The sequence below is a fragment of the Quercus robur genome, chromosome 4, assembly GCF_932294415.1.
Source record: "Quercus robur chromosome 4, dhQueRobu3.1, whole genome shotgun sequence".
NCBI classification, from domain to species: Eukaryota; Viridiplantae; Streptophyta; class Magnoliopsida; order Fagales; family Fagaceae; genus Quercus; species Quercus robur.
Window position 1 is genome coordinate 69,798,829 of NC_065537.1, and position 60,948 is coordinate 69,859,776.

General features: G+C 34.9%; 3 protein-coding genes and 1 long non-coding RNA gene across 4 annotated transcripts; all 4 read right to left on the reverse strand.

Moving 5' to 3' along the window:
• Window positions 1-7,250: 7,250 nt before the first annotated feature.
• On the reverse strand, window positions 7,251-11,250 carry LOC126722492 (probable LRR receptor-like serine/threonine-protein kinase At3g47570; the record flags this gene model as incomplete). The annotated part of the gene is made up of 3 exons (XM_050425650.1): window positions 7,251-7,469; window positions 9,948-10,366; window positions 10,644-11,250. Coding segments are annotated over 2 exons (1,023 nt in total), but the record flags the coding sequence as incomplete, so codon positions are not given.
• Window positions 11,251-28,466: 17,216 nt separating this feature from the next.
• Window positions 28,467-30,583, reverse strand: LOC126722493 (B3 domain-containing transcription factor VRN1-like). The gene is made up of 5 exons (XM_050425651.1): window positions 30,478-30,583; window positions 29,223-29,543; window positions 28,998-29,125; window positions 28,840-28,849; window positions 28,467-28,735 (listed from the first exon to the last, which is right to left on the reverse strand). The coding sequence occupies exons 1-5, from the start codon at window positions 30,581-30,583 to the stop codon at window positions 28,467-28,469; spliced, it is 834 nt and encodes a 277-aa protein (XP_050281608.1).
• Window positions 30,584-38,831: 8,248 nt separating this feature from the next.
• LOC126723524 (uncharacterized) lies at window positions 38,832-39,565 on the reverse strand. The gene is made up of 3 exons (XR_007654366.1): window positions 39,483-39,565; window positions 39,068-39,196; window positions 38,832-38,988 (listed from the first exon to the last, which is right to left on the reverse strand). It is a non-coding gene; the product is annotated as an uncharacterized LOC126723524 (long non-coding RNA).
• Window positions 39,566-54,269: 14,704 nt separating this feature from the next.
• On the reverse strand, window positions 54,270-58,656 carry LOC126723515 (probable LRR receptor-like serine/threonine-protein kinase At3g47570). Its single transcript, XM_050427037.1, has 3 exons — window positions 55,913-58,656; window positions 55,233-55,651; window positions 54,270-54,542 (listed from the first exon to the last, which is right to left on the reverse strand). The coding sequence occupies exons 1-3, from the start codon at window positions 58,617-58,619 to the stop codon at window positions 54,516-54,518; spliced, it is 3,153 nt and encodes a 1,050-aa protein (XP_050282994.1). The 5' UTR covers window positions 58,620-58,656; the 3' UTR covers window positions 54,270-54,515.
• Between the last annotated feature and the right edge of the window lie 2,292 nt (window positions 58,657-60,948).

Here is a 60,948-nt window from a genome sequence, read left to right on the forward strand (position 1 = left end):
TTCTTTAATCATTTGCGCAATTTCTTTATTGTAATTTTTCTAAGTGTTTATTATCATTTTTTAGGTGTCATTCATATGGATTACAATGATTATATTGATAATAGTAATGATGATCATTCTTATGATGTGGAAGATGATGATGATGAATTATATGATCTTTTTGTTGCTAGATGTCATGTAGCAGTGACATATTATATTGAAATACATTGATAAACAACCTTGTAGAGATTTTGATCAAACTGGCTATAAGTGGTTGATGGATTGTTTGATTGGTAATGAAGCAAAATGTCACCAAATGATTAGAATGAAGCCATATGTTTTTCTTCAATTGTGCAATGTTTTACAACATAGATATGGATTTTGGCACACAAAGCATATTAGGCTTGAAGAGTCAGTAGGTATATGTTTGATAATACTTGGACAAGGAACATGTAACAGATTGGCTCAAGAAAGATTCTAAAATTCTAGTGAGACTATTCATAGACATTTTCATAGAGTTCGTAGACACCTTAACATAATGTCAATGGATATCATCAAGCCTTCTAACCGTACATTTAGTGAAGTTCCAAGATACATACAACAAAATCCATTATACATGCCACATTTTCAAGTATTCATTTCATTCATTCTAATTTGCTTCTAATTTTTGTAATGATTATTTCCTTAGTAACTTTGTGTTCTATTTTAGGATTGTATTGGTGCCATTGATGGTACACATATCCAAGTTGCTATTGGAGGGGACAAGAAAACTTCATCTTATAATAGAAAAGGTGTGACAAGTTTTAATGTGATGGCGGCATGTGATTTTGATTTACTTTTCACATATGTTATGGCTCGATGGGAAGGTGTTGTACATGAAACACGCATTTTCTTAGATTCTATCCATGACAATCTGTCATGTTAGGTTTTAAGACTTTAGGCTTAAATGTATTAGAACTTCATTTTGTAATGTTGGCAAACTATGATTAAAATGTTTTAGTCTTGTTTTAGACTTGCTCAAAGTATGTTTATGTGTAAAGTTGGAATTGAGTGTACTGCAGGATTTACTGTGTAAATCTGCCTAACTTGATCCATCGAAAATTAGACTCAATCGATTGAAATTCATGTAGATTGTTTTTCTCTAGAATTTTCCAACTCAGCCCAAGCTTGTTTGATGTGTAAGGTTTTATGTTTTGCCCTAGGTATAAAAGGGAAAAACCTAGCCACGTTTTGTTGTTGTGGTTTATGCTGTGTATGTGAATCTCTTATGAGATCTAGAGGTGTTTATATTCGCATATACTTAGGGTTATCAAGAATCAAGATTATGTCGAGAACTTGATGATCGTTTCGGTTGCTACGTAAAGAGCTTAAAGATATATAAGTAGGAGTGCTTCTGCTTACTGTGAATCCAAGAAAGAAGTAGTCCATGGATTCGGAGTTATCACGTGGTCGTGGTAGTAAGTTTCCTACTCGAGGTAGCAATAGAATGTTAGTGATCTAAGTCGCTATTGTGTAAACTTCAATTCTTTTATAGGAGATTTGTTTTACCTTGAGGATAGCTAGGTTAAATTCTCCCTAGGTTTTTTACCGGTTTGGTTTTCCAGAGTTATCATATCATTGTGTTATTTATTTTCCGCACTTTACAATAATATGATATATTTGTGTTAACCTATATTTGAATAATTTGACTAAGTAATCACTTGGCTAATTAACTAGGTTAATCTGGTTGTGTTTTTAAGGGGTCTAAAAACATACATGTCAATTTTCCAAAACCACCACTAGGGGTCCGTTTGGATACAGCTGAAAACTGAAACTGAAAACTGAAAAACACTGTAGCGAAATAATTTTTAAATGTGTGAATAGTATCGTGGGACCCATTTTTAATGAAAAAGTTGCTGAAAAGTGAAATTTGTGGGTCCATGAACAGTACACGATGTGCTGTGATTGGCCCAAAAAATTTGAAAAGTCAAAGTTTGCGGCTACTGTTCATTGAACAGTGCATGAACAGTAGCCGCAACACCCAAAACGCTCCAAAACGCGTGAAAAAAAAAAAAAAAAAAAAAAAAAACAGACAAAACGCAAACGCAGTTTTTTTCAGCCGAATCCAAACGCGCTCTAGGTATATACTATTTTTATATATTAAATATGTATGAAGGATGTTATTTATGCACCTCATATGTTTTTTTTTTTTTTTTGTTAGGAAAATATTATTTAGTTGATGTTAAATACCCTTTAAGGAATGGATATTTGCTACTTTATAAGGGACAAAGATACCATCTTTCAGATTTTCGACGAGCTGGTAGAGGAAATCACCTAGAAGAGAGGTTTTACTATGTTTACTCATCACTTAAGGTCTGTTTGAGATCTACTTATTTTGCTGAAACTAAAAACTTTTTGCTGAAATTACTATAAATAAAGGTAAAAGTTAGGTGAAATAATACCGTAGGACCTATAAATAGTATCAAAAAGTATAGTATGATCCATGAATAGTAGCAAAAATAAGTTGAATAGTAAAATAAATTGGCAAAAATAATTTTTGCCAAACACACACTTAGAAGTGCGAGTAAGCAAATTTTTGGTGTGTGGAAGAATAGATGGAAAATTTTGGAGCAAATGCCATCTTACAACATTAAGGACCAAAGAGACATTGTAGTTGCTACTTGTATTTTGCATAATTTTATTAGAAAAAATGATAGGGAGGACGATGGATTTAATTGGAATAAGCATAACTTGGACAAACCAGAGAGCAATAGTAGAGAAGAAGGTAGTAGTAGTCAAGCAAGCATTGAGAATATGCATGATAAAGAGATGAAATTTATTCGTGATAGGATAGCTCAGTCCATTTGTGGGTTGTAGATAGTATTTTCTATTTTGGAAAAATTTTAATGTTTTGGTTATGAACTTTTTGTTTATTTATTTATTATAATGGATTGTCTCTCTCCTCCTTTTTTTTTTTTTTTTTACCAATCAAAGGAGGCAACAGTTAAAGCTACATAAGCATAGGCGCTCCTTTTTGCTTTATTTTTCCTAGCTCCAGAAAATTCATGATATTTAATTCCCAAGTCTCTCCAATTCTTTGATTAGCTCGACAGTGATTCACAGGCTGCCTATTGGGGATATTGTTCATGCTGAAAACTTCTTTGTACCTGATGTAATTGATGTTGTTGGTAATAAAGATTTTAATATTTTTATTTTTCTAATCATTTTAATGTCTCTCTCTTGATGATCTTTTTTTTTTTTTTTTTTTTTGAGAAACTTCTCTCTATGAATTTGATCATCATCATTATCATTGTTGTCATCATCATCATTCTTGTTGATGTTGATTTGAAATTTTCCTTTACAAAAATGATGATTATTGGAAGACAAAAAATTGACAAGGTAAATTTAAGTAATTTTTTGGAATTTACACTAAAACAACACTTTCTAAAACAAGGCATGTTTTAAAAACGCTGTTTTTTTAAACAAAGCCTATCCAAACAGACTATTTATCATTAAACCAATATACCATCCAATTTTTGGTATAAGTGGGAATTAAATTTCAAATCTCTTATTCAAACATAAAAAAAGTTTTACCGGTTAAGCCACAAACTTGTGTGTGTTCCTTCTTTTTCTTTTTTTTAAATATAATCTGGGCTAGAGAAATTGGTTTTCCATTAGTTCATGTTGTCCATCTAGCAAGGCCCCTTTTTTAACTTGTGAAGCATTGCGGGCTAGTGTGAACCCATGTCGTCCTAACCCATAGCATGCCAACAAGCCCGTTGCGTGTCTGTCAATTTCTCAGCCCAAATGGACTTCGTTTCCCCTGCTTTGGGCTTGAGGTTTTAAGCCCATTTTTAGTTGGCCCCCAAAAAAGACTTTTTAACAATAATTAATACTAGTAAAATTCTGTAAGGCATTCATAGATTTTGAAAATAGTTTGGTCTTTTTATATCACCAAGAGAATTGTTATAATAAATATTTGAACATTATTATGATTATTATTATTTTGGTGTATTATGTAATTATCTTTTAACTATTCTTTATTAATTTCTTGTTCAATTGTGAGATTTTCATCTAAATATTTTATTATAATTTGATCAGAATGATGCGAAAGGATAAGTGCTAATTAAGAGATTCAAAGAATAAGCTTAGAGAGAAGTGCCTTTTGCTAGTTAAGTTCTGGTTTTTGAGGGGTTGAATGAAACCAACCGCAAAACACGAGTTTTGCCAAAATAAGTGTTGTTCGTTTTTTATTTTTTTGCAAGTATAATTTTTTTTTTCTTTCCTTTTTTGCAATTTGAAGTGTTCATATGAATATCTTGACTTATGGGCATGACCAGGAAGACCTGTCCTTGTAAGTTGTATCCCTAAAAGTCTTTGTTTCACACCGATTTTACGACCTGTTTACATTACACACTCTTTAAGCTTTAAAGGAGATATAAATCGTGTGGACAATAATTAGGTAGATCAAACTGGGGTTTCTGACCTGGAATGAAAAGTATGTTGGAGAGAACTCCAACAACCTTGCTATCATGCTTGGATGAATCGGCTCCATTCTTTAAGGCAATATCACTGAAATTGTTCTATCCTATCTATCCAAAAAATAAAACAATTACAGTAATAAATATGTTAAACATAAAGGAAAATCTCAAAAGTAATGATTCTCTCTATGGAGACTGAGTTTTACCAATCATCTAAAAAATAATAATAAAAAATAAAAACAAAAGACATTGTTTATCCCTGTATAAGCATTTTCAGTCCCTAAAATTTAATACAATCATTTTTAGCTAGGAAGTATGGATACTTCATTTAAAATGTCATACACCTGTCATAGCTGTGTTGTACCCATGTCATACCGGTGTTATATTAGCCGTTTCATGTTATAAGTTTTCAAAAATTGCTCGTGTTTTTGTATTGTACCCGTGTCCATACTCGTACCTATGTTCGTGTCTGTGCTTCCTAGATTTTTAGTCCCTAACAGGTTTAAAATCATTGTTTTTAGTCCTTAATAAATTAAAGTAATCATTTTTAGTTCTTATAAAGTGATGACATGTTAAAGATTTGGCCATCCTATCAAGGGACTAAAAGCAATCACTTTAAATTTCAATGTCTAAAATCGTTCATGGACTAGACTTTAGGATGCCTAAAAAGGTTTTCTTCTTTTCCTGTTTTTTAAGGTAACAGTTCAAATCAATACATGTACCACTTATGATTGGAGTCAATACTAGGGATTCAGTCATACATACATGTTGGGTCTTCGTTCACATTATGAATCATATATAATATAATGGGAAAACGTTTAAAGGCAATGACTAAACAGGGAAAAAAGAGGGGACCACCAAGACCTGGACCATGTCAATGTTTCACCCAAGTCTTTAAACATTTAACACTTCAACCATTTCTGATCCAATTAGACTGGACTTCAAGAATAATTAGTTGTGTTGAAAATAAACACAGATAAAGAAAAAGACTTGTGATAACTGTATATACAATTTATAATGTGTGTGTGCGTGTTCTTTTTTTTTTTTTTTTTTCTTGATTTGAATATAATCTGGGCAGACTGGGCTTGAGAAATTGGTTGTCCATTAGCTCATGCTGTCCCTTTTGGGCTTGAAACCTCAAGCCCATTAGCAGTTGGACTGAATTAGACCGAATTAGACCAAAGTTGACTAAATGGACCGAATTGAACCAAAATAAATCGATGTGGACCATATAAACCCAATGGATTGAAGAAGACTAAAATGGACTAGGAAACAATAAATTCTAGGTTTTAACTTCTATATTTTATATAGATATAGATGTATAATACAGTAAGAAATCTTTGCCCAAAGCGTATAAGACTCATTATAGATTCATTAACTAAGTTCAACTAAGAGGCTTGTGATTTAGTGACAACTTAGGTTTTCTCCATTTTATTATATTAAAAAAAAAAAAAAAAAAAAAAACCCTCTTTAAGCTCTCGGCTTGGCTCAAAGAAGTGCCCAGCAGTATTGAGCCTTTTAGTGCTCCAAAGATCGAATATAATTTTTCTCTGAGGTTTCAATAAAAATGCTTTGTCTTTAGATGCCTAAGAAATTAGAGCCTCTATTTGTGAATTTACTGAAATTAATTGGATTCATTGAAAATATGAAAACACAAAACCCTTTTATTATGTCAACTTTGATCGATTTCTAACGTCTAAAAGTCTTTATCTATTTGATTAATAAAACAACCTCAAAGCATTATATCTCTGTTATTTTGTCAAATATTATGAAAAAAAAAATCAGTTAAAAGATCTTTGTTGCAAAAACTCTACAACTTTTTTTTTTTTCTTGACAGAGAAAAATACTCTACAAACTCTTTTTTTTTTAAATAAAATTTCAATATATGACGTCTGCTTTTGATAATTGTGCTTTTTATCATCAAATCAAGACAGCAATTAATTTTTGATGTAGGCGATAATTGAAATCAAAATCTCTTATTCAACAATAAAAAACCTTACCTTTCAACTACAATGCATGTTCTTTTTTCTTTTTCATTTTTTAATATAATCCGGGCTAGAGAAATTGGTTTTCCATTAGTTCATGTTGTCCATGTAGCAAGGCCCTTTTTTTTAACTTGTGAAGCATTGTGGGCTAGTGTGAAACCATGTCGTCCTAACCAATAGCATGCCAACAAGGCCGTTGCATGTCCGTCCATTTCTCAGCCCAAATGGACTTCGTCTCCTCTGTTTAGGGCTTGAGGTTTTATGCCCATTTTTAGTTGGCCCCCAAAAAAAGATTCTTTTAACAATAATTAATACTAGTAAAATTCTGTAAGGCATTCATAGATTTTGAAAATAATTTTGACTTCTTATTCACCAAGAGAATTGTTATAATAAATATTTGAACATTATTATGATTATTATCATTTTGGTGTATTATGTCATTATCTTTTAACTATTCTTTATTAATTTCTTGTTCAACTGTGAGATTTTCATCTAAATATTTTATTATAATTTGATCAGAATGATGGGAAAGGATAAGTGCTAATTAAGAGATTCAAGGAATAAGCTCAGAGAGAAGTGCATTATGCTAGTTAGGTTCTTGTTTTTGAGGGGTTGAATGGAACCAACCGCAAATCACAAGTTTTGCAAAAATAAGTGTTGTATGTTTTTTATTTTTTTGCAAGTATAATTTTTTCTTTTCTTTTTTGCAAGTTAAAGTGTTCATATGAATATCTTGACTTACACGTAAAGCTGCCATTGTCCAAAAGAGCAAAGTGTATATAATCCCAAATTAACTCCAAATGCTCTTGAAGATGCTCAAACATGATACGTATTGATCAAATCAAGCAATATCAAAACTCAATTCCAATAACTATCTTTGTAAGTATATTGACAATCACAATTTTCTGAAGAAGAAGATTTCTCTCAGTCAACAGAGTATTTCTAAACTTTGGCCAAATACAAACAACTAGAGAGCTACAAAATATTTGCTTCATTGTTTTAAACATAAACTTGGCCTTCAAAAGTAGTCATCAGTCTTGTGCACCTGTGGTGAAGGAGGATAAATTTTTAATTAGAAAAGTGAGGTTTTCTCTACTGTAACAAGAATTTAAAAGATTTTGTTTAATTCATTAGCTACAATTTAGTAAATTAAGTATCAATTACTTTTTTACCTTTGATAAAATTTACCACACAAGAAAGCTCATTTGTGTGAGAAATTAGGAATGTTACTTAAATCCCATTTCATTCAATATTTATGCAATTGGCAATCCATTTACTTAGGAAAATATTTAGAATTTCTTTTATAAAAAAAAAGAAAAAGAAAAAGAAAAGGAGAGCAAAGTTTTTACAACAAATTACTTAACTTTTTAGTCTTTAGTATGTCAGCAATTCAGTACTTATGGAAATAATTGAAGCTTATGTCATTGATAGAGACCTTTGTCTAGAGTAAAAGCATTTCCAATAGATTAGTCAAATTCATAAAATCAAGTCCAACAAATTCTCTAAAAGCATAACTTTTCCAAATTTTTTTGAAGTTGCTACAGTGATTCTCTTGATCTAGAGAGCACTCCAAATAATTATTTTATCTTGAAAAACATACCCAACTGTATAAAAAACTATTCTTTCTCTCTCACCCTTTCTTCTTTGTTCATCTCTTTCTCAAATGTATTAAACAGTAACACAATCAAAGCACAAACACAATCTAAAATCAAAACAAATTTAATTAGAACAATAAATCTAAAATCTGAATAGAAACAACAAATCAAGAACATGGAAAAAGACAAATTTAATTAGAACAACAAATCTAAAATGTAGAACGCCGATCTAATACATATGATGACTAAGCTGCATGTTCTTAGAAATGGGGAGGAGGACAAGCAGCGATGGAGCGTACTAAGTGGCATGCATGAACGCAAGCCAACTCCCTCTAGCCTTTGTTCTCCACCAGTGATCTATGAGAGAGAGAGAGAGAGAGAGAGAGAGAGAGAGAGTTTTTTGTGTGTAAGAGAGAGAGAAGGAAAGAGAAAGAGGGAGAGTTGGAGATATGTTTTGGAGATCAAGAACTAGAAAAACAAAAAGTAAAAGAAAATGGAAGATAGAGATTGGAGTGGGTGTAAGAGCATCCACATTGGTGGAGTTATTTTTTTAGCTATTTGGCACTACAAAAAAGTTACTTTATATATTTTACTTACTCACTTTACAAAATATCCAGCATCAATTAATGGTCTATTTTAGTTTTTAACACAATAAAATAATATAAAATCACAATAAAATAATATATCCACTACAATAAACAACAATCACAACCATCGCAACTGCTACCACTGCCATTACTGCCGTCGCTGCCACCACCACAGCCGCCGCCACATGATAGCAAATAATCGTCTAGTGTAACAAGTAATTTTTTTAACCCCAAATTATACTTATCCATTTTTTTTTTATACTAAAACAATTTCTTAATCATCATGATAGCAAATAATCGTCTAGTATAACAATAATATAGGAAGGAATATAGGTAACAAATTTACCTATACCACCACCATTGCCGCACCCTTTTTGTATATGGTGGTGCTAAAAATAGCTTTTTAGCACCACCATTATGGATGCTCTAAGTGTGTGGAGGAGAAAAAACAAGAGAGAAAAAAAAAAATGAAGAAGAAGAAGAAGAAACATATAGATGAAAAATAAACTAAAGAAAGAAAGGAAAAATAATATAAAGAATAAGAAATCAAAAGTGAAAAATGCTACCACCATATTTTCACAATAAATCTTAAGTGATAAATTGTTATTAGCTAATATTGGTGAGTAAAAAAATAATATCAATGGTGGGTTCAAATTAGAACTAGTAACAACTTATCACATAAGATTTTGTTGTGAAAGCATTGCAAAAATTTTTTGTGAACGTAACACGTCTCATTAAAAATAGATGATCCTGCAGCTCACTATATCATTGCAAAAAGTGCTCCATGAGATTTTAAAATATATATATCATCAGAAAATATAAAAATATTACCGTTGGAAGATTAAAAAATATAGTTGTTAGGAATATGAAAAATATAGCTGTGAATAAAGAAATATTAAAAATGGAATAAAGAAATAATGAAATTTTAATGAGATAGAGAAAAAGATAGAGAGACTGTTGAATAGTGTATTTGAAAAAGTAAATATGTAAAAGGTAAAAATTATTGTTCATTCTCGAAACAGTAAAAAAATTTAAGGTGATTGCTGGAGATGCTCTAATAGGGTGTAAGCCAGTTCCTTGTAATCTCAATCACTCCAATAGTGGAAATCAACCAAATAAAAATACATGTTTAGGTATTATAGAAGTGTAATTGGGCTCATTGCCAATCCTATGTATAGTAGAATGAGCTTTGCAAATCTCAATGGGTTCTAATCTCCATAGGATTCCCTTGTATCCTCTTCCCAAATATACTTGGACTGGCCTTATTAAGGTTAGATCATATGGTTTGGTAGATACGTTACCAAATTAAATCTACCAAAGATTTAAAAAAAAAAAAAATACCTGTCACTTGAACTCTGTTTGAGTAGTGTGTATATTGGTTCCCAGAAAGTTTTGCCGAATTGAAAGCAACTCAACTACAACAGCACTGATGTTCTTCCTTTCTCTCAGAATTTCTGTGGAACAAGCAACTCCAATTCCAAGTATCAAAATCAAGCATTCATGTATTTTGAAACTTCCATTTCGATTCCCATTACAAGTGTCATTCATCCTTCTTTCTCCCTTTTGTCTTTCCCCGAGAACAGCAGGATCTATAATGTCAATTATTTGTTCCAGCAAAGTTTCTTTGACAAAGTCACGAAGACTTAAGTTATCATGGAACATGTTATCCGTTGGTCTTTTTCTAGTGAACATCTCTAATAATAATATACCATAACTATAAACATCACCATATATTGATACCTCATTTCCCATTCCATACTCTGCAATTACACATAACATATATTGTAATTGGCATACTTTCAAAACATAACAATAAGGGAAATAAAATTTTTTAGAAGATTTAAAGAATGTTTTTCAATGGCGTGGAAAAAAAAAAGAAAAAAAGAAGAAGAATATATCTAGAAATTTTCGTTATAATACATCTATCTATTGTATACAATACATCCTTAGTAACAACATATTTTCAAGCTTAAAACTATAGTAGAAAATATGTGAAAAGGAAAGCAATTAAATTTAAGAAATGTAAAATAAATTTACCTGGAGGAGTATAACCAATCGTTCCTCTAATCCCAATGGAGCTTAATTGATTAGTAGAAGAATCTTGGATAATATCATGATGGAATCTTGCCAAGCCGAAATCACTTACATGTCCAACCATTTCATCATCAAGAAGAACATTACTGGGCTTGAGGTCACAATGAACAATTGGTGTTTCACAATGATAATGAAGATAATCCAATGCACTAGCAACATCAATAGCGATATTCAATCTTTGAAGAAAACTCAACTTTCTTGGTTTCTCAAGAGCATCATTTGTTCTTGGAGTTGGATGTAACCACACATCTAGGTTGCCATTTCCTAGGAACTCGTATACCAAAGCCTTAAAATCATGACCTTGATTGTCAATGCTCGAACATGCTGTGAGCAATTGTACAAGATTTCGATGTCTGGTGTTTCTTAGAACCTCACACTCGACTTTGAAACTTTTGGAAGCTCCATGGCGCCCAAGTTTCAACACCTTGATAGCAACTGCATGTCTATATTGATCAAGAGTTCCTTTATACACTGACCCAAAACTACCCACACCAATTAGATTATCAAAAGAAAATCTATTAGTAGCATTTAGGAGACTTTGGTAAGATATTCAAAAATAAATTTATTGAATCACTTGAGGTATTTTCTCTCCTTTTTTTTCCTTGAAGAACACAGGAATAAAAAAAACAGAACCAAAGTTACTCCAAGAAGCTCGAAGAGTATAAAGATTATCCGCTTCAACGTAAGAGTCAACTTGCTCTTCTTGGATTTTTTGTTGTTGCAGTTCGAAGTTGAAACTTTGGTATGCCCCCACAAAGCTTACCATTTCCATTAATCAAAGTTGCACTCGCATTCTTGACAACTCCATTTGTTGGTACCTCACCCTCAAAATGGTTGTACGAGAGATTCAATAATTTCAAGAAATCAAAAATCTCCAAAAATTTTGGAATCATGCCAGAAAAATTATTGTTAGAAAGGTCTAAATGTTCAAGACCTCTTAATGATTCTCAAGATGAAGGAACAACCCCTTGGAAAAAGTTTCTTCTCATGGCTAGAAATTCTAGCTTTACACAACATGCAAGACGTGCTGGTATTTTACCAAACAACATATTTTCAGAAATATCCTAATGTTCTAAATTTTTCAAATTTCCTATTTCCATGGGAAGGGCACCAGTGAATTGGTTGCCAGACAAGTCAAGGCTATTTGGTGAAAATGAGAGACCAATAACTTGCGAGGATATGATACCGCTAAGATTATTATGGGGAAGATGAAAAGTTATCAAATTTGGCATTGACTTAGACTTGGAAGGGATGCTTCCCTGAAGATTATTGTCTCCTAAATACAACTCCAACAAATTTGTTAAATTTCCAAAAGAGGATGGAATGTTCCCAATGAAATTGTTTTGAGATAAATCCAGAAATTGTAATTTCTGAAGGTTTCCAAGTATAGAGGGGATGTTACCTGAAAATTTATTGTTCCACATTTCTATATTCTCCAGGTTGGTCAGATCCCCTATAACACTAGGAATATTTCCAGATATTTTATTATTATTCAAATAGAAAAAAGGTAAGACTAGTTGAGATGTTGCCAATACATTTAGGCAACTCCCCCCCCCCCCCCCCCCCAAAGTTGTTGGTATTTATCTCCAAATCTCTTAGGTTGGTAGCATTTGACAAAGAACAGAGAAAACTCAAGTCATTTGCTCCTCCATTTCCAAGCTGGTTTTCGGTAATAGAAAACAACCTCACTCTATTTAGCTTCTCTAAAGAAGGAACTTTTCCAGTTAGTTTATTCTCGGCCAAATTTAGTATATGTAAATTCGAGGCACTAGATATTGAAATAGGGATAGATCCAATAAACTGGTTGTTACTGATGGTAAATGTTTCTAAATTTGGTAGAGTGATACCTATGTCCGATGGAAGATGCCCTTGGATTTGGTTAACTGCTACATCAATCTTTGTTATTGAAGAGATATTGAAGAACAAGGGAGGAATTGTACCAGACAATCTATTTGAACCCACAGCAAAGATTTTAAGTTTGGTCAATAGGCCAAAAGAATCAGGGATACTCCCACCCAGGTTATTATAAGCTACAGAAAAACCTTCTAGAGATGATAAGTTTCCAAAAGAAGGTGGGATAATTCCCATCAAAACATTTTTATGAATAGCAAAGATTTGGAGCTTTGACAAGGTACCAAGCTCTGTGGGGATTTCTCCAACCAGATTATTAACAGCCGCATGAAACACTCTTGAGTTAGGCACAACTGGATAAATTGCTAGGAATTTTTCCACTTATTGTGTTATTGTTCAATAGCAAGACTTCTAGTCTGTGCAAATGGCCAATTTATGAAGGAATTTCATTATAAAAGCTATTGTTTTCAAGGTCTAGCTTCCACAAAAAACTTAAATTTCCAATATTTGGGGATATAGAGCCTACCAGTTTTTGAGATCGCAGGTCCAAAACAATGACCCTTTGATGTCGGTGACCACAGGAAACACCTTTCCATTGGCAAAAGTGGATGCTATCATTCCAAGAACTCATGACCCCGAAAGGATCGTTACTAATCTTGGCTTTGAAGTTGAGCAGTGCTAACCCGTCAGTCTCATTATTCTCACCAAGCACAGAGGTGAGAAACAAGCCAAAGCAGCAGAGAAGAATAAATGAGTGCATGGAAAAAGATGATGATGGTGTAGCTGAACTCAGGTGTGAACGAAGCCCCATGCAATGTGGTTGAAAAGGCTTTTGTTTGACAAAGAAATGATGGTTTATCAAATTTTGTAATGGATGTGTATGTATGATTGTTTTGCAGCTGAAAAAGAAGCAAATTTATAGCAAGGGAAAGAAGACAAGTAGTCCAAGAAATAGTGATGTTCGGACCCACTTCTAAATTGAATAAAAGAACCAAACAAATAACCGTGTGGGACAATATTAGAGACCGTAAGGAACCGCGTGGACAATAATTAGGTATATCAAAATGGGGTTCTAGAAAAGTATGCAAAGGAAAACTCTATTCTTTAAAGCAATATCATTGTAATTATTCTAAAACAAAATTTAAATATAAAATTAGTTGTAATTTTAAATTACAACCTTACTTAAAAAAATAAAGTGACGACATATTAAAGATTTGACCATCCTATCAAAATTACTAAAAGCAATAACTTTAAATTTAAATGTCTAAAATAGTTCATGGTCTAAAATTTAGGAAGCAAATGATGTATTTAAAAGGAAATTTTTTTAGGTAACACAGTTCAAATCAATAAAAGTCCTACTTATGATTGGAGCCAATACTTGGGATTCTGTCATTCATGCATGGGGCCATGTTTTATGCCCAAATTACACCAACAACTTTCTGGTCTGAGACGACCAATCCTGACTCCCATGCATCCTAAGATTAGTTCATGCATGGGGCCATTAAGAGAAAAAAAAAAAAGAGAGAACGACAAAGACCTGGACCATGTCAATGTTTGATGTTTCACCCAAGTCTTTAAACACAGAAAACTTCAACCAATTCTGATTCAATTAGATGGACTTTAAGAATAATTAGTTGTTTTGAGAATAAACACAGATAAATAAAGAGGGAGAAAGAGATTTCTGATAAAATTTATATACAATTTATAATTTTACCATACAATAATGAGTAGGTTATAGAATTTAGAAGCTTATGAAATTTACAGCTTCTATTTGAAGGTTGCATTATTTGAATTAATTGGATTCATCCAAACGCAAAATACTTTTATTATGTCATCTTTGATCGCATAAGATTGTTGACATCTAAAATTCCTATATCAATTTGATTACTAAAAACGTGAAACAACTTCAAAGCATTGTATCACTGTTATTTGTCAAATACTATAAAATAATAATGATCAATTAAAGCTCTCTGTCACAAAAATTCTATGAGTGCATTTGGTTGGAGTAAAAGGTGGGTGGATGGAAAATAAACAGGAGAAAAGTATAGAGAAAATGGTTGGAGTTACTGTTTGGTTGAGGAGGAAAAATGGAAGAGATTTTAGTGAAGCCTAGGAGTTTTCTCTCTTAATTCACCTAAACATAATCTCCCCAAATTAGGGAGAAAATAGGAGAAAAAAGGGGAACAAAGTCTTTGGACAAAAATGCCCTTCTAACTATGCGTAAATGGTTCTTTTTGTTCTTTTCATTTTCTTCATTTTCCTGTTTCTGTTTATGTGATTCGTCTATTTGTTCTTCTTCTACTACTTTTCGTTGTTCCCTTCTTCTTCTTTCATTTCTTTTTTTCTTTTTCCTTCATATTTCTTGTGCGCGTGTGTTCATATCTTTTTTTTTTTTTTTGGACTACTTATCATTCCTTATTTTTCATTCTTTTTTTTTCTTATATATTTTGGGTTATTGTGTGCATCTCTTTTTTTTTTTTTTTTTCATTTTATTTTTTAATGAAGTTCTCATTTACGTGCAATTTTTTAATAAAAATATAATTTATGTGTTTTTTTTATTTTATCTAATAGAGGTATATGAATAAATTTATATAAACTCTATTTTCTATTCTTCCTTTTTTTTTTTTTTCTCAATCAAACAAAAAGGTTTTTCATCCCTCTGATTTTTCACTCCCAACAAAACACAAAGGAGAAAAAAGAGGAACAAAATCTTTGGACAAAAATGCCCTTCTAACTATGCTTAAATGGTTCTTTTTGTTCTTTTCATTTTCTTCATTTTCCTATTTCCGTTTTATGTTTTCGTCTATTTGTTCTTCTTCTACTACTTTTCGTTGTTCCCTTCTTCTTCTTTCATTTCTTTTTTCTTTTTCCTTCATCTTTCTTGTGCGCGTGTTCATATCTTTTGTTTGTCTTTTTTTTTTTTCTTTTTTCTTTTCTTTTTTCTTTTTTTTTCTTTTTTTTTGTGGGACTACTTGTCATTCCTTATTTTTCATTCCTTTTTTTCTTATATATTTTGGGTTATTGTGTGCGTCTCTTTTTTTTTATTTTATTTTATATTTTAATGAAGTTTTCATTTATGAGCAATTTTTTAATAAAAATATAATGTATGTTTTTTTTTTTTAAATCTAATAGAGGTATATGAGTAAATTTATATAAACTTTATTTTCTATTCTTCCTTTTTTTTTCCTTTAATCAAACAAAGAAGTTTTTCATCCCTCTAATTTTCCACTCCCAACAAAACACAAAGGAGAAAAAGAGGAACAAAATCTTTGGACAAAAATGCCCTTCTAACTATGCTTAAATGGTTCTTTTTGTTCTTTTCGTTTTCTTCATTTTCCTATTTCTGTTTTATGTTTTCGTCTATTTGTCCTTCTTCTACTACTTTTCGTTGTTCTCTTCTTCTTCTTTCATTTCTTTTTTCTTTTTCCTTAATCTTTCTTGTGCGGGTGTGTTCATATCTTTTGTTTGTCTTTTTTTTTTGGGACTACTTATCATTCCTTATTTTTCATTCTTTTTTTTTCTTATATATTTTGGATTATTATGTGCATCTCTTTTTTTAATTTTTTTAATTTTTATTGAAGTTCTCATTTATGCACAATTTTTTAATAAAAATATAATGTATGTGTTATTTATTTATTTTTTATTTTTATCTAATAGAGGTTGTAAGGACCAAATTTTGTTCTTAGCTCAAATGATGTATGGACTCAGGCCCAAAAAGCCTAAAACAATAAATTTGTAGAGAGTGAGTTGGAAAACTGGGCTAAAATGAGTTGGATGACAAATAAAATGGGTTCAAATGACAAGAATAGAAATATAGATTGATTTAAACTAAAGGAAATCGTCATCGGCACAGTCCGAGGAGATCAATTCTTATATATTTCTCTTAAATTTGATTACAAGTTGGTTTCCTGATTGCTACAATGTTTCTCTCTTCATCTCTCCTTCTCTCTCTCTCTCTCTCTCTCTCATTGCCCTTTTCTTTCTTTATACTATCTTTCCCTTTCATCTCTACCCTTCATGTGCAGACTAGATGGTTGGTCTTGATACTTGTTCCATCTGCACCTTCTTGAAGTCTTTAGTTGTAAGGCTGAAAAACCACTATTCAGGTATCACTTCCTTATTAATGTGGCCAGAGAGTTAGCTGCAAAACATTTAATGTGGTGGTAACAGCTTTCCCTTGAGATATTTCATGGTCTCCTTTTGTCTTGTTCCTTCTAGATACTTATTCGCATCAATGGAATCGTCTAGGACGTTGCTCTTGGTGTCAGGCCATACATTCTGACCTTGACCTTACTCAGTCGAGGAAGTATTTATCTTGGGACCGTCTCCTTAGTTGATCGTGGTCAGACTTCAACTATTCACTTACCAATATGGACTCTTATAAAGATATTTACCCATCCTCAGATGACTTAATGTCCTCGGATTGGGCCCCTGACCCAATATACTTTATAGATACCTTCCTCTGGGCCTATCACCCCTACAGAGGTATATAAGTAAATTTATATAAACTCTATTTTCTATTTTTCCTTTTTTTTTCTCAACCAAATAAATTTTTTTTTTCATCCCTCTAATTTTCCACCCCCAACAAAACACAAATGAGAAAAACTAAAATATTTTCGAACCTCATACTTTTTCATCCTCCAACCAAATGGACCCTACAAGACTTTGTGTAAGTTTGTGGGTTTTTTTTTTTTTTTTTTCCAATACTTGAATATATAATCTGGGCTTGGGATATTGGTTGTCCATTAGCCCATGTTGTCCATCTAGCAAAGCCCATATAACGATAGTGATACTAGAGTTTTAAACTGGGTTTATAATACATTACATAATCAAAATATAACTACAAAAGGGCCTAACATTTGTAGTTGTAGACTGGAGTTATAAACAACAGACACTAAACACACACAACCAATGTCGGATAAACATTCCTTTTTTTTTTTTAGTAAATAGTAATACTTATTAGAACACACACGAAAATAGTAATACTAATGTACTCTAGTTATGTAATGTATTATAAACCCAGTTCAAAAGTTTTTATATTTGAAATTTTATCTTTAGACAAAAAATAAATAAATAAAAGAGATAAAAAAATCATATTATATAAAAATTTTCTATACATTACTCAGGTTACTGACTAGTTATATATAGTATAGTGTGCACCTAGAATTATCATTAACCCACCAAATATGAATTTTTATTAAACGAAAACATACATAAAATGAGAGGCCAAAATGGGCAAATGCCCTTTTTTTTGGAAATTAAACATCCTTTTGCCCTCTTTCTCAAATTAAATAGGGAAATGTCCCTCTTTTGTAACTTGATAATAAGAAAATCGAGTTATATGAAATACTCGATATTCCTATGATCGAGTTAGGTACAGCTTTTTCCCACGCTGCTTTTCCAGCATGGCATTTTCTTTTTTGAATCTCTACATAACTCGATTTTCAATTAATCGAGTTATGTAACCGACTAATTAGATATCAAGTTATGCTCTTATTAAACCTAATTTCGTACTGTCTTTGTGTCAGGTGTAGTCTTTCAATATAACTCGATTCCTTTAATATCGAGGTATAAAGTATACTCAATCTCCGTAAAGTTGAGTATTCTCGTATAATTTCTCCACACCTTCTCCCACTCAGAGTGTCTTGCTTTCTGCTAAACTGAGGTCGTGCTTTCTGCTGAACTGAGTTGGAACTTCTCCACAGATCAACAGCTGCTTTCAAACTCAATTGAAATTTGTATTACCTCAGGTAAAAAACTCACACCACAATTTTAGGGCAATGGTATTTTCATTTGATATTGTACTAAATTTTTATTTTTTAGGTTGAATGAGTGTGAAGTAAGTACATTGGTGTGATTTTGGTTATTTGTTGTAGTAAACATTGGTCACAAGAGAATGAAATAATTTCTTTACTATAGCAACATTTTGTATTGCACATAATCATCATTGGTCAGACATTTACAACAACATTTACTATTGAACACAATGTGTAGACATTACCAACAATGTCTATTGTTTATGGTCAAATGTTAGTGTGAGTGTTAGTATTTCATTTTTAGCATGCAATAGTACACAATTTTATGAATGTCTTTGCTGTGTACCATTCTATGCAACATTACATTATTTAGCAATAGTTGATGCACACTATTAACTTGATCATTTGGTGTTATTGTATTCAGCGTCAATGTCTGGTTCTGGCAACCCAAAACTCTATAGTCCTCATGATGTGTTCACTGCTATGGGTCGTTGTTGGGTATTGGAAGATGAGTTCAGCTATCCAATCAATCCGAATTTGCGAAATAGTGCTTACGTTCACAATACCATGAGATAGGAGTGGGCTTGGTTATTTCGTGAACAGCAAATGTTTTATGATGAGTTGGTTGGTTTTAAGTTGCCAGTGCCTCGGCGACTCGCATCGCAGATGCCCGGAGACACCATTGACGAACTTCGTAAAGCATTGAACCGCATAAGAGAAGAAAATAATCGAATGAAGATACGTCTTAATCGATATCCGATCCAAGTCGAGATTCGAGAGTCAGTGCAGAAAGGGTGGAACGAGCATGCACAGTTCATGCAATCACTTCTTGCTAATCCCACTTATCAGTCAGACGTGGAGATGTCAGATGAAGAGTAATCGTGTTGTGTCGTGGTGTAATTAGATTTTGTTGGAGAACTATTTTGCTTAACTATGTGTTATATGTATGGTTTCATTTGTACTATGTAAACTCACACATGATGTTTTTCAATAAGCACCTACAACATAACACAGAAAACATAAAATAACTTACACTAACATTATTAACTTAACCATAGACATAACACACACACACACACCACATAGGCATTCATTCTGATAGGTAGTCCTCGTAGTTGAGGACATTGTTACGTTCTGCCGGAGTGAGTTGCCTGTTTGTTGCAGCGGCTAGCTCCTCTGCCAATTGTAGCATATGATACCTGGACCTATGAAGTATCATAAGATTGTTCTCTTTTTTTATTTTCGTCACTGCATGCTCATATTGGTGCATGTTTTGCCGTGGCAGTGTGAGTGAGCTACGGTCAACAAGAGGCGCTTCGAGTTGCGGGAGATCATCGTGCAAAGCGTTGGACTCGTTCACATGAAAGTCCCACTCCTATCGCAGTCCGACATAGTATTCCCTCTCGTCAGAATCTCTTTCCTTTCTATAGTTATTTGGAAAATGAGGTAGCATCCAATTGCGCATTGACATTGGAAAATGTGACTTTAGATCGATATGTGTAGAAGTTTTGCAACGGTAGATGTAAATGGGACTTCGGTATGTGTAGATGTTTTGCAAGGATAGATGTAAATAGGACTTTATATAGGGGTTTTGCAAGGGCAAGTATTCAGGTGGATGTGACTATAAGTATTCACGTGAATAAAGATGATATGACTTGACAGTATATTGTTCAGTGGCGTCTGTTGGTGCATGTGATTCGTTGAGGTAGCTGTTTCATATGGCTATAACTTGTGCTACAGTAGCGGGCTGGTGATGTGTACTGCAAAAGAGGTTGCGTATTTATTCACGTGAAGATTATTCAACATTGATGTGCTTCATCTGACATGACTTGACGTGACAGTGTTGAGCTGTGTTAAATGTATCATAAACTTCTTAGGGATGTTTTGCATCCTTTAAAAATGGTGCATTGCAAAAGGATACATAGCTGTGTATTGACGTGCGTGTTGGTGATATGAATGGACAGGGTTCAACAGTGCGAAACTGTTGAGCAGCACTACGAACATCAATGTAGCAAAGGTGGACAGTTCACCCCCGAAATTGATGCATAAAATTTTCTGCAATGCTATGTGTATTGACGTGAGTGTGGATGGGTACTTCTGGTCAGGGTTCAACAGTGCTGAGCTATCCATTCTAGCTACAATCATTGCTCCCTATGGTGGTATTTGGCAAGTGGGATTGAAGAAAGCTGATAACAACATTTGGTTTTGTAATGGTTGGCAGGATTTCGCTGAATACCATTCTATCTGTTATGGTTATTTTTTAGTCTTCAGATATGAAGGAAATTCAAGCTTCCATGTTCTTATATTTGATAAGATTGCCATTGAGATTCAATATCCACCCAGGAAGAATTGTAAATTGGAAGATCATCAGGTAAAAATAGTAGACTTAGATGAAGCTGATACAAACATTTCTTCCTCAATGTACAGACCCCTAAAACATGAAGTCAGAGAAAAGTTTGTTCTAAAAAAATTACCGATTATGTCTAGAGGAAGAGAGAGAGCAATCCAAACAACCAAAAAGTTCAAGCCTAAAAATCCTTCTTTCATGGGTATCTCACGGCCACATAATATGGTGAGCCTTTATACATAATGTGATCATGATGTTCTCTTAAATATGACTTGGAAACATATATGGGAAGCAAGAATATTATTGGGAAGCAATTTGTCACACTTCAATGTCTTGTGCTATTACCCTCCATCAAAACATATTAAACAATGAGATTCGGAAAGGATGGGTTGCATTTTCGAAAGACAATAATTTAGAAAAAGGAGATGTTTGTGTCTTTGATGTGATCGAAAGGAAGCCTGTTGTGCTTAGTGTCTCAATATTTCACCTAGTTGACCATTAGAGTTTGGACTAGGATAACTTGTTTAAAATTTAAGCTAGTGATGTTTATGCTTATATTTAATTAGGGACTTTGATCACTACTATGGTTTATATATGATGGATGTGGTTTTAAGACTTTTCTCTGACCAGTTTGGTATGTCTTGTTGAAGACTATTCAGCATTCCTATGCTTCATCTGACATGACTTGACGAGACAATGCTGAGCTATGTTAAATGTATAATAAACTTTTCAGCCATGCTCTGCATCCTCGAAAACGGTGCATTGCAAAAGAAGGCATATCTGTGTATTAACTGGACAAGGTTGAACAGTGCGAAGCTGTTGAGTAGCACATGTAGCACTATGAACATCAGTGTAGCAACGGTGGACAGCTCACCCCCAAAATTGATGCATAACCAATTCAGGGATGCTCTGCCTCTTCAAAAATGGTGCATTGCAAAGGGTTGCATATCTATGTATTCACGTGAGTGGGGATGGGTACGTGTGGTCAGGGTTCAATAGTGTTGAGATGTTGAGTATCACATGCAAAACTACATCAATCAAGTGCAGCAATGATGGATAGCTCACCCCCAAAATTTTGCTTACACTTTTGAGGGGTCCTCTGCATCCTTGAAAATAGTGCATTGTAAAATGTTGCATATCTGTTTATTCACGTGAGCATGGATGATATGACTGGACAGGGTTCAATAGTGCCGAGTTGTTGAGCAGCACATGCAGAACTGCGAACATGACTTCGCTGAACAATGTTGAGCTGTGTTAGCCTTCTCCAACCTCACTTGCCAAATGCTAGTATTACGAGCAGTGAGTGTAACAACAGTAGAGAGTTTTACCCCCATATTCCCTTACAAACTTTTCAGAGAGTCTTTGCAGGTACAAAATGTAGTTACATTTTCTCAACATCAATGTAAAATTACATGAAGAAAACTATGCTTCCAAGTTTTACATCAATGGCTTCCGATCATCACAATTGCAATATTAGGGAGCTTTCAAGCAATGCTACAACAAACCAATAACTTGAATGAAACATTTTAGAGGCTGATCAAGCTTTTAGGCCTTTACCCTATTTCTAAGCAAACCAAATATCGTTGTGAGAGTGTGTTGTGTGAGCCATATGGATTTTCAGTGAGTGAGTGGTTAGTCTGGTTTGGACGAGTCTTTATTTAATGTATCTATATAAAGTAGGACACTATTACAAATAAGATATACACAGATACGTGCATATGATATCGTGACTCAAACAACTCATATAAATGAATTATTCGTATTATTGAATCATATGCGCGGTTGGTCTATGTGGTTTGGATCAGTCTGTATGTATTGAATCTATTAAATTTTCCTACAAGTAATGTGCAATAAATATAATTTGGAGGCATTCCACTTCCTAAGGTTTTCCCTACATTACAAAGCAAATGACATTGTCCAACCAAAGCACATTACTTGAATGTAGCAACAAAGAACACGTATGAAAAAAATAAGAAACTGATTTCACATAAACTTAGCCAAAAGTAATAAACAGTTAATCTTTAGAGTTGCAAAAGTTGAACGTACATAATCATCATTTGTCACACATTAACAATAACATTATGTATTGCACATAATGTGTAGACATTAACAATAACGTCTAATGTTCGTAGGTAGAAATATTTGGAAATCATCATTGCTTGAATCTGAAAAGTCTAAAATATCTGTTTCATCATCTAACACAGTAATTTCATTAATAGACTTGATGGCTCGCTCTTGCGCCTTCCCTTTTAGATGCTTCCTAACTTTTTGGATTGCGTGAAAATGGTCTAGTCGCCTTTGCATTTGATTATTCTCTTGTTCAAGACGAGCAAGTATGTTGGCAGGTTCATCTTTAGGTAACTTGGCTAAGCGTGCCTTAGGAACTCGTAACCCGTGCCATCGACAATACACTTCTAACTCACACCTCTTCTCGTATAGGGTTGACCATGATGGTTCTGTTATAGTGAACTCTATTGCAGTGGTATCTGTACTTAGTTTTGTAGGTTTACCGAGGTTAAAAGTATCACTTTGGTCTAAAACCCATCACTCTTACAAATTATGTAGCCCCACAGGCTGAAACACTGAAATTTCTCTTGTAATCGTAGCCAATTAATGTGACACTGCATTTTTGGAATACCTACTTACTCGACTATTCGATCAAACATCGTGGTCAAAGACTTGTCGGTTTGAAGTGAGGCCCAATTGAAACTGAATACCACATCTGTTATACCTTAGATGTTGGTGGCTTGCGCTCACTGTTATATCTGTTTAATTGTGCTTGGTCCTTTAAAAACCTTAAACATCAGGGTGTTTATTATCGTTGGTCATTTTCAAGGATGCCATTCAAAACGCTCTTCCCATAATTCGTGACTGTTGGTTAGAAGAGATTGCACATGGTAAAATCATGTTCAACCTTGAAACTAAGCTCTCAAACAAACGCGTGCCATAATAATTTACATGTTGAAAGCACCACTTTGCTCTTAGAACTTTGATGTTAGTGGCTTGAGTTCACTGTTATATCTGTTTAATTGTGTTTGGTCATTCACAAAAACATTAAACATCAGGGTGTTCATTATCGTTGGTCATTTTCAAGGATGCCAGTCAAAACGCTCTTCCCATAATCCATGACTGTTGGTTAGAAGAGATTGCACATGGTAAAACCATGTTCAACCTTGAAACTAAGCTCTCAAACAAACGCGTGCCATAATAATTTACATGTTGAAAGCACCACTTGCTCTTAGAACTTTGATGTTAGTGGCTCGAGCTCACTATTATATCTGTTTAATTGTTTTTGGTCCTTCACAACAACATTAAACTTCACGGTGTTTATTATCTTCAGCTCACTGTTATCTAATATATTATGTAAGGGGCTTCCCCTGTTTGGATTCTTCATATTTTATTAAAAAAAACCGTTAGACCTAATGCGGGAGTGAATGAGGTCATGTCAAGTGTCGCTTTTATCTTTTTCGACGAGTCTGCACTGCAAGGTTTCATCAATAAATTTTGTAATGAAAATATAATGCATGAGGTATAGTCTAGGCGAGGACCAAATTCAGAATAATATAATTGCTGATTTAAGAGCGACAAAAATATCCAATTAGTGGAAAATACATGTAAGCTCAGCAAAACCTCCAACAAAAATAGTTGCCTGAAGTCAAGATATAGCTTCAGCCATTGTTCCAAGGAAAATCTCCTAGGTGGTTCATCGTTAATATCAAAACCTGTAAACTAATTGTGCTTTCACAAACCTTTCATTTGTATTAATAATTATTATAATCTAATAACACGTGAGCGTCGTACAGAATTATGAAATAAATATTATTTACACACAAACTTGGATCTACTTTATATTATATAGAATCACATAATAACATAAAAAATTCTTACACCATTACATCCATTCAATAATACTAATGATAGTAACAATGGGCATGAAACTAACCATCATATTAATATATCAAATTACTTTCAATGGATACTATGTTCTTCAAACTGCCACTAAACTAACAAAATATAGAACTATCATACAGTTCTCAAAATATGCTATAGCAACTACGAACTAAAAATCGGCCCCCCCTTGTGTACAATGCCCAATGGCAATCATCAAGAGTCAGATGGTGGAGAAGGTGGAACAGGACGTCTACAGTGAGCTAAGTCCGCTCGCATAGCTCCAACCTCAGCAAGAAGACCATGTAGAAGCTGCCCATGGGCTGCCTGAGTCGTCATAATGGTCTCCATCATAGCATGAAGAGAGGGAGGAAGAGGGCATTTCTTCGTTGCATCAACAGTGTCAACATCTACCTCATCATCACCATCCTCGGCAACAACAGATGTGGGATCCCCATGCATGTCCTCATTTGGAACATCTCCAGTAGTAGACTGTACTCGTGGTCTATTGGATGGACCAACACTGAGGTCGGCAACCTTCTTTTGGGTAGTTCACTGTTCAGAAATTTGGCTCCTATAGGGGCTTGGATGTGAACTAACTCTTAGGAAGGAAAGTTCTTTAATCCTAAATATTTGAGGACCCTATGAATGAGAACTGGAAAAAACAAAGCATGCCTCTTATACTTGCTCCTATGCACCTTGACAATGGTTTCGATGAAAAGGGAAGGAAAACAAATGGAACTATTGGTGACAAGGGCGTAAAGCAAGATACACCTGTCTACAGGGATTGTATGGATATGAGAGATAAGGAAAATGTTGTGACAAGCTATCCTAAAGAAGATATAATTAAGCTCAGTCAACTCACTTGAGCTAATACTTCGGTCAGAATCCCGATTGTTTGATCGTCCACAAAGGACATCCATAACATCATCAATACGAGGAGACATAGAGTTTGGATAAGTAGGTGTACAAATTATAGGTACATCAAGAGCTTTAGATATGCGCTCCCTAGTTATTGTAAACAGTACACCACGTATGGACAATGCCACCTTGTGACCACCCAGATCCTCATGCACCGATAGATTCGAATAGAATTCTCTAATCAAGTCAGCTGGAGGGGGTTGTATGTTTGTACACAGGGACAGCCAATGCCTAGACTGTAGATTCTCACGAACAAAAGGATGCAGTTCATGTAGATTGATTTGCCTTTCTCCCCAAATACACCTACGCTTAATCAAGGTTTCAAAGGTTTGCTCATTTTCGGGCGTGAGGAACCTTAATTGATCAAACACCACTTCAGGTTCGGATGCAACTTTGCATTTTCCCCTCTTAATCCTCTTCGGAGCCATAACTAATCGATGGTCAGTAGTGGAAACACAATCAGCTCACACAAAAACAGAACCAAAATGAAGTTTGAAGCAGAAAACAAAAATTGGAGACTAACCAGCTACCATGTGTAGAAAATCATCCATACAATATATTGTCTAGAGCAGTTTACAACAACATAATGAAAAAACAATATCTTTATTCACGGGTTGTTTAGTTGGTGAAATAATTGTAAAGCATTTTGGTCCGAGTCAATAATTTGAAGTTAGAGACCTAGAGTATATAACAGTAATAATATTATACAGGAAACATACAAGTGGATTTAGGACCTGACACATTTTCGAAATTCCTAGCTACATGTAGTAAGTTTCACCAGCTTTTACAAAAAACAGAAAATAAATTGTACAATGTACAATTCAGACATACAAACAGCATAAGGACTACCGCACACATATGGAGCCACTGGCAAGTTCATTTTGTGGAAGGAAGACAACCTATGAGATAGGCAACCTTACTAACAACAATGCATTTGACAAGCCAAACACCCAATTTCATCACAATCTTCATAGACAATGAAGTTTCAAGCATCAAAAAAAGAAATTTGAGAATAACGCACCACCAATGTGTAATTTTAAAGACAGCAACTGTTGAAAGAGTCTTACCCTGTAAAATCTTTGAAGAATTTGCATGGGATATTGTCGATTCTAGCCGGATGAAACGAGAGCAATCGAAGATGTAATTTCGAACAGCTGCAAGTTCTGCAAAACTGGGGGAGAGTTTATAATGTTGGGTCATATTTCGTTATGTCCATATAACTCGATTATACATAAATCGAGTTACATGCAATCCAAATTTTGAGCACAAGGGCTTGCACATAACTCGATACTCCAGAAAACAAGTTATGTTCAACTTACTCGATTATACGTAAATCGAGTTCCGCTCACTGGGTTTCCACATAAACGAGTTAATTTCAAGTAACTCGATTTTATATAAGTAGAGTTATTCGGCTTGGCATTGGTCCAGATGCAGTCCAAGAGGGTCTTCCACATAAACCGATTCTACGGAAATCAAGTTATGTGCAGTGCAAATAACGAGAATCCAATTTATGGTGGAACGGCTTTCACATAACTCGATAATACAGAAAACGAGTTAATTTCAAATAAGTCGATTATCTATAACTCGAGTTATGTTGCTTGGGCCTCCACACCCAGCCCAAATATTTGGACTGGTCCAGATGCAGTCCAAGACGAATCCAAGTGTACAGGTAGGCGTGGTACATAACCCGATTCTATTGAAATTGAGTTATGTGCGGTGGAAAATCACAAGAATTCAATTTATGTGTACAACGGCTTGCACATAAATCGATATTTTAGAAAGCGAGTTGTGTTTAGTGTTACTCGATTTTCTTGAACTTGAGTTAAGTTGACTCGGCTTACCCACCCAGCCCATATATTTGAACTGGACCAGATGTAGTCCAAGAGGAATCCAAGTGTACAGGTAGGCCTCGCACATAACCCGACTCTAGTGTAATCGAGTTATGCGCAGTGGAAAATCTCAAGAATGCAATTTATGTGTACAACGGCTTGCACATAAATCGATACTTTGGAAAGCGAGTTATGTTTAGTGTTACTCGATTTTATAGAACTCGAGTTATGTTGACTCGGCTTACCCACCCAGCCCATATATTTGGACTGGTCCAGATGCAGTCCAAGAGGAATCCAAGTGTCCAGAATGGTATTCCACGTAACTCATTAAGTGAAAAATCGAGTTATTTTCAGTATACATTACACATATCTTGGTTATTTGAAAAATGAGTTATTTGTATTTGCTTCAATTCCAAGAGAATTGCCACACGTGTGGCTGAAAATCCATACACTTCAAAAGCAAAATCTTATATAAGTTACTATTTAGTTTCCTTAATTTAACGTTTATTTCCAGACGTACTCTTAGGTGTGTTACTACTCTTCTTTATCATCTATTTTTATTTAATTGATATTACATATGATTATAATAAATTATTATTAATTTGACAAATGTTATGATTAGTTATTTATTTATATGCATTCTATCGTTGTTTTCTGACCAATCTTTAAAGTATTAATAATATTTTTTTGACTATTTTACAATATAGTTGTATTGTATACTATTGTGCCTTATACTATGTTAGATTAGTGTATGTAATATGACAATTGTATATACAAAATACCAAAAAAAAAAAAAAAAAATTTAAAAAAAATTATCATTTTATTTTTTAATCCCACAACAAAATCCTAGCTCAAGACACTGTTGACCCCCCTAAAATAAAATCCTGGAGTTGCCATTGAATGTAATATAATTGAATGAAACGCAAAAAGGCCAAAATCCAAACAAAGTTGGAGAAAAAAATACAGCATCATTTTCATTTTAGAATACATATGAAAGTTCATCATAGTAATTAAAAATTATCCAAGAGTGAAACTCTAAACATCACAAAAGTACCCAATCAATAAAGTTGCAAACTAGGATGAACAAAATAGGGATGAATAGTAAAGTTGCAAAATAAACACACTCTAAACATCACATAATACATTATCATCACTTTGCATCCACCCTAACCACTTAATCTCGGCATCTGAAAACGTGGACGTTTAACACAACACCGTCCCTCATAATCAGCTCAAATACGCAAACATCTCCTACTCGCAAACTATTTTCCCTCACAAATGCAGACCAACCAGCTGATATGACACATGATGAACCCCCACTTCGTTCATAAATGTATAGTTTCACAGGCCATAATCGGTCCACAATATGGAGCTTGACAGGGAGTATACTTGCTTTGGTGTAGTCCTTGATAAACCCTTCTCTCGGTAAGTAGGTGATAATGTCTTGGGGAAAACTTTGTACAAGAAACAATAACATATATTTAAAAAATAGTTGAACCTAAGATGATACTATTTGATATCCAAATGATACAGTTAAATATATATACATCTTTTCACCTAAAAACACAAATAAGCAAATCATTACCAACAAAATGTCTAGCAACAAGTATCTAGTGTGACAATCTTTCTAATTGATCTATGAAAAATCAAAGTTAATGGGAGATGCATTTCTAAATTACAAAAATATGTGAAGCTAAAAGCTTACCGCACGATCCTTGCCATTAATGTAGGATGGACGAATGATAATAGTGAAAAGGGGATTTTCTGATTTAAAAGTATTGGCTATAACAAGATTTTTAGCTACACCACCATCTTTCTTAGGATGGACCGATCCTGAAACAACTTGAAAATATGAATTCATGCACATAAAATTAATGGTAAACATGCTAAAATAATCAACTAGTTCCTTACAAAAGTGTAACATTCAAACCTGAACCCTCTCCCTTATAAAAGTGTTTGATGATTTCAACAGAGCTGACATCACTCTCATCATCTTCCATCCTATGAACTTGGAGTTCGTCGTCTAAAGTATAGTCTATCTCTGTTGTAGTGGCATCAAATATGAGTACATCAAAGTGTGAATTTCCTTCATATTTGAAAACTAGCAAGTGCCCCATGGTTAGACCAAGACAGCTTGCAAATTCGGACCAACCATTTTGAAACCAAACCCCCCCATCATGTTGTGTCAACTTGACTTTCCATTTTCTACCATTTGGAATAGCAAGAAAGGCCATATCTGACAAATCCACTCCTGCATGAACTTAACTGGAATCCACTGTAAAAAGAATCTCCATAACATAAATGTAGGCTTTGGAAATAAACACATGCAATCAATCAAGCTCTATGGAGTTGTGCAGCTACCATTGCAGGAAAAATGGATTTAGTGATTGTTAGGTCATAATACTTTCATAAGTATTCGAGGAAGATACTTGTTGGATGAACAAAAGTTCAAAAAAGCAGACAAAATCCTTATAGACAATGCTAGAAAATAAAAGTTAAACACATGGCAGAATACTCCTTAGTTACAGCCCCCCACCCCCACACAAAAAAGAAAAGAAAATGGACTGATCCACAGATTGTTATGACCACATCCACGGATTTTTATCAATGGTCACTGCATTAAGTAAAATGAGGAAGAGGAAAGAGGGAGGAGGAAGAAAGGAAGGACCAAGAACAAATTTATGATTAAGTACAAATCAAACAAAATAAAATAACAATCCATGCAACATTGAAGTTATATTTAATAGCTATAACCTCAATCTGTCTTATTAAGGGCTCGATATTTGACAGTAACAAATCTTATGAACTTTTATGCTTCTTATACAACCTAATCTTATAACCAAAATAACCATCAAATATATTCAGCATCTAATTTTTCTCTGTTGTTGTTGAAATGTAAAAAAATTTGGGGAAATGTTGTATTTTGAGTGCTTGTGTAATGTGTTTGTGATGCGCTTATCCCTGTTTCATTTTTTGTTCATATGAATAAATTTGATGCAAAAGTACTCCGTTATGTGACTGTGTTCTTCTTAAAATGTAACCTACGTATTGCAAAATGAAAGTTTTTATGACTACATGTAACAAATGTAAATTTTTTCAAGAATCACAAATAAAGAAGATCAAGTAGACGACGTGTATAAGCATATGATTTTCAAAGAGGAAAAAGATCATAAATTTAAGCATACTTACAAGCTTTCCTTCTTGAACAGCATTAGGCAGAATAATCTTGAAAAAGTGTGGGGACCGATCAGTAGGACCATCCTCGTTGTCTCTCCGCCATTGAGAAGTCATTGTTCTGGTTCTCCAAAGTTCTGTGCTTTTCAATGAGAAATTGAACAGTTGATGCTTCATACGTTTGAGCACTAAATAGTGGCCAGAACGGCATGTGGTCATACACATAACCCGATTATTAGGAAATCGAGTTATGTGCACTGTGACTCAAAGGAGTCCATTCTGTGCGCAGTATATCTCAGAGGAATCCATGTTGTGTGTGATGGTTTGGACGTAACTCGATATCACTGATATCGGGTTACAGGTAGAATTACTCGATAATATGTTAATCGAGTTATGTGCACTATTGTTGCACAGCCCAAATATTTGCACTGATCCAGATGCAGTCCAAGAGGAATACAACTATCCACATAACTCGACTTTCTGTATTCGAGTTATATTTACTATAAATCAACGGAACCCAACGCGGTACTCGATTATATGTAAGCCGAGTTATGTTCTATGGGCTTCACAACCCAGCCCAGATATTTGGACTGGTCCAGATGCAGTCCAAGAGGAATCTAAGTGTGCAGAATGCTCTTCAACGTAACTCAGTACTATAGAAATCGAGTTACGTTGACTGGGCTAGGTGGAATGCTCTTAAACGTAACTTGGTACTACAGAAATCGAGTTACGTTGACTGGGCTTCCCCACCCAGCTCGGATATTTAGACTGGTCCAGATATAGTCCACGAGGAATCTAAGTGTGTAGAATGGTCTTCAACGTAACTCAGCACTACAGAAATCAAGTTACGTTGACTGGGCTTCCACATAACTCGATGTTTCCTAATTCGAGTTATATTCACTATAAATCAACGGAACCCAACGCTGTACTCGATTATATGTAAGCCGAGTTATGTTCTCTGGGCTTTTCACAACCCAGCCCAGATATTTGGACTGGTCCAGATGCAGTCCAAGCGGAATCTAAGTGTACAGAATGCTCTTCAACGTAACTCGGTACTATAGAAATCGAGTTACGTTGACTGGGCTGGGTGGGATGCTCTTCAACGTAACTCGGTACTACAGAAATCGAGTTATGTTGACTGGGCTTCCCCACCCAGCCCAAATATTTGGACTGGTCCAAATGCAGTCCAAGAGGATTCTAAGTGTCCAGAATGGTCTGCAACGTAACTCGTTAAATGAAAAATCGAGTTAGTTTTAGTATAAACTATCTACTTGAAGTTTTCCTTGCGACTTGCACTGTTTACATTCCATTCAGTATTGGCGTGCTTATTCATCGTAAAAGTGGACCTGTTCATAACCATACTGTGAACAACAACTCATCCATCTACTTCCAACCACATCCATCAATAAATCATTCCCCCATTTCCATTACGCAAATAAAAAAATCATCCATACAAGCTTATTTGTAAGTAAAAAGCCTTTATGCATTTAAATCAGTTGATGTACAAAAGTAAAAAGTTCAATTTCTGCATTTTAAACATTCTTCACAATTGTAACTTGAAACTTGGACAGCATCCGCCAACAATGGTTTTAGGCAATCATGGAGTCTGCGCATTTGAGTTACACCTTTTTTTTGTTCTCTTCAGAAGTTGGCTCCTTTTTGAGGAGTAGCCAACACAGAAATTAGTATACAACCCACATTAATTAATAAATTGAATTGAGAAATACAGAAGAACCTTCAGGCTTGCCTGCTTAAATGACGAGCATCTACAGTTACACCTTGGTAACAATTACAAATCTACAGCAAAACATATACAGTTAGGGAAATAAAGACCCCATGAATACTAGAATATGTACACCACAAACAATAAGATTGAAAGAACACCAAAATTGGCACAGAAGACTTGGAATGGTAATATCTAGGAGTTAAGACTAACTGCAACTACTTGAAGAAGTAATCACAAGATTGCCCAAAATGGAGCTAAATTTGATACAATGGTATTACTATCATGGTTCCAATCTAAAAATTACTCCAGGTATCTTAATTATAACTCATATAATGTAATATCTAAACATGTAAAGAAGAATAACTTATGATATCCCCTTGTTACTATGATTTGTAATTGTTACCTGCTACATATCACCATGGCTTATTCATGCCACATTTCGAATCGAACATGTACGACAATTATGACCCTCTTGGCGACACAACCCACACTTCAACTTTGGTCCATTCTCAATCCACAATGAGGTTGGCAACTCCCTATCCTTGTCATCCATCTCATTGCGGATTCTCGTGGACTTTGGCCGACCTTTCTCATGGATCAACTGCTGGTTTGGCATCACGGTTCTCCTTTCTGCTGGCTCCGGCCATTCTAACCTATCTTTCAGTGGTTGGAATATCGGCTCATAGCTGTGATACCGTTCTTCAACACGGTAGAAATGATCCATATACTCAGTGGCATCATGGTTGTGTTTGGCACAAACTACTATCAAGTGGGAACAGGGGATCTTGTTTGCTTCCCATTTGCCGCACGTGCATGTCATGTCCATGAGGGAAACCCTATGGGTGTGATCTCCCCCACCAGTGTTCAACAGTGAAGACTGTGTCTCCACTGTATATAACCGTTGTTGCGCACTCATCCTTCTAACAATATGGAGCTTCGCCTTCTCTTGATTTGCCTCGAACTTGTCATAGGCATATTTGCACCACACTTGCCCCTCTTCCAACTGCTCTAGGGTTTTGTTTCGACGTTCGTCAAAGTATGAGTTCACCTTGTAAAATGTAAACTTCACCATTGCAGTTATGGGTAAGCTATGTGCGCCCTTAAGTACCCCATCGAAGCACTATGACAGGTTGGTTGTCATTACCCCATATCGGTGCCCATGGTCATGTACAAGTATCCAATTTTCTTGATTTACCTCATTAAGATAGTTGTACGCATCTGGGTTGACATTCTTGATGCAATCCATGGTATTCTCAAACTTCCTAACTTGATTCGCAGTTGCTGCGTTCCATACCAAGTTCTTCAATGGCACACTATTGAAGTTAGTGTTAACATTGCTTACTAAATGGCAGAGGCAATACTGGTGATGTGTTAAGGGCAGTTGCAAGTAGCCCCTAGTGGTGTCATCAAAGCATGATTGTATCCCACGATACCTGTCGGATATTATACACAAATTGGTTCGGTCTGTAACATAGGTTAACAAGCATGCCAAGAACCATCCCCATGTCTTCGTGCTCTCGCTTTCAACAATGGCAAATGCAAGTGGATAAACCTCGTTGTTACCATCTATTGCCATTGCTATCAACAACTTTCCTTTGTACTTGCCATAGAGGTGCGTTGCATCTATGCTTATCACCGGCCTGCAATGCCTGAACCCTTTAATACACGGACCGAAAGCCCAAAATGCGGAGTTGAATATACAAGTCCCCGGGACATGGGGGTCACACTTTAATGTGGTCATAGTGTCTGGATCTGCATTGGACAATGCAGCTAGAAATCATGACAATTTCGCGTACGACTCGTCAAAATCCCCGTAAATACGCGCAACTGCCTTCTGTTTCGCTTCCCAAACATTTTACATAGTTACATCATGCCCATGCCTTGCATGTAACATACTACGCAAGTCCCTTACCTTTCAGGTTAGGTCCTCCCATACATACTTCTCAAGTGCAATGGAGATGAACTTTGAATCCATCATTCGCCCATCAGTCGCTAGCTGCAGGGATAAGCAACTATGGGAACCCTTACATGTACTGATAACCCACATCCCGTGCTTCTTGCTGCAATTGGCCCGAATTGACCACAGACATGCCTCATGTATGCACCGCACTACCAGCCTATTGGTGTCAGACTTGATGACCTTGTATTGCTTATTATGCTCCACAGAGTAGAGGGTCAACACATATTGAACAGAGGCTTTATTCTTGAATAGCATCCCCGTTGCTGGGTGGTCACCTTTATGCCAACTTGTAAGATGTCCTGTACCCAATGCAGGTGATTGGTCATTAATATTGTCCCATGTGTTTGATGTAAACCATTCTGGGATAGGAACTGTTGTAACGCAATCCTCCTCGTTGTTTTCAATTAGTGGTACATCTAAGACCTCTGCGTCATCCACCAGTCCATCAGTATCAATGAACTCTTCATACACATCTCGGCTGGCATCAATATCAATTCCCCTGTCCATATCAGCTTGGACATGTTCATATGTGTGACTAGACCCTCCCACATCATGTGTATGGGTGGCGCCCACCACTTCGGTGTTGTCCAAATGATCAACCACACTACATGGTTGATTATTGTAAGGGAAAGGTGTGGCATTGGCAAAGGAAGGATGCACGTCAAGCGACGATGAGTGTGGCTCTTCCACCCCACTGTCATGCTGTGAACTTGCACTAGCATGGAACCCAATAGCCTCAACATTTACATACAAGTCGGACGCTATGAACTAGGGGGTCCGCTTAATCACTGCCCACATCATGTCCACGTCAGCATCGCAACCCAACGGATTTGAGTTATAGACAACCTGACTACTCACAAGTATCTAGGGGGCACGGTACACGATGGATATCTTATGTGACTCCTTGTCCAACCGTAGAGCTTCCATTATCTTCCGGTGCATTTTTCTCAAGTGTGTTCCCCATTTCAACTCAATGAACTTCTACTTCACTAACTCGCCTCTATAGGACAGCCCATGCAACTCATGGAAATACTGTTCCCCATCATAGTAAACGTAGAAGCAATGACGACCCATGCCAAACCTAGATAAGGACAATTAATTGTGGTTATCATGCAAAAGATAGGGGGTTATGTTAATGCAGCAGTAATTAATCTTTTACAGATGCACTATGATGCTGTCCTAAATATTCTTAACAAACTTGATTCGTTTGGACACAAACATTGGCCTTTAAGGGGAGATGTGCCACAACAAAGAATCAAGGTCTTCCACATATCGCTTGGTGAGGATGCAATAGGGAGTAGGAAAATGCAAACATGGTCAGCAAAACTTGTTCACCTCGCAGGCTTTCTTTTTCAGAACCCACACAGTAAAGCCTTCCAAAACTGAAAGAGCCATACAATTTAAACCTCAGTATACATTACACATCATTGTTAATATGTATGAATGAATGCATATGTCATCATAGGAATTCACCGTACAATGTTTGTTTATATATATGTTTATTTAGAATGATTACATACATATTTCTTAAAAAAATTCTCAAAAAGAATGATTATATACATTACTATATCTATACATATAGAGGAACAATATGTATACAATGTCACTATCACACACACACACACATATAAGATTTTGCTAATGTGTGTCATAAGAGCACACAACAATTAATCGTTTTTTGGACAATTTTTATCGGGATTTTCAATGTATTAACAGTTTTTGCAATACCTAACAAAATGTTTGAAAAAATTGGTGCCCTAAGGACATACATTATATATAAACATACCAATATATGTATGTGTATATATATATACATGTGATCATATATGGGTAGGTAGCTTTGTTTATATTTACATATATTTGCATATACATACATATATATGTGTGTGTGTGTGTGTGTGTGTGTGTGTGTGTGTGTGTGTATTTGTTCATGCCACATATACATCTTATGATATATGGGTAGGTACGTTTCTCTATATATAGATATATCTATACATACATACATTTATGTATCTATATACACACACATAGTGTCAGAACAAGAAAGTTGTAGAAAGCAATCACATTTATACTAAAATGCCAATCCAATTATAAGTAGTTATGTAAGTCAAGAAGTTATGTAAGTCAAGATATACCTGTTAGGAAAGATGTGTCACAACAAAGAAGAAGGGGACCACAGCAACAACGCTTGGTGAGGATGCAATAATGACAAGGAAAATGCCAAAAGAGTTAGCAAACTTTGTTCACCTCATAGGCTTTCTTTTACAGAGACCCAGACACTGAAGGTTTTCAGTACAAATGGAGCAAGGCACGTGCATGGATTCTGAAATGTGGGGAGGGGGAGAATCATAACTCGATATCTAGGAAGTCGATTTTATTAAAAACTCGATACCACAGAAATCAAGTTACTGTTGACAAGACATTTTGAAGTGACGGCAATTTAGAAACTCGGTTATTAAGAAATCGAGTTACTTGTAACTCCGTATTATATTTAGGCACAGATATTGCTATAACTCGATTTCTTTAGAATCGAGTTTTAGGTTCCATTTCCTCTACAAAAAGCCACTTCACATGTAAGAAGGTGCATCCACCATTTTGGTGCAAAGAATCTCCACCATTGCGTGTTTGTAGAGCAGGATGGGACATACCTATGTTGTGTTTAACGGTCGTGTTCCAGGCATATACGACAGTTGGCTAGATGCGAGCAGACAAGTTCATAAATTCCCAAACGCCAATCACAAATCATATAAAGATCGAAGGGAAGCAGAAGCCACATACATGGAGTATTTGCATGGTAATGGTATGGACATGCATGGTGGCGCGTCTGCATCGTGGGCAACTCCAAACATATCAACCTCAACTCCACCTAGCACTTCTCTAAGCAAAGGAACCAACTACGGCAGTGGAGACATTAGGAACACTTTGTTAAGGTATCAGTTGGAAGTTGCCATTGAGGAGCGTGACCACGCAAGGAGGATCGCAAGCTTGAGTGCAAACATGTTGAATGAAGTGGTGGCCCATGTTGTGGGGGATGATGAAGTTGATACACCCACGAGACAACGTATGGGTGCATGAAACGGATCAAGAACGACTTCTTTGCGGTATTTAGTAAGATATGTATACTTGCAAGTAGCTACTTTCATGTGTGTGGTTTAAGTAGAAGTGTCATCGTTTTCCAGTTGTTTGACTGGCAGATATGTATATATGGAAAAATAACCTTATTATTTTTGTTTTTGGACTACTCTGGTCTTATTCGGTCCATTATATCTACTTTGATCTTATTCGATCCACTGTGGTTTCTAGAAAAATTGGTCTACTACATTCTATTTACTCTATTTGATCCTATTCAGTCAGGTTTGGTCGTATGAGATCTATTTGGTTCACTGCAGTCCATTATTGTGTAGTTACAAAATACAAGATCAGCCTATACACAATGAGCCACGATTAACGAATGTACATGACGTCAAAAACAACAATGAATTGCATAACCTCTACATGAACGATTTGGAAATCCACTGGGAGGATTCACTGCAATCCATACCAATCATGAGAAAAAAATGGGAAAAAAACTTTAAGCATGCATTACATAATAAAATTGATCTTGTTTCATTACTTGCACTTGTTAATTTCATTATTGTCTTCGTGTTTTGTTGCTTGTTCCCATTATTGCTTGTTTTTGTTGCATGATTTAATTTTAAACCATCATGCCATGAAAATAAAAGAACTACTTTTGTTTTAATTGTTGTAATAAATTCAAATGATGATTACTTTTGTGTCCTTTAAATAACACAATGAGCTTTAAATTACCCTTACTTATTTAATAGATAACAGTGGTAGAATTGGTCACCATTTGATCCAATTCTGCCAAAAGCTTCATGAATGAATTAGTTCTCTCGTTAACCAAGAGAAAAACACAACAAAAAAGAGTTATTGTTACATTGTACAAAGTTTTTAAAAAATAGAAAGTATTAAGCATAAGCTATTAGAGAATACTGTGGTTTATTTTTTTGTCAATTTAGAACTATAATTAAAAAAAGAAAAAGACAAGATTTAGATTAGATTATCACCAGACATGATCATTTCCATTGGGCCAGAAGATATTGGTCAACTTATGAGTTTCTTCCTTGGAGGTTGCATTATCAATCAACATGCATTCAAAAGGAGCAGTAGCCCATGGAAAGGCCTTTCAGAAGTGACTTTCCTTTTGGTTTCTATGGGGAACTCAAACTCTCCAACTGAGCTAAACATTGTGTTGTGAAGCTCCAAAGGAATTTTATTGCCGAGTTCTGCTACAAAAACAACTGTACTCTTCAAGTGCACGGCAAACATCTTTGCGAGCTAACAACCATGAACTTGTTCCAGGCTTCAGCTCCAAGTTGGAGAAATCAAGAACCAGAATCATCTTCGCTTGTGTTTGGATAGCCATGGTTTGTCTTTTGTTTTGAGGGCTGTGAAGCCAAAACTGGGTAATGCATTGGTATGCATTAATGCTGTTATTTATAGATAGATGTCAATCAATGCAAATAGCGTCTTGAAAGTTGAAAGACAAGAATGAATGGAAGCTAATGATTGGAGGAATACAATTAATTTTTTTATACGTACCATTTTTTTCCCATACTCCATCATGTGCAATGACTACAACTGGACAGTGGAATACTAGAGGTTTCAATACATACATTACTATATCTTCCCTCTAGCTGGCTCCACTGGACGAAATAGAGCACCTATGAGAGTGGTCTTCCCACTGCCAGTTCTGCCAACAATACCTATTTTGTGCCCTTCCTCAAATGTGCAACTGATCCCCCTCAGAACAAGTGCATCAGGCCTATATTTAATCTGTTTTATCATTGATATTCTTAGAATCTCAGCATAAGAACCTTCTTTAATTTTAACATTAAATCAAAAAAATAGTTACCTGCAAACCATGTATGTCAACTTTACCCACAGATGGCCAATTTGATGAAGGCTGGTTCCCTTCTAACGAGAACATTCTTCAGGAAGGTTTGGTGTAATGCCCTTGTAAAAACCTCAAAGACCCTTGAACCTAGAAGCCCCAACAGAATAAATTAGCCTTATAGATGAGAAAATGTCTCAAGTTTATAATGAAAGTAAGAACGTCTAAAAACCTAAATCAAGTTTGTGACTCAATGGGGTGAGCCAAAATCTCCCACCTTCACAACTTGAGATCATTAGCTATTTATTCTCTTATAGCATTTGCGAGAAAATGCACAAATTTAGTATTTTACTTATAGAAAAGACCAATGTGTTTGCACTTTAGTTAGAGCTTTCCTTCTTCGGCTATGAAAATTGAATTTGGGCTAAATACTTACCGTGCAGTTTCCTTCACAAGGAATGAAAGGGTCACATTGTCAAACCTGCAATGGAGCTCTTACAACCTAGAAATCAAAGTCACCCAACCATATAAGAAGCAATGATCAACTAACAAATGAAATCAACAATTCATGGTCTAACACCACCCAAGACAAATGCCTACCTGGAATGGAAGAATAGCAGCAATTGTAGAGGATGCACCCAGAACAGCATAATCCTCTATATTCTGGGAAAAAAATGATGTACACTATAAGAATTAATATACCATCAAACATTCATATCAGAGATACAAACACCACCCAATTAATAACATCACAAAGCAACCAATTATATTCCTGGAACTATGTGTAACTTACAAAGTTGTAAAAGCAGTGCAAAAGCCTACACTTAACTCCAATGAGTCTTTCTTAACTTAAAATACTCCTCGTATACAATACTCAGAATGCCCCATGTTCCAAATGCTTTAGATAAATTATAGTGGACATTACAACTTATTGTGCCTTATATGTTGATAAGTGGAGTACTATTATAGATAAATAGCGATGAAGTATGATATAAACTCCAAAGATAACATACTTGTAATACTCCTATAAACTTAGAGGGCACTAGCCATACTACCAAAATTCGTCAATTATTAATACTCCTATATACTTATTTTTCTTTTTAAAAAAAACCAATGGAATCTTAGTTATGGACAGGAGATCCATTCAGACAAATGTGTGACATGGGCAAGAAGATACATCCAAGTTATCACGCATCTCACCTTCGTATATTTTGTTTAGATTATATCCACCCACATCAAGGCCAAATGACAATTGGCATAGCAAATGCCAGCAGAAACAAACTAAAATCCACTATACAATCCTGCATGTACACAGCCTATCCGGTCCAGTAATAGAACCACAGATTCAACATACAAATTTCTGTTAGTTACATCTCTCCATTAAACTAGGACTTCAGTTATCAAAAACATGACAAGACAGGAAATTTCCAAATTTGCCAAAAGGGAGTAAGGGACCCATTTGTCAATGCAAACGTGTACATTGATACTTCTAGTATACGAACATTTATACAGTTATGCAGACCCAAATTCCAAAGAGCATTGATTGTAGTGACTTACCAAGAGTTTATCATCACTTTTAGATTCCCTTCTATTACTTCCAGGCCCTCACTAGGTATATGCATGTATTGATTTAGCCTTTCTACAGAAATGACATAATTTGGTAAAGGGCACTAATATTGAATTGAGAAGACGAGTGACATGTTTAATGAAAGACCATAACAAAGTGTCATTCCAGTAAATCCTACAATAAAAGGAGAAAAAGTTATAGAGAATCTAATATGCATGTTTTACAGCTCAATATAACTCCACAATCATGTTTAAAAAAAAACCATCTCCATTAAATTGAAGCACCTATACAAGAGCTGTAAATCGTTACAGATAGAAAAGATAACTCTTCAAGGTAAAACTCACCAGAGTTAACAGTTCCGGGAGGAAGCCATGACCGTGCAGAGTGCTGAAGAGGCAAGAACTGCACTAAGTGTTTCTAATCTTAGGATGAACCACTCATTTGCTGCAAATCTATGGAAAAAAGGATTAACATTTCTGTCAATCAGTTTAACAGGACCAATAAAAGAATCGGTCTTCGTCCTTAAAAGCTCTTATAGTCATGGCGCCAAGCATTGTAGAGACTCGGATAAATGATTTGCTACAAAGGAGTTGGTTGTGCCATTGATCCGCATAAACTTCGTCATGAAACTCTTTTACGAAAAGTATCAAATTCCTTCTTCCTGCTTATCAACAATGCCACACATTTGTTTCTCAAAAAAAAAAAAAAAAAAAATTACTCTCTTACAACCCACTTTACTGTAGCTAATAACATACAAAAACACAAGAAAGTTTGGCTTCGAATGAATACCAATCGAGACATTTGTCCATTTGCAATCAAAAGTCCAAGCGCAGAAAAACTTCCTAATACATCAATAAATACAATACACCTTATGGGTTTTCTCCAAAATATCAATTTCTTGACAACAAACACATTAAGAGCCAGTATTCTCCCCAAGCAATGATCTAGAAATAGATGCACAGCCACCAAGATTCTCCCCAATTAGAACATTTTGCATGCTTATTCCAGTCACCTATACACATGAAGAATAAGCATACAGGGACAATCAGGCTCAATGGCCTTTTCATGTCCACCATTGCAGTTAGGTCTAAAAAAAATACTACTTTAAAAGAAAAGTGAAACGGAATTATGCAGTCACCTATAGGCAGGAAGTATAAGCATACACTAAGGCATTTAATGATCTTTTCGTTTCTGCCCATATGCCCTAACAAGTCTAATCTTACCTATTTTATCAGACACAACAACATAATTAAATTAACATAATCAATCAAATGTGCAGTATAAGTAGCTCAAGAAGATGGGAAGTGTAGACAAAGTACATACCATCACCGGTCCCGCAATCGGGAGTATGCGCACGCGGGCATCGCGATCTCCGCAAAGCCTCCACCGGCTCAATGTCCTCAGCCAGTATCTGCTCAATCTGTACAGCCTCTCCGTGGGGGGTTTGAGATGAAGCTAACATGGTGGGGTCCACATGCACTAGAGGTGGGGTGGGCATGCCTGGTGTGGAGACAAATATGCATCCACCATCATAGGCAGATCCACTGAAAACTGGGGGCGACATACGAGGAGGGCCCTCATAGTCCGTACTAGCACCATGGGACGTAGTCTGGGCTAGAACAGTGCCCTGATGACCGACGCTCTGGGATGGCCTAGCACCATCGCCAGACGTGCATCGTGGTGTCCTGCCGCCGTCATCAGACAGTACCCAATCAGTGCTAAGCCATGCCTCTTCTGCACCCGACTCATTCCCTTCCTCGTAGATGGGACCCAACTCGGTCGTACGGCCGCAACCAGCTTGACCACCTCCACGATGTCCACCCCCACGAGACCCACCACGTTGCCCGCCACGAACTGGGGCCTGTGTACCGATGTCAACTGCTTCTGCAAGTGCATTTGCCAATTTAAGTTGGCCTAGCTCCTCCACAAGCTCTAGTGTAAATGTAAGGTTAGTGTGCATGTCAGAACCTTCATCGCACCTCTGTATAGACCTAATCATCAACCGAACCTACAAAACAAGGGCGTCATAAAAGCAAGAACGCAGGTATGATGCAAAACTTGGATAAATCTGTTCCAAAATCAAAAGAAAAAAGTAGTAAACATAGCTAATGAAATCCTTATATTACTTATAATTATTAAGCATCTTTAAAAAGACAGTGTATAAAAATAGGGGTTGGCCCCCCTATGCAAAAATTTATAGTTCCAACCCAGCACTCAGGAATTTTCAATTTCCTGTTATGTTTATCGCTATGCAATCTAAACATTGAGATAATACTTCTAAAAAACACGTATGGTTGGTTGTACATAAGTTCAATCTTAGCATAAGTGAAAATATCAGAATTTCACTTCTGTATCTAGGCTTCACCAGAGTTACAACTCCATTAATATCACATTGCAATCAGGACACATATTTTGACGTTACTATTTCCTAAGGTACACGTCCAAATCAAATGAATTGAAAATATCAAACGCGAGCTTAAAGTTTCAATTAAGGAAAGTACCAAAAATTACAACATATATCATACTTGAATCTAGTAGTCCAACACATCTCCTTACTGCATACTTGCAAGATTTGAAATGACCTTTAAGCTGTTGGGAATTGCATTCTACCAACAGTTTAGTAAGGGACTTCCCAGTCCTAGAGGTAATATCTATCAAGGAATATGTGATTAGCTTTCAGTCCTGGAGGTAAGGCTATCTGAACTATCATGAAATGTGAATTTATCACTACTACACAGAGTTGCACCGTCCATTTGGAAGTACAAGCCAACCAAAAACAAAAAATTAAACAAAAAATAAATAAAAAAAGAATAAAACCCAACCCAACCCACCCTTTTTAAAATTCGAATGTAATTATATGAACAAAGGTGTGGTCATCATTAGTCATTGCCAATTAACCATTCCTCACGCAAACAAATTGGATCAAGGCAAATTCAATTCGTTATGAACAACTTAAATCATGCAGTATTTTTTTACTTTAAAACATAATGACAGACTCATGCAGTATTTTTTGACTTTAAAACATAATGACAGAGAAACTTATAGAGATGTAACAACGATAATTATTGTGGAGTTTTGCATGCATGATAAAGCTGCTGAAGATATTTAATCGAATAATGGTTTCATCCACAAAATAGGAATTGTTGCCTCACCATGAGTTCCCAGTATGCAAACTCCGGTGTTATGTACCACCTTGTGTTGCGATTGTACCACATCATGTACTCAACGAGGTACGTATCATCGCTGTCTAGGAGAGAGGACCCGCGAACTACATTCTCTCGGTTGGCCCATTGCTAAATAAAGGGCGCATGTTCTTCCTCCCAGTTCTTCTCCCATTTACCCTGGAGGGATATCTTGTGAAGGGTAGTCAACGTATCCACGACATGTGGAACTGGTTGCTTCATCCCAAACTGACGGAGGACCCGCTCAGGATGATGCCACTCCACTATCGAAAAGTATATCAATGGCACCTCGGCCCTCCAAATATGCTACCCGGCAGTGCAATACGCAGGTAGGGAGCCCAGCGTATGCGTGTACGACTCCCATGCAATCTGCATAAATGGATTATGTTTGTGATAGAGAGACATCATACTAATTTAAGATTATGTTTGTGATATGTAATATGGAAAGCATGGAATTTCTTGCTTCTAGTCGTACACAAAATCTTCAGGGATTATTGGGCAGAAAGTAAAAGAACAACAACATTGACCTGCAGAAAATATTAAAAGATCTAGGTTGTTCATGTCCACCATTTTCAGCCCCATTTTCATATGCATAACATTCAAAGCTAATTGACACCATCAAATACTAGGGTTTTCAATTTGAACCAGACTTAGAAGAGGGTACTAGAGCATCCTTATGGCTATAAGATGAATCCAAGTTGATGATTTTGCAAAATCTGTTTATCGTAATAGAAATATTGTACTAGATTAATTGCATTAGTCATTAACAATGTTTCAATGAATCAGAACAAAATGACTATTAATCATTCTAACACTAAAGTAACTGTACTTAATTTTCTCTTGAAGCTATAAAAAATATGGAGGGAAGACATATATAAGGTCTACTGAAGACATTGAATTTCAAGTAGCACTTTATATTGCAAGAAATGGAAGCTATGTAAATTATTACATGGTATAATCCTCATCAAATACTGTTATTATATTTCTATGTAAATATATTTTCTTATAAATTTTAGTGTTGGAAATTATGTAAGCCTTTTAGTTATCTCAAAATAATCATGTCAATGTCTAAAATTACATTCCTCTTGATGAATATGGTGAGTAGCATATTTTGCACACTTCTAAAATTATATGAATAAAGTAGTCATTAATAATCCACAGCTTTTAATAATTTTAGGACTATTAAGGCAGCTAAAGTGGGGACAACTTAAAGAGTTGCATGCTGCAATTAAATTGTGCTCTCCAACTTTGGTGCAAGGAGCACGAACTAAATTTTCATTTAGGTCAACAATAAGAGGTAATGTGTCAAGCGTCTTCATGTTTTCTCATATATCACTGATTAACACTTATTTGTTTCTTTAAACTTAGGCCATTGTTTTCCAAGAGGACAATGGAGGCTGTGCAGCATTTCTTACTAACTATGCGAAACAAAATGTTACTGTACATATTCAAAATATACCACTTGAATACGTAAATCGAAGTCAAACAGTATTCTACTAGACTGTAAAAATATAACCTTCAACTCAATAAAGGTAATTTATAACTTACAATGTAACAATGTTTTTTGCATCACAATAACAATGTTTGTAATCCTGGATACCCCTATGTTAGAAGAAGAAATACTAAATTGTCTACTTATTAGGCAGAGCAATAACTATGGTTTTAAGCTCATAACATTTTATTAATTAATTACAAACCGTACAAGCTTAAATTTTATTTGTTTAATCAAATTTGTAGCATATATTGTTTGCGTTTTGAAAATATCATTTGTATTCTAATATGCCTTGATTCCCTTGTTCTGAAAAGATCCATATTTGTCAAGTTTATAGTAGGAAATTTGTTGTTTAGAATTTAATTGATATCTTGTGCGTTTACAATCATTCGGCTTATATAAAGTCTTAAGAAATATTGTTTTGAAATTTTTTCTTTTCTTTTGATGGTAGGCTAAAAGTTCTATTTTCTCTTGTGTTAAATAGGTTGAAACGGTGTATAATGACATAATCAGTAAATCAACACAAACTTTTGATTCAGTTAGTAGCTGGAAAGAATTTAAAGATGTCATCGTGAGTTTTGAAGATGCATCATTAAAATCAAATGAATTACTTGAGCACACAAATACAACCAAAGACAAATCTGATTATCTTTGGTATACTCTTAGGTAAATTCATTTCTCATTGAATTATAACCAATTACATAATCCAATATGTGTGCCTTCTCTTCATTGCATCAGATTAATGACATTTGTAACAATTGGTGGGTTTTTTTTTTTTTTTTTTTTTTTTTGTTGCAACACAAGTTTCAACTCACTTTGTCTTGCACTAAACCAAGAGTTCATGCTCAATCTTTTGCGCATGTTGCACATGCTTTTTTGAACAACATATACATAGGTAAGTTACTTATTCAATTCAAACATCTTGGAAAAGGGACAATTTCTTCTGTCTTCTTTTTTTTTTTTTTTTTTTTTTTTTTTTTCGATGTAAATCCCAAACGTTTCCGTACATAATGAAGGATATAGCCAAATTCTTCTTAATATATATATGACTAAATTTAAATATAACCCATTGATCTAGCCCAACTTAACCTGAGTCATGTGAGTTGGGTTGCATTGGAAAAAACCCTTCAATCCAACCCAACTTGGAAAAAACCCTTTGATTTAACATTCAAGAATTTTTTACTTTATGTTTGGTCGTATTCATGCAGGTGCTATAATGGAAGTTCTAATGTGAAGTACTTCACGATGGACATTCCAATTGAGTTAAATGGTGGGATGAAAATCCAAGTATCAAACAAAATGATGGGATAGTATTATGAAATCAACTCATTCCTACAACAATCCAAGAATTCAAACTAAAATAAAAATAAAAACGTGGTCATGCAATTGAGGGAAACGAAAATAAAAGCATGTGCAGTGCGTTTGAGGGAAACGTGCTTGGCCCGTAGTCATAAGAATTGAGGGAAATGTGGGAAACGTGGTCATAAGAATTCAAACTAAATTAACCGAATACCTGCTTGGCCCGTAGTGTAGCTAGTGATGCCAGGTACGCAGCAAGGACGTGCGTGGCATGCTCTACGGTGCATTTTGGCCCACTCCACCTAGCAAACATGGGGTGTCGACAAATGCTCATTACTGAACCTTACATTTAACAAACTTTGCTTTTATATTTCACATCCATATACTAAGCGTTGATAAGTTTCTTTTGTTTGTTAGTTTGGCATATTTTTAATTATATGAAAGAGACAAATAAAATGTAATATACTATTACACATAAATAATTATTCCTAAGAGACACTTAGCTTGAATAATGAGAACTCAATGAACGTACCTAATGGCAAGAGGTCCTGAGTGCACTGGCGGTAGAGGCGACCTCACAACAGGGCATAGTCGTGGGAACCTTGAATAGGCCCATAGCTGCACCAACAAGAGTGCTCCTCCAATCTGCACCGCATCCTTCTTCGATGCACCACAAAGTTGCCTATACAGCCAGGCCAATGCTGCACTACCCCAGCTATGCCGTCTCGCATTACTGATTGGGTTGAGCAACTGCAGAGGTAGCAGTGAGACCCGGTCTGCAAACTTGTCCATGAACAAAAGGGCCCCCATCCGTACAAGTAGGTGGTAGCGGGCATGTTCCTACACAACTTCGTCACCAGCGTTTGCAGCTAAGGGAGCGGCAAACTGTGCATCAAGCCAGTTGTATTTTATCCTCGTCCTTGCAAGGGTAGACTTGTTTGAGTTTGGTATCGAGGGCGGAGTTTTATGGCCCAGCAACTCTTCGCACAGCTCGCTCCATACATAGTCTGTCCTCCCAGTGACAGGCAACCCATCCACCGGAAGACCCAGCATCACCTTCATATCTTGCAAGGTGATACCCATTTCTCCATGGGGTAAGTGGAACATGTGTGTCTCCGGACGCCACTGCTCGACCAACGCCGTGATCAAGGCGTGGTCGACCTCCATATCAGGAACTTTGAATAAACCAATCAAACCTGCTGCATCTATGTATTGCATGATACGTGGGTCTAACCCACCCTATGGCAATACACATTTATGGCGTCGAACCTTTATCATGCTAGGCACCTCCTACACACGGACGAGTATTGTGTTAGGTAGTGCACACGAGGTAATTATAAAACAGACATGTATTAATAATACTACTACATACCTCATCAGCGGCGCACCTCCAAAGCGGACTTGACCGATGATTCGGCTGCTAGGTCAACTAGGTATCCATGTCAAGTCCAGGCCGCACTCTATCTAGTGCCTGCATATCTAACATGGCAGCAAATAGATTGTTAGCAATTTTCTAACAAGTAAACCACAATTAATATAAAATAAAAGCATGGATTCAGTAAGACATATTATGACCCCAACAAGATTGTCAACATCACTTCTTAAAGCTTAAATAAATAAGAACTTGCCATAAAAAAAATTATTTCAAAACTATTTAAATCACTTCTTAAAGCTTAGGGTAATTATTAATTAACTATTTATGAAAATTTAAGTTATAAGACCACTTTTATGAGAAATATAATCAACTATCATAAAAACTAAATACTTTTTTCTTCTCCTCTACAAAGTCCCTAAAAAAGTATCCAAAATCTAGAAAATTTTTAAGTGCTCCTAAAATACGAAGAAATGAAACCCCCTCCTCTCAAATTTATTATGAACTCCACCATTAATTTGAAAAATGGACTCCTCAATGAATGTGAGAACAACACCCTTTTCTTTGCTCTGTTCACTTTTTCATTGTTAACTTTTTCCTTATTACTTTTGTGCACCACCTAAAATATTTGTGCACCTAATAAAGAGGATCAAAGTGATCAAGAAAAACAGATCAAACATATATGCCTTAAAAAAACTGCCAAGAAACAAAATCCATAAAATAAATTGAACAAGTGACAAGATAACATTCAAACATTCAGCGGTAAAAAATGTGAAATCAAAAGAATATTTCGAGGGCTTTCATATTGCCCAAGAACAATAAAGATTCAACACTTCTACACCATACCCTTACTGCAAAAGTAAATCACAATTTTCCCTCATGTAGACAAACCATGAGTTAAAGTCTTTTCACTAATAATAAATAGCAAGACATAATGAAAAATCAGTGTTTAGCATAAAAGAAGTTGCAAGCTGACAAACTAAAGACAATCATTTTTTTTTCCTTAACCGAGGCACTCGCATGTTGGGGAAAGAATAATGATTTCAATTGATAAAAACAGATTATTGCCTTATGTCCTCATATATAAAGATTCAAGAATTCTACACACTCTGTTGCATCAAAAAATCAACATTTCCCCTCTCTATAGAGTGTAGACACGTCATCACAAATCAAGATTATGAATCACAATTTCACCTTTTGTAGACACATCAAGATTCAAAACTTCTAACTAACAAATAGCAAGACATAAATAAAATTATAAAAGTATAAAACTCCAGTGGTCTCCATCCTGACAGAAAATGATATCAATGATGATATAGACAACAAATAACTAGACTTCAATTAACAAAAACGAAGTTGCAGTTTGACTAAGAAAAAACACACAACCTGACAAATTATGAAGAAAATAAATAAATCAATTGATAAAGAAAGATCATTCCTTACGTCCTCATCAAACACCATCCCAAGTAGACCTACCTTACTTAAACATATTAAACAGATTCATTTACGGGTAAAAAAATTCATAAAAACCCTTGTATCCCAAAGCATGACCCAAAAATAGAAGAGTGCAAATAAGGAAGCACATACCTAAACTTCTGTATTTAGATTAAAAACCATGTATAAAGCATGCCAATCATTTCTATTTGCTCACCATCGACTAATGCAAAATATCATATGAGGCTATAGAGCAAATGACAAATTCATCTATGCAAATCTTAAGTTCTAAAAACTTGTGATGAGTGCAAATGGATGACAATAGAAAAAGAAACCAGGGAAACATGTCGAGTGTTGGAATGAGTTACAACCGCACAAATGGGGCTTGAAATATCCACAATAGAAGCACCCATTTTCATTTACACAAAGATTTTAAATTTCTTAATCCATAGTAACTAGCCAACTCAAAATAAAAGGGGGCAAAAAAAAGTTCACATATTTGTGCTCCTATAGAAGAGTACCAACTTGATTTAGAGAAACCTTAATAAGCAGGCACTCACTCTCCAAATTCTTTCAATAAAGAATTAGAGTAAAGAATATTATAATATTTTACGGATCAAACAAGAATCTCAAATTCACCAAAGGGTGCAAGACCATTGAATGTTCAATTATTCCTCTCCCCCTCCATATGGTCAATTTAAGACAAATAGGAGCTGTATTGCAAGCAAAAGAGCTTCTATGCTTGCTATATCAGCTTCTCTAGCCATACAGTTGCACATATAAGCTGAGGGTACCAGGGAATTAATTTGTTTTTTCAGTAAAGTTACTTAAAATTTTCTAGATTGGACTGATATGCACAACAAAAGTAGTGTCAATCCCAAGAAATAATAAAATTTATAAAAACCTAGATATACCAAAAACAATGAGTACTAAAACTTTTAAGGGATATGAAAGAACTTAATTTCTTTGTTGTTGTACTAAACATTACAATCTCATCATTCTTACTGGTTTTTAACTGGACTTACAGTAATTGACTTTCTGTTTCATGTGAATGTGTATTGTATTTCATAGATTTATGTATATAGAATGTCATTATGGGCAGAACATCTTGGATTTACGGAAGACTGCTTCAACCAACCAAAGTCTCAAAGTTTTCATCATTTTTTTCTTAACCTGTGTACCCAATAGAACCAATCTTTATGAGATGGGTTCTGCTTCAGAGCTAACAATTGCTGCTAGAGGCATGACACACATTTTACACCATTTACAACAACTATTTACACTCAAACGTAATTAGTTTGACACCGTTTACAACAACTATAACAAAATCATGCCTACAATCGGATAAGACACATTTTACACAAATCTAGAGACATCACTGAAACACCACCACTTGATTTGCCAAAACCCCTCATCAAAACCCCAAGCACATTTAAACTCATTAATGAGAAAATCATCATTGCAGCATATAAAAGACAACAAAATTCTCATCTTGATTAGTAAATTTACTATTTTTTTAAGTTTCAACAAAATAATCAAAATCCCACACAAAACACAACCTAATATTAACCAACATCAGAAAAGATATCAGAGGGAGAGGACCGTACCTGTAATCAGTGGCGGCGGGAACCAATGACAACTGATGGAGACTCGAGGAAGAGTGGGGAAGCCTGATCGCAGAGCGAGAGAGACAGAGTGTAGAGAGAGAGTGATGGCAAAGAGCAAGGGAAAGAGAGTGTACAGGGAGTACGAGTGACTGAATAGGCGTTGTGAGTCGTTAGGGTCCTATTGATTCAAACCGCTGAAGAAAACTCGATTTTCAGCTTCCCGAGTTATGAATGTCTAAACAAACATTTTTTTATTGGGAAAAACCCACGTCTGCAGCGCCAGCGTGGCAGAAGGGTCAAACTAACTCGATCATAGAAATATCGAGTTCTTCATTAAAACTCGATTTTCCTATTGTCGAGTTACAAAAGAGAGGCATTTCCCTATTTAGTTTGAGAAAGAGGGCAAAAGAATGTTTAATTTCCGAAAAAAGGACATTTGCCCATTTTGTCCTAAAATGAGATTGTCATTTTTAAGAGATTCTTTTTTATTTACTAGTAGAGGGTGAAGGGATTAGAAATTTGAAACCCTACATGTACATAACGAAATAAGTCCCTCAACATTAATAAGTTGATTTACAAAACTCTGGACACAGTAGACCCCTTAACATTATTATAATAATCAATGACCTAAGTTGTAAGTCTTTACTCAAAGCTATTGCTTAAAAAAGTCTTTACTCAAATCAATGACTATAATGTTCTTTTACCAAAGTTAATGCTCCATGATACTAATATTTACCAATTTTCCAAAACCTCCACTACTAGATTCCCCTATCTGAGCCCAGGTTTCAATTATTCTAACATTGAAAGTTGACACACTTCAACCCTTTCAAATTACCGCACTGGCAATTGTTCACTGGTACAGGTACACCATTTTCAAATTACTCAAGATAGTTTGACGTTGCCTCATACGCCAACTTAAAAGTTTATGGGATTTTCATGATATTTCATGAGTAATGAGTGGAATAATCTATCCAAAATTAACATGATTTCCATTCATTATATGATTTTTATTTCTATAATGAGTATCTAACTGAATTTTACCCCCAAATAATACTTGCAATTTTGTAGTGGGTCTGAACATCACTCAAATTCCTGCACTAATTTGACCTCTCTTGATGCAGGATGCAAAAATGTCAAAAAGCAGAATACGTCTACTTCTAAAAAAACAGAAACAAAACACGTTTGTTTTTTAAAATAACCTCGAATCTACAAGGGATCTTTGAACCCACAAGGGTTTTTGAATCCATAAGGAGAAAAGGTTTGGAATCCTCTAGAAATTAGAAAGACAAAAGTTTGAATTTTACTGATTGAATAATTGTTAAAAAAATGTTTACACACTTAGGGGTCTATTTAAGGGTTTCGTAAAACTTCACATACTAGAAAATATATTCTAAAATAACTCATAATTAATACTTAACTATAACAGGAGCCAAATTTGATCTAAAAAACATTAAAGACACCTAAAAACAAGGAAAGAAATGCCATAAACCTAAAATAACGAAAATTGCATAAAAATACAAAATATAACAAATTACAGAAATTAATTTGAAGATTCTATCCTACATCAAACCCCTCCACTTAAAACAAACTCATCCTCGAGTTAACAATGTAAGAGTCAACTTTCTCTCCTTGGATTTTTTGTTTTGCATTTAGGAAGTTGAAAATTTGGTATGCCCCCACAAAGCTCATCATTTCCCTTAATCGAAATTGCACTTGCATTCATGAAAACTCCATTTGATGGTACCTCACCCTTAAAATGGTTGTATGATAGATTTAATAATTGCAAGAAATCAAAGCTCTCCAAAAATTTTGGAATCTTTCCAGAAACATTATTGCTGGAAAGGTCAAAATGTTCAAGGCCTCTTAATGATTCCAAAGATGAAGGAACATCCCCTTGGAAGAAATTTCTTCTCATGGCTAGAAATTCTAGCTTTACACAACTTTTAAGAGTTGCAGGAATTTCAACAAACAACAAGTTTTTAGAAATATCCAAATGTTCTATATTTATTAAATTCCCTATTTCCATGTGAATGAAACCAGTGGATTGGTTGCCAGACAAGTCAAGGCTATTTCGTGAAAATGAGAGACCAATAACTTGCAATGATATGTTACCGCTAAGACTGTTATTAGAAAGATTAAAAATTAACAAATTTCGACATTGACTAAGACTTGAAGGGATGCTTCCTTGAAGATTATTGTAACCTATATACAACTCCAACAAATTTGTTAAATTTCCAAGAGATGAAGGAATGTTCCCAATGAAATTGTTTTGAGATAAATCCAAAAATTGTAATTTCTGAAGGTTTCCAAGTATAGAGGGAATGTTGCCTGAAAATTTGTTATTCCACATTTCTATGTCTTCCAAGTTGATCAGATTTCCTATCACACCAGGAATATTTCTAAATATTTTATTATTGTTCAAATAGAAAAAGGTAAGAGTAGTTGAGATGTTGCCAATGCATTTAGGCAACTCCCCTTCAAAGTTGTTGGTATTTATCTCCAAATCTCTTAGGTTGATGGAATTTGACAAAGAAAAGAGAAAACTCAAGTCATTTGCTCCTCCATTTCCAACAGGTTTTTGGCAATGGAAAACAACCTCAATCTCTTTAGTTTCTCTAAAGAAGGAACTTTTCCAGCCAGTTTATTCATAGCCATATTTAGTATATGTAAATTTGAGGCATTTGATATTGAAGCAAGGATAGATCCAGTAAGCAGGGATAGATTCCTATTGTCCATCCAGCAAGGCCCTTTTTTTCCTTGTGAAGCATTGTGGGCTAATGTGAACCCATGTAGCATGCCAACAAGCCAATTGCGTCTGTCCAATTCTCAGCCAAAATAGACTTCGTCTCCTCTGTTTAGGGCTTGAGGCTTTAAGCCCATTTTAGTTGCCCCCCCAAAAAAAGACTCTTTTAACAATAATTAATACTAGTAAAATTCTGTAAGGCATTCATAAATTTTGAAAATAATTTGGTCTTTTTATATCACTAAGAGAATTGTTATAATAAATATTTGAACATTACTATGATTATTATCATTTTGGTGTATTATGTCATTATCTTTTAACTATTTTTTATTAATCTCTTGTTCATTTGTGAGATTTTCATCTAACTATTTTATTATAATTTGTTCAGGTTGACGGGAAAGAATAACTACTCGTTGAGAGATTCAAAAAATAAGCTCGGATAGAAGTGCCTTTTACTAGTTAAGTTCTGGTTTTTGAGGGGTTGAATGAAACCAACCGCGAATCACAAGTTTGCAAAAAGAACAGAGTGTATATAATCCCAAATTACCTCCAAATGCTATTCAAGATGCTTAAACATGATACATATTGATCAACTCCAAGCAATACTAAAGCTCGATTCCAATAACTATCTTTGTAAGCATATTGACAATCACAATATTCTGAAGAAGAACATTTCCCTCAGTCAACAGAGTATTTCTAAACTTTGGCCAAACACAAGCAACTAGAGAGCTACAAATTATTTGCTTCATTGTTATATAACATAAACTTGGCCTTCAAAAGAAGTCATCAGTCTTTTGCACCTGTGGTAAAGGAAGATAAATTTTTAATTAAAAGAGTCAGGTTTTCTCTATTGTAACAAGAATTTAAAAGGATTTTCTTTAATTCATTAGCTACAATTTAGTAAATTAAGTATCAATTTTTTTTTTTACCTTTGAGAAAATTTACAACACAAGAAAGCTCATTTGTGCGAGAAATTAGGAATGTTAAATCCCATTTCATTCAATATTTATGCAATTGGCAATCCATTTACTTAGGAAAATATTTAGAATTTTCTGTATATAAATAAATAAATAAAGGATAGCAAAGTTTTTACAACAAATTACTTAACTTTTAAGTCTTTGTAATGTCAACAATTCAGTACTTATAGAAACAATTTAAGCTTATGTCATTGATAGAGACCTCTGTCTAGGGTAATAGGATGTTAGCTAGTTCCTTGTAATCTCAATCACTCCAATAGTGGAAATCAACCAAATGAAAATACACATGTTTAGGTATTATAGAAAAGTAATTGGGCTCATTGCCAATACTTTGTATAGTAGAATGAGTTTATAGAATCTCAATGGGTTCTAATCTCCATAGGATTCCCTCGCACCCTCTTCCCTAATATACTTGGACTGGCCTTATTATCGTTAGATCATATGGTTTGGTAGATACGTTATCAAATTAAATCTACCAAAGATTTAAAAAAAAATATATATATATATATATACCTGTTGCTTGTACTCTGTCTGAGTAGTGTGTATACGGGTTCTAAGAAAGTTTTGCCGAATTGAAAGCAACTCAACTACAACAGCACTGATATTCATCCTTTCTCTTGAAATTTCAGTGGAACAAGCAACTCCCATTCCAAGTATCAAAATTAAGCATTCATGAACTTTGGAACTTCCATTTTGATTCCCATTACAAGTGTCATTGATCCTTCTTTCTCCCTTTTGTCTTTCCCCGAGAACAGCAGGATCTATAATGTCAATTATTTGTTCCGGCAAAGTTTCTTTGACAAAGCCACGAAGACTTAAGCTATCGTGGAACATGTTATCCGTTGGTCTTTTTCCAGTGAAAATCTCTAATAATAATATACCGTAACTATAAACGTCACCATATATTGATACCTCATTTCCCATTCCATATTCTGCAATTGCACATAACATATATTGTAATCGGCATACTTTCAAAACATCAAAAATGGGAAATAAAATTTTTTAGAAGATTTAAAAGAATGTTTTCAATGGCATAAAAAAAAATAAAGATATCTAGAAATTTTTGATATAATACTTTCTATCTTTTGTATACAATACATCCTTATTAAAACCATATTTTCAAGCTTAAAACTATAGTAGAAGATATGGAAAAAGGAAAGCAATTAAATTTAAGAAATGGAAAATAAATTTACCTGGAGGAGTATAACCAATCGTTCCTCTAACCCCAATGGAGCTTATTTGATTAGTAGAAGAATCTTGGATAATATCATGAAGGAATCTTGCCAAGCCGAAATCACTTACATGTCCAACCATTTCATCATCGAGAAGAACATTGCTAGGCTTGAGGTCACAATGAACAATTGGTGTTTCACAATGATAATGAAGATATTCCAATGCACTAGCAACATCAATAGCGATATTCAATCTTTGAAGAAAACTCAACTTTCTTGGTTTCTCAAGAGCATCATTTGTTCTTGGAGTTGGATGTAACCACTCATCTAGGTTGCCATTTCCCAAGAACTCGTATACCAAAGCCTTAAAATCATGACCTTGATTGTCAATGCTTGAACATGCTGTGAGCAACTGTACAAGATTTCGATGTCTGATGTTTCTTAGAACCTCACACTCGACTTTGAAACTTTGGGAAGCTCCATGGCGCCCAAGGTTCAACACCTTGATAGCAACTGCATGTCTATATTGATCAAGAGTTCCTTTATACACTGACCCAAAACTACCCACACCAATTAGATTATCAAAAGAAAATCTATTAGTAGCATTCAGGAGACTTTGGTAAGATACATTCAAAAATAAATTTATTGAATCACTTGAGGTATTTTCTCTCTTTTTTTTCCTTGAAGAACATAGAAATAAAAACGATAGAACCAAAGTTACTCCAAGAAGCCCGAAGAGTATAAAGATTATTCGCTTCAACATAAGATTCAACTTGCTCTTCTTGGATTTTTTATTGTTGCAGTTAGGAAGTTGAAACTTTGGTATGCCCCCACAAAGCTTACCATTTCCCTTAATCGAAGTTGCACTTGCATTCTTGAAAACTCCATTTGTTGGTACCTCACCCTCAAAATGGTTGTACGAGAGATTCAATAATTTCAAGAAATCAAAACTCTCCAAAAATTTCGGAATCATGCCAGAAAAATTATTGTTAGAAAGGTCTAAATGTTCAAGACCTCTTAATGATTTCCAAGATGAAGGAACAACCCCTTGGAAAAAGTTTCTTCTCATGGCTAGAAATTCTAGCTTTACACAACATGCAAGACGTTCTGGTATTTTACCAGACAACATATTTTCAGAAGTATCCAAATGTTCTAAATTTTTCAAATTTCCTATTTCCATGGGAAGGACACCAGTGAAACGGTTGCCAGACAAGTCAAGGCTATTTGGTGAAAATGAGAGACCAATAACTTGCGAGGATATGATACCGCTAAGATTATTATGGGGAAGATGAAAAGTTATCAAATTTTGGCATTGACTTAGACTTGAAGGGATGCTTCCCTGAAGATTATTGTCTCCTAAATACAACTCCAACAAATTTGTTAAATTTCCAAAAGAGGATGGAATGTTCCCAATGAAATTGTTTTGAGATAAATCCAGAAATTGTAATTTCTGAAGGTTTCCAAGTATAGAGGGGATGTTACCTGAAAATTTATTGTTCCACATTTCTATATCCTCCAGATTGATCAGATTCCCTATAACACTAGGAATATTTCCGGATATTTTATTATTATTCAAATAGAAAAAGGTAAGACTAGTTGAGATGTTGCCAATACATTTAGGCAACTCCCCCCCAAAGTTGTTGGTATTTATCTCCAAATCTCTTAGGTTGGTAGCATTTGACAAAGAACAGAGAAAACTCAAGTCATTTGCTCCTCCATTTCCAAGCTGGTTTTCGGCAATGGAAAACAACCTCACTCTATTTAGCTTCTCTAAAGAAGGAACTTTTCCAGTTAGTTTATTCTCGGCCAAATTTAGTATATGTAAATTCGAGGCACTAGATATTGAAATAGGGATAGATCCAATAAACTGGTTGTTACTGATGGTAAATGTTTCTAAATTTGGTAGAGTGATACCTATGTCCGATGGAAGATGCCCTTGGATTTGGTTAACTGCTACATCAATCTTTGTTATTGAAGAGATATTGAAGAATAAGGGAGGAATTGTACCAGACAACCTATTTGAACCCACAGCAAAGATTTTAAGTTTGGTCAATTGGCCAAAAGAATCAGGGATACTCCCACCCAGGTTATTATATGCTGCACAAAAACCTTCTAGAGATGATAGGTTTCCAAAAGAAGGTGGGATAATCCCCGTCAAAACATTTTTATGAATAGCAAAGATTCGGAGCTTTGACAAGGTGCCAAGCTCTGTGGGGATTTCTCCAACCAGATTATTAGTAGCCGCATTAAACACTCTGAGTTTGGCACAACTGGATAAATTGCTAGGAATTGTTCCACCTATTGTGTTATTGTTCAATAGCAAGACTTCTAGTCTGTGCAAACGACCAATTTCTGGAGGAATTTCATTATAAAAGCTATTGTTTTCAAGGTTTAGCTTCCACAAAAAACTTAAATTTCCAACATTTGGGGATATAGAGCCTACCAGTTTTTGAGATTGCAGGTTCAACACAGTGACCCTTCGATGTTGACGACCACAGGAAACACCTTTCCATTGGCAAAAGTGGATGCTATCATTCCAAGAGCTCATGACCCCCAGAGGATCTTTACTAATCTTGGCCTTGAAGTCGAGCAATGCCAACCGGTCTGTCTCATTATTCTTACCAAGCACAGAGGTGAAAAAAAAGCCAAAGCAGCAGAGAAGGATGAACGTGTGCATGGAAAAAGATGATGATGGTGGAGCTGAAATCAGGTGTGAACTAGGCCCCATGAAATGTGGTTGAAAAGGCTTTTGTTTAACTAAGACATCAGTTTATCAAATTTTGAGATGGATGTGTGTGTATATGGTTGTTTCGCTGCTTTTGCAGCTGAAAAAGAAGCAAATTTATAGCAAGGGAAAGAAGACAAGTAGTCCAAGAAATAGTAATGTTCGGACCCACTTCTAAATTGAATAAAAGAACCAAACAAATAACCGTGTGGGACAATATTAGAGACCGTAAGGAACCGCGTGGACAATAATAAATAATTAGGTATATCAAACTGTGGTTCTAGAAATGTATGTTAGAGAAAATTCTATTCTTTAAAACAATATCATTGTAATTATTTTAGAACAAAATTTAACTACAAAATTAGTTGTAATATAAAATGACAACTTTACTTAATAAAATAAAGTGATGACATGTTAGAGTTTTGACCACCCTATCAAAGTGACTAAAAGCAATAACTTTAAATTTCAATGTCTAAAATCATTCATGGTCTAAAATTTAGGAAGCAAATGATGCATTTAAAAGGTAATTTTTTTAGGTAACACAGTTCAAATCAATAAAAGTCCTACTTATGAGTGGAGCCAATACACAGGATTCTGTCATTCATGCATGGGGCCATGTTTTATGCCCAAATTACACTCACAACTTTCTGGTCTGAGTCGACCAATCCTGACTTCCATGCATCGTAAGATTGGTTCATGCATGGGGCCATTAAGAGAAAAAAAGAGAGAACCACAAAGACCATGGACCATGTCAATGTTTCACCCAAGTATTTAAACACGGAAAACTTCAACCAATTCTGATTCAATTAGATGGACTTTAAGAATAATTAGTTGTTTTGAGAATAAACACAGATAAATAAAGAGGGAGAAAGAGATTTCTGATAAACTTTATATACATGCAATTTATAATTTTACCATACAATAATGAGTAGGTTATAGAATTTAGAAGCTTTTGAAATTTACAGCTGCTATTTGAAGGTTACATTATTTGAATTAATTGGATTCATCCAAACGCAAAATACTTTTATTATGTCATCTTTGATCGCATAAGATTTTTAACATCTAAAATTCCTTTATCAATTTGATTACTAAAAACGTGAAACAACTTCAAAGCATTGTATCACTGTTATTTGTCAAATACTATAAAATAATAATGATCAATTAAAGCTCTCTGTCACAAAAATTCTATGAGTGCATTTGGTTGGAGTAAAAGGTGGGTGGATGGAAAATAAACAAGAGAAAAGTATAGAGAAAATGGTTGGAGTTACTGTTTGGTTGAGGAGGAAAAATGGAAGAGATTTTGGTGAAGCCTAGGAGGTTTCTCTCTTAATTCACCTAAACATAATCTCCCCAAATTGGGGAGAAAATAGGAGAAAAAAGGGGAACAAAATCTTTGGACAAAAATGCCCTTCTAACTATGCTTAAATGGTTCTTTTTGTTCTTTTCATTTTCTTCATTTTCCTATTTCCGTTTTATGTGTTTCGTCTATTTGTTCTTCTTCTACTACTTTTCGTTGTTCCCTTCTTCTTCTTTCATTTCTTTTTTCTTTTTCCTTCATCTTTCTTGTGCGCGTGTGTTCATATCTTTTTCTTTTTCTTTTTTTGGACTACTTATCATTCCTTATTTTTCATTCTTTTTTTTTTCTTATATATCTTGGGTTATTGTGTGCATCTCTTTTTTTTTTTTTTTTTTTTTTTTTAATGAAGTTCTCATTTACGTGCAATTTTTTAATAAAAATATAATGTATGTGTTTTTTTTTTTTTTTTTTTTTTTATCTAATAAAGGTATATGAATAAATTTATATAAACTCTATTTTCTATTCTTCCTTTTTTTTTTTTTTTTTCTCAATCAAACAAAATTTTTTTTCATCCCTCTAATTTTCCACACCCAACAAAACACAAAGGAGAAAAAAGAGGAACAAAATCTTTGGACAAAAATGCCCTTCTAACTATGCTTAAATGGTTCTTTTTGTTCTTCTCATTTTCTTCATTTTCCCATTTCTGTTTTATGTTTTCGTCTATTTGTTCTTCTTCTACTACTTTTCGTTGTTCCCTTCTTCTTCTTTCATTTCTTTTTTCTTTTTTCTTCATCTTTCTTGTGCGCGTGTGTTCATATCTTTTGTTTATCTTTTTTTTTTTTTTTTTTTTTTTTGGGGGGGGGACTACTTGTCATTCCTTTTTTTTTTCTTATATATTTTGGGTTATTGTGTGCGTCTCTTTTTTTTTTTTTTTTTTTTTTAATGAAGTTCTCATTTATGCGCAATTTTTTAATAAAAATATAATGTATGTTTTTTTTTTTTAATCTAATAGAGGTATATGAGTAAATTTATATA

Bases quoted from the DNA above. Each gene is read 5' to 3' on its own strand.
- LOC126722493 (XM_050425651.1), bottom strand. From the start codon at position 30,583: ATGACTTCTCAATGGCGGAGAGACAACGAGGATGGTCCTACTGATCGG. The intron at 29,544-30,477 runs GTATGCTTAAAT...AAGTTCATGCAG, and splicing joins TCAAGAAGGAAAGCTTGTAA to GAGTGGATTTGTCAGATATG. The intron at 29,126-29,222 runs GTTTGAATGTTA...AAGTTGTTTCAG, and splicing joins TTATAAGGGAGAGGGTTCAG to GATCGGTCCATCCTAAGAAA.
- LOC126723515 (XM_050427037.1), bottom strand. From the start codon at position 58,619: ATGGGGCCTAGTTCACACCTGATTTCAGCTCCACCATCATCATCTTTT. The intron at 55,652-55,912 runs GTAAATTTATTT...GTGCAATTGCAG, and splicing joins GATTGGTTATACTCCTCCAG to AATATGGAATGGGAAATGAG. The intron at 54,543-55,232 runs GTATATATATAT...CCTTTACCACAG, and splicing joins AGACAGAGTACAAGCAACAG to GTGCAAAAGACTGATGACTT.